Genomic DNA, 72089 nt, shown 5'->3' with positions numbered 1-72089 from the left:
ACACCAATGTTTGCATAATCTTCCCACGTTGTGAGATTGAATGACCAAGAGTAAGTACTCTCATAAAGTCTTATTTGACCTAAGTTTCTTAAAATTATTTTGAAACAACAAACAATTTATAATAAGATTGACACTGTATTAGGTCTTAGCTGACCAATTTTGATTTCATACGGTGCCTCCATTCATCAAAGGGGTTTTTTAATGCACATTGGCAGATCTCATCAAACGAAGAGAATGAAATTCAGGTGTTCTATGTGCTTTTTCATTTAAAACTGGTTTAAGACATCTGCAATCATTGGTGCACATAAATAGAGACCCTCATCTTCAGGCTCCTTTAGCAGAATAGTCAATAATTCTCGCTAATAGAACATTGCAAAAAGTTCCGGGAAGTCCCTCTCTCTCCCTAGGCTTCTGATTTCTCTGATACGATAGTATGCGCTGACTGGCTCTCCAGTAGCCATTCCTAGGGTTCAAACTAGAGAAACAGTTACTTGCTGCATGTGGTACTCATTGCTGCTGCTCACCAAGTGCTTCTCACTCTCCATCTTCCAGACACATGATGGAATTGTACTTCCTGGATCTTTTTGGTTCAGTAGCGCTCTGTTCTGGCCAATGGATTGTATCGCTTCCAAGTTCAGCATCTAACATTCATGTGAGACCCAGCAGAGTTGTATTTTTTCATTTGCCATAGTATTGAGTAGTGTATCAAGTAGCGTATCATAGTAGTATATCAAGTAGCGTATCATAGTAGTGTATCATAGCAGTGGCTGCCCATCAGCTGTGTCTGGGAGGGAGGGAGATGCCACCACAGAGCAGAGTCCCCAGGTGTCTCTCACTGGACATGCAGTGTGAACAAGAAATATCCCTATTTTGCTTTAATCCCCTGAGATTTGGAGACTGCTTGTTACTGCAGCATAATCTCTGTCATCTTGACTGACACACACCATTCGGAAAAGCCTCCTGAGGATGGGGTAATCACGCAGGGCCTCAATGAGACAGTCTCTGGTTCCAGTAACCAGGAAGAGCTGTGGGTGACAGTTCCCTCTGATTTGACACATACACTTAACCCCTTCAACGTCAATAAATTCTGCTCATAAACTTTTTTGTTGAGCGGTTTCCCATAACATATCTATCTACAAAAATCTGTCAGTAAGCGAAGCAATCCTCATTCCTCAGTGACTTCAGACTCATCAAACTTACGGCGGATCCCGGCATTTAGATTCCATGTACAACGAGCTCCACCGTGTGGTGTTTAGAATGAATGACATTCCCTATAGGACTATAAAAGCAAGGTCACATACCCAATACCACCGCACACCCCTTGAGAGAGGGACTGTGCCTGATAAAAGAAGTCACATCCCGCTCGCTTGGGCATCAAATGAAAAACAAGACAGAAAATGTTCCTGTCCTGTGAGCCAGGAAACAGTAGAGAGGCTGGCTTGTTTATTTCTTCATTCAACTAATAATTATCAGGCCCTACTACGTACCAGATACCATTCCAGGCTCTGGGGATTTCACAGTGAACAGGACAGACAAAGTTCCTGCCTGAGCTGGAAAGACAGACGACGGAACAAGACAAAGTCATATATGCTATAGTGTCAGATGTGAGAAGTTCCATAACCCAAAATAAATCTGGGATAGGGCATAGAAGGCAACGGAGGAGGGATTATTTTAAATAAAGTTGACAAAAGTAAAGGCAAACAGTCCACGTTTAGCCCTCCCGAAGTCCCTTTAGATAAATGATCCAAATCTCAACTATATGTAAATATGAACATTCTCTTGCAGACTTAAAATGTTAAAATGCTTCAAGATGCCCAAATCTTGGTTTCTAAACATCGCTCTGTCTCAGTCCGTTCAGGCTGCTATGACCAAAAAACCAGAGACTGGGTGGTTTAAACAAACGTTGATTCCTCACAGTTCTGGAGGCTAGGAAGTCCAAGATCAAGTGCCAGCAGATTCGGTGTCTGGTAAGGGCCCCTTCCGGTTCTTAGATGGCCATCTTCTCACTGTGTCCTCACATGGCAGAAAGAGCAAGGGTGCTCTCTGGGGTCTCTTTCATGAGGCCACTAATGCTCCTCATGAAGGCTCCACCCTCGTGACTTAATCCCTCCCAAAGGCCTCGCCTCCTAATGCCATTACATTGGGTGTTAGGATTTTAACATGAATTTGGGAGGGACACAAATATTCAGCCTATAGCCGCTGCCTGAAAACAAACCACGACTCTTTAGAGAAACCACTGATTTTTCAGGTCTGAGTCAGGAAAGGGACAAGAAGATCCCGGGACATACTGTTATGCCAGAAAATGCAGACGCATTCAAAGACTAATAACAGGGTTGTGCTAGTCTTTAACCTGCCACAGAAAACAGGTTATAGAGCTTCCAACTGCCAAATGGGGGGCTGCTTAAGTATCATGAAGAGTAATAACTGTAACTGATATTACACTGATGATTAAAATTCATGAGTTTGTGGTGATATGTTTTTAAAAAAGGGAAAGAGGCTCTGTTTTATAGAATGCCAATAGAAGATATTATAGAATCAGAGAATCATGGAATACCGATTCATGCAAGGATCATCTTGAATGTTAATTTCCTGTTGCTGATGTAACAAATTACTACAAACTTAGTGTCTTAAAACAAGACAGATTTATTATTTTATACTTCTGGAGATCAGAAGTCTAAAATGGGCCAGCACAGCCGCTTTCCTTCTGCAGACTCTGGGGAGAATTTGATTCTTCCTTTTTCTAGTTTCTGATGCTCTCTATACTCCTTGGGTCTCATGGCCCCACATCACTCCAACCTCTGCTTCCATGATTGCATCTCCTTCTGTCTCACTCTGACACTGTTGCGTCCTTTTTATATGGACCCTTGTGACAACACTGGGCTCACCTGGATAATCCAGGATACTCTCCCCATCATAAGATCCTTAATCATATCTGCAAAGCCCCATGTGTTATATAATGTGAAGTACACAAACCACTTGTAAGATATTCTTGCCAAAAAGGTTTAACTTGAATCTAATCAAGCCTTTAGCCCTAACTTCCATCTTACAGAAATGATGCCATAGTTAAATAATCAGACATTTGGGACGTAGGACTTGCTGTATGTCCACTACCCTAGATGCCTCAAAATTGCAATGTCATAAAAAAGGTTGGGGATATTCTAAAATTTTTAAAAAGACAAAAGACATAATAACCAAATGCAATATGTGACACTTGATTGGATCTTGGTTCAAAAAGACATTTTAAAGACAATTGGTGGAATTTTAAATTTGGCTTGATGATATGGAATATTGCTAATGTTCTTATGTTTATATCAGATAATATCCTTATTTTTTGGAAATGCATCTTGAAATATTTAGAAGTAAAGTTTATGATGTATGAAACTTACTTTCAAATGGTTTAGATAAATGCAGTGTGTGTGCATGTGTGATAATTGCAATTTATAATAAGAAATACGAGGGCCGGCCCCGTGGCCGAGTGGTTAAGTTCACGTGCTCTGCTTCAGCGGCCCAGGGTTCGGATCCTGGGCACAGACATGGCACCGCTCGTCAGGCCACGTTGAGGCGGCATCCCACATGCCACAACTAGAAGAACCCACAACTAAAATATACAACTATGTATTGGGGGGATTTGGGGAGGAAAAAAAAGCAGGGAAAAAGAAAAAAAATTACATTTAAGCAATACGTATTTGGTCTTCATCTTGTTTCTTGTCACAGGGCTCCTAAAACCCTGGGAATTTCCCAAGTGATAAGAGTGATAGAGGGGTCTTGATCCTCATAACAAACCCCTTCCAACCACACCTGAGTTTATATTGATGCGTTCACTTTGGGAGAACCTAAGGACGGGGGCTGGATTCCAGGAGAATCAACCTGTGATTAGAGGTCTGGAACTTTCAGCCCCACCCCTCTGACTTCCACGGACGGGAGAGGGGTTGGAGGCTAGATTGATTGCTGATGGCTAATGATTTAATCAATCATGCCTATGTAATGAAAGCCTCCATGAAAACCCAAGAGGAGGAGGTTCAGAGAGCTGCCGGGTTGGTGAACACCTGCAGATGTGGAGAGTGCGGCAGCTCAGAGAGGATGAAGCTCCGCGCCCCTTCCCACGTACCTTGCCCTAAACATCTCTTCCACCTGCTTTTCCCGAGTTATACCCTTTTATATCAAATGGGTGAGATAGAAAGTAAAATGTTTCTCTGAGTTCTTTGAGCCACTCTAGCAAATTAATGGAACCCAAGATGAGGGTCATTGCAACCTCCAATCTACAGCGAAGCTTTATAGTCATCACAAGCCCAGGTGATAACCTGGACTTGTGATTGGTGTGGGGGTGTGGAGGTGGGGGGGTGGAATCTTGCAGGATTGACCCCTTAACCTGTGGAATCTGATGCTATATCCAGGCAGATAGTGTCAGAATTGAGTGGAATTGTAGGACACCCAGCTGGTGTCCCACAATTGCTTAGTGGTGTGGGGAACCCCCACACAAGACACACACTGGAATCCGGTACCAGATTTGTGCGTGTGTGTGTGTGTGTGTGTTTGTGAAAAGAGAGAGAGAGAAAAAGAGAGACAGAGATGAAACAATACGGCAAAATATTAACATTTGTTGACTCTAAGAGGAGAGTATATAGTTGTGCATCATACTTGTAGTATTTAATTTTATCTGTCAACTTGGCTAGGTCATGGTACACAGATAGTTGGTCAAACATTATTCTAGATGTTTCTGTGAAGGTGTTTTTTAGATGAGATTAACATTTAAATCAGCAGACTGAGTAAAGCAGGTTATCCTCCATCATGTGGGTGGGCCTCATCCAATCAGTTGAAGGTCTTAATAGAAAAAGACCGATTCCCCAGAAGAAGAAGGAATTCCCCCAGCTGACCTGCTTCAGACTTGAACTGCAGCATCAACTCTTCCCTGGGGCTCCAGCCAGCTGGCCTGTTGTGCAAATTTTGGACACACCAGCCTCTACAATTTCATGAGCCAATTCCCTAAAGTATCTCAATCTCTCTCTCTCCACATTATACACGTATGTGTAATGTGTATATATAATATATATGTAATATATATAGCGCATATCTAATAGGATATATATGTAGATATCCCATTGGTTCTGTTTCTCTGGGGAACCCTAATAAAATATCCTTCTTTCAACTTCCCAGTACGTTTGACAATATTTCTAATAAAAAGTTAGAAAAAAATTTAAATTTTGGTAAATATAAGAGCCCTCAGGAGTTTTAGGTGCAGTGTTTTGGTGCTCATAGCTATACTTGTAGCAGAGAAAATTAGCCCTTATGGAGAGGAGTCTGAGTCTAGCCAGATTGAAATTATGCACCACCTGTCAGTTTGCAAATAGTTTTGAGGTTTTGCTCTGCTGGGGGCTGTGCTTGGTGCGGGGCGAGGGAGTGGGCCACTGAAAGTGGTCCTCGCCAACCTCTTCCTGTGGCATCGCAGCACCACACCTGCAGGCCAAGTTCATGGGGACAAAGTACAGGAAATCCGACCAGCGCTTGGTCTCGGGAGAGTGCTCTTGGACACAGGCTCTCGGACCCAGGCTGCAGGTATGGATGACAAAGCCACTTCAGGGAACCTGGCTCTGAAAGCCAGTCAGTGACAGCCTCACACAGGAAAAGTCAGACGACGGGTGGCAAATTCACTCCAGTGAACATGATATAAACTCTTTTCTTCCTCTGTAACCAACAGAAAATATGCTTATAAAAAAATATGTTGAGTTCTGCTTTTGGCCAGGAGATAGTAAATGGACTTATCTTTACCCAGACACCTTAAACACTAGAGAACTGACCAGATTACATGAGCCACGGCCTCAAACATTGAACAGGAAGCCCAGTTCTGTGACCCATGGAGAATGCAAACAGGGCACTGCCTGCGATCCCCACTTTGCTGGACTCAGGGAGAGTCCCCCCACTTCCTGGGTGAAGGAGGTCATATTTTCTGGCTCAGGGAGTTGTGGAGGATGGGCAAGTCACTTAACTGTTCTGTGCCTCAATTTCGCCCCCTGAGAGCTGGAGAGTAACAGTACCCATCTTCGAGGGTTGTGAAGAGGACATCCAACAACGTGGATAAGTTACTTAGGACAGCGCCTGGCGAAGAGCAAGTCATTAACGAAAAGGTCCAGGGAGGCACACCTGCGTTCATTTAGCACATTTATTTGTTTAAGACCGACTCTGTGCCAGCAGCATGGCGAGGAACTGGGTGGGGGGTACATCAGGGATGAAGAGGACACAGCCCTGCCCACACAGAGGCCGTGTCCTGCAGGCTGGGCAATCACGTCTCTTAGTGACCACTGGGCCTCATGTCTCCGGGCCCAGATGGTCAGATTCTGGAGTTTGTAGCCAGATAGCAGGACCCTGTGCTGACAGGAGGTCCCGCTTTGTCTGTGGAGGTAAGGCCCCCAGCCTCGGTACGGGAGCTGGGTCTGTGAAGGTGGCCCTGCCAGCCATCCTGCCATGCCCCCACTAGAGTAGACACCCCACCAGGCAAGACCTGTGCAGAACGTCACAAACACAGCGGACAGGCTTGGGGAGGCGCTGAGGACACGCTGGGAAGCTGCATTCTTTTTAAAATAAAAACCTTGTTTGGCCATAGCTGGATTTCCTAGCAGATGGGCCAACCTTTCACAAGGCAGTGCCCAAAGCTGTTTTGCTCCTTGTCCAGCTGTGGCTGGCGGCAGAGGCAACGCAAAAATAAAGTAAGCGCCCACCTCCCCAAACTCTTCTCCCAGACCCCGCAGACTACAGTCAGCTTGATGTGTGTTTTCTCCACCCTGTGCAAAACTGAAGCGCTTAGTGCTGGGGTGTGTGCTTGGGGGCCTGGGAGCTGACACTCCAACAAGGGGGTGAGGATGGACGTGATGGCCTTTCTCTGACCAGCAGGGGGCTCGTCTGACTCTGGCCTCACTGTGGCAGGAGCCGCAGACCCTCAGAAGTGGGGAGGGAGTGTTCAGAAGGGGGACGAAGACCCACCCACCCACCTCCTCCAGGGACAGCCTGCGGGAAGGAGGGCAGGACCTATGGGGGACAAGGTAGAGACCCTCATTGGGCAGAGGCCCAGGGGATGGAGAAGGTTGTGGCCCCCATCCTGGGTGGGAACTGATGTGGACAGAGATGGTGGAGAAAGCTGCTCCTTGTGAGGCCCAGGGGGCTTCCCAGGGGATCATTGTAGAGACACCTCAGGAGCCACCAGCCCCTGCAAGGCCAGCACAGCAGTGCAGGGGACCAGCACTTGAGGCCTAACAAGCTGGGTGTGTCCCAAACCCAGGGAAAGGCAGGGGCAGCGCCCAGTTCTCAGGCAGGGGTTGTCCATGCTCACTGTCTTCCTTTGATCAAGAAAGCGGAGCTGACACCCTCAAGGAAACCCTAACTGAGCAATGGGTGTGCTGAAGCCCAGTCAAAGACGTATTTTCTGCCCCCATATTTCTGCTTGGGGCACTTTCTGGACCACGAAGCAGGGACAGGAGTCCCAAGCAGAACATGGTAAACTTGCTGATTGAGGAGACAGAGACAGAAGTTTAGAGAGCTTGAAGAGACAGAAGATATAAGGCAAAGTTCCAAAGAACAAAGAGCTATGCAGTAAAGACCTACAGAAATTTGTGCAGGGGCTCCTCGAGTCTTCGGGGAACACTAAGTCATGAGCCCTTGGGGTGAAACTATGAAGGCAAGCAAAGAGTGGCCAGGAGCTAGGAGCTGGCTAACTCCCAGAGAGCTCAAAGGCCGGAATTTACTTCAACTCCCACCAGCTCCCAAGGAGATTCCTGTCCTGTTTTATCCCTCAGAGCATCCAGTGGAGACCTCATAAAGGCTCTTTTTAAATAATGGGGCTAAACTCTCCATCAAGTAAAGACAATTCTAGGGAGACCCTAACAAAGCTTAAAGACAAGCCTGGGAGGGATCAAATTAAACCACATGTGATTGAACTACCCCCCTACCAGAACAAAGCTCAACATTCTTTTCAAGGAAGACAAAACCAGATACTCAACCATCCAGAATTCAGGAAGTTCAGCATCCAACCAAAAATTACTAGACTAGCCAAGAAGTGTAAAATGTGATCCATAACCAAAATAAAAATCAGTTACTAAAAAGATATGTAAGAATGATAGAAATAGTACAACTAGCAGAAGAGAACATTAAAACAACTGTATCATAACTATGTTCAAGAAGTTAAAGGAAAACATAAACATAAGAGAAAAACAGAAGATAGGACAAAGAAACAAATGGAATGTCCAAAGGTGAAAACTACATCTGAAATAAAGCTGACACAATCCCACTCCTGCCTCTTTAATCAATACAACCAACTCTTCCCCCAAAATCCTCTGTAAGATCAGCAGTTTGCTTTGCTTGAACGAAAACCGTCATTACTTAAGTTAGCAATGAACTCAGTATTGGAGTCGTGTATTGATTTTAAGTAGTGGTCTCATGTTTTGACAATTCTGAGATTCCACTGATTCTGGTTGTTTTAAAGACCCTAACTTAGCAGTATTCAGGTGTGCTCACCAGGCTCGTGGTACCCACATTTCATTTACCTTTTAGATTTGTTTCAAGTTGTTTTTGTCTCAAAATTGATCTGTGCTCTGACTCTTTCGCTGAGCACTAATTGTTAAATTTATTTTGTTAAATGAGGACTCCTATCTAGATAACTCTTTGTGTAGGGTACTTAGAACTTTGGTTGAGATATGCACTCTTCGGTAAATATTTTGGCCATTGATTTCTTTATTCTTCAACTGCATGCTTATCTTGCTTTTAGTTCATCTATTTGCACAAAGTTTCAGCTCAAGTGTTTTTTTCTGTTGCTTTGTGTTTGAGAGTTCTGTACCTGTTGGATGTGTAAGTGAGCTCGCCACAGGGAACGGATGGAGGAATAGGTCCCTAAAGTCTCCAGCCCAATCCGAGCTGAGCCCCAGGACTATGAGTCCATAAAATGTCGGCAAATTCATGGTCAAACTTTGCCTTCTGTCTCCTAAAAAACCTTCATGGAGACACTTCCTTTCTTAGCAACTCATGAAAGAAGGTCATTTTGTTTAGTCCATATACCAGGACAAAAATCATCATGTCATTCGTCCTACAGCCCCTTCCTGGCCTCTGGCTGCTCAGGTGACTTGAGACACCATTCATTAGCATATGTCTTTAACTGACTCTAATGGCTTCTTTTTTGTCATGAATTTTTCTAAATCAAAGTCATACCTCCTTCCTGACAGAACTGCTTCTTACGTGAATTCTCACTATGATATGAGCTTGTGTACTCATCTTAGCATGACAAAAATATTTTTTAACTTAAAGTACCAATGGCCACTTTGGAGGAACTTCTGATATTCAAAATTAGTACCTTAAAGCAGAGCTCTGGAAAAATTGGGAAAAATAATATTCACAATTCAGTAGTCAACTTCTTTGGTATATCAAAGCCTTAAAACACTGATTTCAAGACAGTCTCTCTCAAAGTCTCTAGTTTACTGTGACTCATTATTTTCTGAACATCTATATGTATCTAGAGAGAGAGATGAGAGATATGGATATAGAAATACATTTCTTTCCTTGATCTTCAGGATAACTCCTTCACTTAACCCCTTTCTATCTTTCTGCTCTTGATCTCCTAAATATGATACTCTTCTTTCCTTAGGGTTTTTCTCAGGAAAGGCTATCATACAATATCCTCTTAATTGCTAGACCAGAAAGCAGATTGATAGAAGGTGAATTTAAACCTTAGTCTAGAGCTGGTTTAAGGGCCATAACTAAAGAATTTTTTAGAAAATCAGTAAGGCCAACACAGACTTGCTGCAGAATTTGAGATTTTGTCAGATACGTGTTTTCCTGTGTTGCGTAATTTACACGGTTATCTTGCCTAATCGCCAGCTTCTCAAAAAGCAAGAAATGGTTAAAAGCAGCAGGGTGGGAAACATCGGGAGGAGCTTTAAACACCCCAGCTATGTACACGTAAAGAAAACGGCTTTGAAGGGCGGGGGGTGGGGAGGTAGAAATACACTATACAGGGACACGAGGTTTTTCTTTTATGGATAATTGAACAAAGATTCAAAATTGTAAAGGAAGTAATAATAAATTAATAAAAGACTTTAAAAATAAATTTCAGGAAATGTTTAAACAGCCAGAGTAGACAGTGGGAATAGACCTAATGCCTGGAATGATGGGAGTCTTGTTCTCTCATTGTAAATGGGCTCAGATCTGAAAGGGGTCTTAATCAGAAAAAGTACCATGGAATGGAAAACTGCCAATTTGAAGAGTTCCAACATGAACCTGAACTTTTTCGAAGAGCTTTAAAAAGTAGACTAGCTAGAAACAAACCAAACTTATGACGCTTTGGGTAAAATAACTAGCCTCAAATTTAAATAAGACCAAAGGTCCTCTGTTCTTCAAGAATAAAGTGCTTTGTCTAGGGACACTTGTAGATGTTGCAAGCAGAAGAGCCAGTGAAAGAAATAAAAAGAATCAGGGGCTGGCCTGGTGGCGCAGTGATTAAGTTCGCATGTTCTGCTTCTCAGCGGCCCGGGGTTCGCTGGTTTGGATCCTGGGTGCAGACATGGCACTGCTTGGCACACCATGCTGTGATAGGCATCCCACGTGAAAGAAAAAAAAAAGGTAGAGGAAGATGGGCACGGATGTTAGCTCAGGTCCAGTCTTCCTCTGCAAAAAGAGGAGGATTGGCAGTAGTTAGCTCAGGGCTAATCTTCCTCAAAAAAAGAGAAATAAAAAGAATCAGCTGTGTTTCTATACACTAACAATGAACTACTGGAAAGAGAAATTAAGAAAACAGTTCCATTTACAATAGCATCAAAAAGAATAAAATACTTATGAATAAATTTAACCAAGGAAGTAAAAGATCGTACAATGAAAACTAAAACACATTGATGAAAGAAACTGAAGATACAACATGGAAAGATACTCTGTGATTATGGATTGGAAGAATTAATGTTGTTTAAATGTCTATACTACCCAAAGCAGTCTACAGATTCAATGCAACTCCTATCAAAATTCCAATGGCATTTTTCACAGAAATAGTATAAAAAAATTATAAAATTTTCATGGAACCACAAAAGACTCTTGAACAGCCAAAGATGTCTTAAGAAAGAACAGAGCAGGAGACATCACACTTCCTGATTTCAAACTATATTATAAAACTAGAGTAATCAAAATAATATGGTACTGGCATAAAAACAGACACATATGTCAATGGAATACAACAGAGAGCCCAGAAATAAATCCACTTATATATGGTCAATTAACTTTTGACAAAGACTACACAATGGAGAAAGGATGGTCTTTTCAATGAATGGTATGGGGAAAATTGGATCTCCACATGCAAAAGAATGAAAATGGGCCTCTATCTTACACTGTACACAAAAATCAACTCAAAATGGATTAAAGGCTTGAACGTAAGACCTGAAACCATAAAACTCCTAGAGAAAGCATAGGAGGTAAACTCCTTGACATTGGTCTCGGCAGTGATTTTTTGGATTTGACACCAAAGCAAAGGCAACCAAAGCAGAAATAAATAAGTGGGACTGAATCAAACTAAAAAGTTTCTGTTTAGCAAAGGACCGTCAACAAAATGAAAAGGCAACCTATGGAATGAGAAAAAATATTTGCAAACCACATATTTGATAAGGGGTTAATATCCAAATATAAACAAGGAACTCATGCAATTCAATAGCAAAAAACCCAAATAACCCAATTAAAAAATGGACAAAGGACCTGAATGGACATTTTTCAAAAAAAGACATACATATGGCCATCAGGTATATGATCAATCATCAGGGAAATGCAAATAAAAATCTCACATCTGTTAGGATATCTATTACCAAAAAGTCAAGAGATAACAAACACTGGAGAAGGTGTGGAGAAAACAAAACCTTGTGGACTGTTGGTGGAAAAATAAATTGGTGCAGCCACTATAGAAAGCAGTATACAGGTTCCTTAAGAAATTAAAAATACGGGGGCCAGCCCTGTGGCCAAGTGGTTAAGTTCGCGTGCTCCGCTTTGGCGGCCCAGGGTTTCCCTGGTTCGGATCCTGGGCGTGGACACGGCACGGCTCATCAGGCTGAGTTGAGGCAGCATCCCACATGCCACAACTAGAAGGACCCACAACTAAAAATACACAACTATGTACTTGGGAGATTTGGGGAGAAAAAGCACACACACAAAAAAGATTGGCAACAGTTGTTAGCTCAGGTGCCAATCTTTAAAAAAAAAAAATTAAAATTAAAAATAGAACTACCATATAACCCAGCGATCCTATCTGTGTGTATATATACATATATATATATATATTTTTGATATATATACATCAAAGGAAATGAGATCATTATCTCAAAATGACATCTGTACTCCCATGCTCATTGCCAAGGTGTGGAAACAAACCAAGTGTCCACTGACAAATGAATGGATAAACAAGTTGTGGTAGAATGGTAGTGAAAGGGTCTGACGTTCAGTCATAAGATGAGTAAGGTCTGAGGATCTGATGTATAGCCTGGTGACTACAGTTGATAATATTGTATTGTGTAATTGAAATTTGCTGAGAGTAGATCTTAAGTGTTCTCACCGCCACAGATAAAAAAGGAAAAGTAAATATGTGAGATGATGGATGTTAATTAACTCGATTGTGGGAATCTTCTCACGATGTATACTTAAATCACCATGTTGTACACTTTCAATTTATAATTCTATTTGACAGTTAAACTTCAATAAAGCTGAAAAAAGGAAAAAAACCACAGGAAGCAATTGGGCTGTAAGATCCATCAGGATAAGAGCTGGGGAGGCCAAGACAAACACTGAGGGCACCTCCCACACAACCTTAAAGGGCCCAAACTTTTGATGAAACCATCCCCATCACAATAGGAACAAATTGGCCGCATTAAATAACAGATGGGAGACTTTGTCTGGGATAATGGAAGATACGTCAATTTCTATTTTATCTGTAACCTACATAATTTTGGGAAAAAAATTTAAAGACAGGTCAGAGACCAAAAGTGACCCAGTTGCATGCAGCTTTTTGACCATCTCCAATAAGGAGGGAGACATGCGAATAAAACCACGTTGAATCCTCCATACCAGCCTGCCCTTCAGGTGAACATCCCCAAATGACCCCAGTTAATGCATCATGGAGTAGAAAAATTGCCAAGTCAAATCCTGCCCAAATTCACAAGTAATGTTAAGTGATTATTGTTTTAAGCAACTACATTTTGGGTTGGTTAAACAGCAATAAAGAACTAGAACAATTTTGTACAAGAAAAGCCGATAAATGCTTGACTTTTAATTCTTACCAATTTTTAGAATAATGAAATGAGTTAGTGCCCCAAAGACTGCCAAAGCTATCCAGTAATGTTTTTGTGTGTTCAGAGTTTCATTAGGAACTAACGGCTTTTAAAAATATTTGGTGTTTCACTGCATGCAGCCATGACTCTTACTGACGCTCACATTGTCCCAGCTTACCCAGAGGAAGCCCTTTCAAGTTGCCCCTGTGTCCTTTCAACATTACTCCAGTCATTTTTGATAGCGTCCTTGCTTTCTGGCCCAAGAATATCTCTCAGGCTAATTTTGCTTATTTTCCATACAGATCTGGAATTGCTCCCAAAGCCTGGCTCCTTTTGCTGGGAAACCACATACAAAGACCACAGTTTGGGCATTGGATACTTTTTTCGAAGAAACAAAACATTAGTTACATTCCACTCCCTCTCCCCAGATGGTTGCCACTATAATGAATTTAGTGCCTTATTAATCTGTTGCATTTTTAAAAAGTTTTGCAATATACATATATATTCACAAATGATAAATCATACTGTTTCACTGATTCTAAATCACACATTCTCCTTCTATTTTAAATCATTGAATTGGAGATGCATCTTATAGTTGATAACAAGTGATAGTTTAATTGGTTGCATTTTTTCTTTTTAGTAATATGCACCTTATTGATCTATTAGCCTATCTATTTCATCTAAGATTAGCTAAAACAGATTAACTTTTTTATACTTTACAAAAATTGAACCATTTGAGCTTATTTCTTGCTAAACGTCTTAGCAAACTTTATTTAGGTAAATTTGCAGAAAATACCTACAATAATTTACATATAATAAAATGAACGTATTTTAAGTCCACTGTTTTAATGTCATGATAATTGTATAAAGCCATGTAATCCCCACCATAATCAAGATATATACAATTTTCATCACCCCCAAAACCTTTTTACACCTTTGCAGTCACACCCCCTCCTCCACCACTACTCCCACCGCAGCCCCAGGAAACCACTGATTTACTCTCACTATAGATTAAGCTTTTCTAGAATTGCACAGAAATGGAACTATGCAGTAAGTAGTCCTTTGTGTCTGGCTTCTTTCACTCGTCTATCCGGTTATCTACTGACGAACATTTGGGCTCATTCCAGTTTGGAGTCATTAAGAAAAAGCTGCCACGAACATTCACATACAACGCTGTGTGGATGCATGTTTTTACTTCTCTTGGATAAATACCTACGAACAGAATGGCTGGGTCCTAGGGAAAGCAGATGTTTGAATTTATGAGAAACTGCCAAAATATCTTCCAAATGGCCGTACCATTTTACATTATTACTAGCAGTGTCTGAGGGTCCCAGGTACTCCCTGTCTTCACTAACACTTGGTCCTGGCAGTTCCTATCATTATTTAAGTCACTCTAGTTGGTTTGTAGTGGTTATCTCCACGTGATTTTGTTTTCTGATTGACTACAGGTGCTGAGCATCTTTTCATGTGTTTATTAACAATTTTAACATGTTTTATGAATAACCTATTCAAGTTCTTCAATTTCATTGGGCTGTTTGACTTTTTGAGCTATAAGCATTACTTGTAAGTTCTGGATACAGGTCCTTTGTGAAATATACGTACTGCAAGTGTATTCTCCCAATCTGTGACCTGGCTTTTCATTTTCTTCCCGTCGTCTTTGAAAGAGTTTTAATTTTAATAAATTCCAATTTACTGATTTTTTTCATGATTCATGCTGTGTTCTAAGAAACCTTTGCCTAGCCCAAGACAGCAATTTCTATATTTCCTTCTAGAATTTCTAAGGTTTTAGCTTTTGTTTAGCTATGATCCATTTTTCAATCTAAATTTTGCACTAAAATTATGTATAGTATGAGGCAAGAGTTGAGATTCTTTATTTCCCATATGAATATATAGCTATTCCATTTGTTAAAAAGACTATCTTTTCCTTGAACTACTTTGGCACCTTTGTTAAAAATCAACTGTCCAATTGAATTGGACAATTCAGAAACTGGAATTCAGAAATCGTTTCCAAATGGATTCCATTTGGAAATGGACTCCAAAATGGAGGGTCCATTTCTCAACTCTGTTCTGTCCATTGGCCCTTAACATTTCTTATAAAATAGGTCTACTGGGAAAAATTCACTTATCTTTTCCCTGTCTGAAAAAGTCTTTTGTCACCTCTTCTGAAGGATATTTTTGCTGAACATAGAATTCTAGGTCAACAGGTCTTTCTTCTATCTGCACTTTAAAGATGTCAAGCCAAGGTCTCCAACTTGCAGTTTGAGAAAAGAACTACACAGTCATTCTCTGTATGGAACGTGTCTTTTTCTCCAGCTGCTTTAGTTTTCTCTGGTTTTCAATAATTTGATTATGATGTACCTTAGTGAGGTTTTCTTTGCTACTCTGCTTGTTGGATTTCTTGGATCTGTGGGTTTATAGTTTCCATCAATTGGGAAAATTTTCAAACACTATTTTTCACATTGTTTTTGTCTCCCTCCCTGATTTCTGGGTCTCCAAACAAACAGAAGACTGGATATTACCCCACAGGGGCTGAGGCACAGCCGTGGTTTTTTCGCTTTGTGCTTTAGTGAGCTTCACATTCGCTGAGCCTTAGTTCCGCAGTGACCAGTCTGCTGTAATTCCATCCATTCCTCCTCATCTGGCTAGTGACCAGAGGTACTCAAACAGCGGCAGCGACATTCAACAACACATCTTACACATACTTGAATTCTTGGTATAAATGTATTAACCACAAATAAAACATTTAAGGATTATTAATTTAGAAATGTGTAAATATTTTTTTCAATACTTTATTATGTCTATAAAATTAGTTTTTGTATATATACATATAAATCTAAGATTAGAAATTATACTGAATATGACACCAACAATTGTGGTGGTGTAGCTTTTTGACTTTGAGCTCTTTTGGAGAAGGTGATGACAATCTTTGGAAATGCTTTATTATATCATGCCAATATACTACAAGGAGTATTTCAAGACAGTACCACAGTAATCCACAGACTGCATTAAATGAAGATCACCTGATCCAAAAGTTTTTCTTCCTTAGCTTTTCACGGCAATTGCTAACAGTCCAATAAGCTGATTTTTCTGAGAAAGATTATTCTAATAACTTTGGGTGTTCAATCCGTGCAATGGTCCAGTCAGGCTTTACTCCTTGTGTAAACTCCCTCTGAAATCTGAGAAAAAAATTACAAATAATGTGAATCTTACATCAGTCCAAATACCTCTTGAATAACTATATAATTTGCAAGTATACATTAGAGGCAGTTTTTAGCAACATGCTAATAGTTAATGGTAAATAAAAATCAAAACCAAAAAGGAGTTTAATCTACCAATTCAATCACAAAATATATCCTCATAAAATGAGAAGTACATGCTCAGCTAAAATGAGTATTTTTAATGGACTATCTAACTCCAACATCTGCCAGTCCTTGATAGAAACTTAGATATTATTCTGTTGTTAAATACTAGCTATAATATGCCTAATATGAAGAGAAATACACTGGACTATGGGGATGCAAACAGCACTTCAGTGGAATTTGGTTTATATACATTAGATTGATCTTGAAAATAACAGTATTTATGAGCTGCCCATGATCTAAGTAGGGAATATCAGAAGAACTGAAAGTTGGTGTTGATTATAGTGCTCTTTAATTACATATGATGTCTTAAAAAAGAGACAACTTGGTAGATTTAAATGAGTACTTAAATATATAGACTATTTTTGATAATTACAAATAAAGCAAGATTCAAAAAAGACAAAAAGCACATTTCTTTCAAGAAAAATGAAAAAAAATGAGGCTATAATTCCCTTTTACCTTAGTGAAACAATATACTTTCTTTCTCTGGTCATTTTTGGGATTTGTTATTTTAAAGGAAATTTGTACAACTTTGGTCACATAATAACATTCTCTTTTAAATAAATGTTAAATTATGTCTCCACTAACTTGCTTGATATGTTCACTGTTCCAAATTTTATTAGCAAAAAAATACACTGTAGTGTCTTTTTAAATTAATTTGCTAACCTCCTACTAGACAGTACCTCCTTAAGGGCAGGAGCCCTTCAATTTCGTATCTGAACCCACACCAGAGCACTTGGTAATCAGATGTCAATAAATGTCTAATGAATGGATGGTCCACGTGCCTATTATGGCAGATTTTATTTTCCAGAGATGGCCATAGGCCTATGTCCCATCCCATGTGCTCTTCTGCAATGTGACCGTGCTGTTACCCCATCAAGAGGTGGAGTCGCTCCATGCCCTTTCAGCTCTGCAGGTCCTGGGACTGTGCTGACCAGCAAACCATGGCAGAAATGGTGTTGTTGGGGGCTGGCCCTGTGGCTGAGTGGTTAAGTTCGTGCGCTCCGCTGCAGGCAGCCCAGTGTTTCGTTGGTTAGAATCCTGGGTGCGGACATGGCACTGCTCATCAGACCACGCTGAGGCGCGTCCCACATGCCACAACTAGAAGGACCCACAACGAAGAATATACAACTATGTACCGGGGGGCTTTGGGGAGAAAAAGGAAAAAAATAAAATCTTTAAAAAAAAAAAAGAAATGGTGTTGCTCCAGTCCTGGGCATAGCCCTTTACTCGTCTAGCATCTTCTGTCTTCTGCCTCTTGGAAGCCAACCACCATGTGAAACCTGTGACTAGCCTGAGACTACCACAAGCCCAAGCAACGAAGAGAGGCCTTGGAGAATGAGACGTTACATGAAGAAGCCAAGGAGCACCAAGGTGCCTTCGTGGAAAGGAATCCTCCAGCCTCTGCAGCCCCGGGCGATGCCAGGTGAAGCAGCAAAAACCCCACGGCTGAGCCTCTCCAAATTCCTCAGCAGTAAAACAGCAGGCAGAATAAACAGCTGTCTGGAACTACTGAGTTTTGGAGTGGTTTGTAACGCAGCAATAGACAGCTGAAACATCGTTTCATTAAACTCAGCAATATTACCTCTTTCTAATTTCTGAACACTCCTGTTTCATGGCCAGTATGTCTTTATGACTTCCTCTCTTCATAAATAAGTTGTCAAATTTCAATCCTTTTCTTCCTAAAGCTCCCTTTAGTTTTCATACCTTCATACTACTTTCCATTTTCTGGAGAAAGGAAACAATGAACTGTGGTTAGACTTACTCGTAGCTTGCACTAAGAAGTTGTTTAGTTTCCACGTTCTGATCCCCCAACTTAACCTGGAACACACTGGCTCCACTTATCGTTTCACTGGGGATGCTGGCACTGGTTAGATACCAAAAGCACATCAGGATGTTAACAAACTTCCTTCCTTAGAGAAAAAACACACACACACATACAAATACAAATCACAATAATCTATCATCCACATATCCAAAATGGAATCAGAAGTTGGCAGTAGTTACACAGTGTTACAGATCAAATTGTGTGCTGATTCTAGCCTAACCTAAGATACCTGTACTGATACCTTTCTATTTTCAGAAAATTCTCTTAAGAGTTTATGACCTATTTGCCTCTTCTCTGCATCGCAGTAATCATAGCTACTATTTACTGAGCATGTACTATTTACGGAGTGTACTACATGGATTACTTTCAATTTGTGGCATTTTCTAAAATTATAATAACAGATATCTGTGGTCAATCCAAATATGAGGGGGAAAAACACATTTCTTGTTGCTAAATAATTAACTTTACCCCAACTGCCAGAAAGAAGACAGCCTTCCATTCCCCGCTAATTCACTTTGCTATGACCGGTGATTATGACAAAGTCCTGTGTAAAAATCAGGGGGTGACCATGGTGCTGAGACGCAATTTGAAATATTAGGGGAGAAGAAAATATTTATCACTAAGAACTTTTTTTACATTAAAGTTCTATAAATATCCACTTGTACCAACAAAACCCCACCATTCCATGATTATCCCCTAGTTTAGCTTCTCTGGACAATACTGGTTCATTTACAGTTGACTCTGCTCCAGTTACCTTTCTCATCGTAGTAGATGGAGATGTCTCCTGTGGACGTGTACACGATTTCATCGATGTCAGCAGCAAGGGCATTCTTATGGTTGTCAGGTAGGGACGTCACCTTTTCTTTCAACACATGTAGCACCTGAGTTTGCAAAAAGCAAACCATAATTCACCTATTGAGTTTATGAAAGCTTTCAAAATTGGAATGAATTTTTCTGAACCTATTTTTAAATTTACTATCATATTTATTCATCTTCAAAAGCAATGATGAAAGGCATCTAATTATTCAACTAGATAATTCCTAACAGAACATTCAATATAAGAACAACTGAAAGACATATTTCCTTACTTATGCCTTAAGTACCAAGTCATTCTATGCTTTTATATGACCCAAAGCACCCAAACAGAAAGACACAGGGACTCTACTTTGGCTGATGGTGCACACACTATTTTTAAGCATAAATGAGAACAATGTACATAATTTTATTGCAAGAGAATAATACATTTATTTTTAAAGGAAAATTAAAAGTATACTTTACCTCTTTGGCCACAAATTCTTCCAATAGATCGAATTTACATTGTGACAGCAACTTGGACACATGAGCAAAAGCCTTAAAAAAATAGTGAGGGGGTAGATGTTGATTACTGTTTCAAAATACCATACAATGTATAATGCTCACACTTCAACGGCTAAGTCTAACAGAGACTCTTTTAGGAGAAAGGCCATAAACAACAGCAAACACTAATATATCAACGTTAGGCACGACTCCTTCAAAGTTGGTTGGCTTTTCTTTTCTCATACAGCCTTCCCCAATATATAGTAGTAAGTGAGCAGACTGCTAATTATGTATCTACCCTCAGGACGTGGGAAAAGAGGTTGCGGTATACACACTAGATCCTCGATAAAAATCCTCCTCTATATTTCCTCTTAAAATAGTGAAGTAATCAACCACCCTCACTGTTCGTGACCCCCTCTTGATCACGCAGACAGCAGGGGGAAGCAGCACAGTCCAGACCACATGGGGTGTCTGAAGATCTGGGGTGCAGTCTGAATCTCATTAAGACAGGTAAGGCAGGGGCCAGCCTGGTGGCATAGTGGTTAGGTTCATGGGCTCTGCTTCAGTGGCCCAGGGTTCCTGGGTTCAGATCCTGGGCGTGAACCTACACACCACTCATCAAGCCACACTGTGGCAGCATCCCACATACAAAATAGAGGAAGACTGGCATGGATGTTAGCTCAGGGCTAATTTTCCTCACCAAAATAAATAAATAAATAAATAAAGATAGGTAAGACAGGTTGGGAAGGTGGGAGAAGAGACAGTGAGTTTACAGTCTAATACAGTGGATCCAAACTTGAAGTATGAGGTCCCACTTTAAGTGAGGGGGAACCAACTGCAATCCCCCACATTCCCAGGAGTGAGAAATGAAACTGTGCATAGACTCTACCTGTTTTCAAGGAACTGTCAGTCTACCTGAGGAGGGAGGCAAGTAAACCGGGAAGTGCGAGGATTATGACGGGGGTAATGTATCCGAAGGCCCTCCAGGCCCAGTTCAACTCACCCCATCTCTTATCAACAGAGTGATTAAGAATTATCTTTCAGAAAAACTGCAAAGTCACATAGCTAGAGTATGTGTAAAGGAAGAATTCATGACCTGAAATGACCCGGGAACTAAAGATTCTCCTCCCCATGGAACCCAAGGACGAGGATGTGACTGGAACTTGAAAGTCAGACTCTTATTAGAAGCGAGGGGTCCTTCATTCAGGAAGATCCGGTGTTAAAATTCCTTCCCCACCCTGTCATAAATGTGTAAACCTTACCGTAAATGCTTGAAGCCCAAAACCTGTCCCACGAGCATTTCCGCAGGCCAGCCTGTTCTCCCTAACCTCTTAAATTTCACCCCAAATCCTGAATCGGAGAGAGAGCTCTGAGGGCACATGCCCCCTGTCTCCCTGCAGATCCATCTTGCAGAATAAAAGCTGATTTCCCCCCTAAAGGCTGATGCCACAATTAATTGGCTTGTTTATGTGCATTGGGCAGACAACCTCAGTTCCATGCGGTAAGAGTAAGAAGAGGATGATTTGAGAGCTTACAGAAGAGCCACTTAAGCCAATCTGGGAAGATCAGAGGGGGCTTCCTAAAGAAAGTAACTTCTAAGATGAAATCTGAAGGACCGGCAGCAGAAAGGATGCGCAGGAATGCCTGACGGACAATACCACATAATTGTTATGGGCTGGATTTTATCCCCCCTAAATTCCCATGTTGAAGCCCTAACTCCCAGTACTTCAGAAGTGACTATATTTGGAGACAGGGCCTTTAAAGAGGTGAATAAGTTACAATGAGGCCATGAAGGTAGGCCCTACTCCAAGCTGGCTGGCATCTTTATAATAGGCAATCTGGATACACAAAGACACACCGGGAGCACATGCACACAGAGAGAAAAAAAAAACGAGTGAGGACGCAGCAAGAAGGCAGCCAACTGCAAGCTAAGGAGAGGCCTCTGAAGAAACCAAACCTGCCAAAAGCTTGATCTTGACTTCTAGCTTCCAGAACTATGAAAAAATTAAGTTCTGTGGTTTAAGCCACCCAGACTGTGGTATTTTGTTAAGGCAGCCCTAGCAAACTAGGACAATAACGGAGTGGAATTTTGAGAAAATGCATACATCCAAATGGATTCAAGAACCTCCTGCAAACACTTAGGAGGCCCTCGGGTTCAGGGACACTGTATTCTTTAGTAAGCCTTCATTTGTGGAAGATGGGTGCTATTTGGGCAAAAGAAACAACGACCATAACCATCATGTTGAAACCCAACCATTAGACTCTAGTTTGCGTGGCCAAGGAGAACCACACATGAGCAAATGATTCCATAAGGTAATAATGAACCATTAAGAGGCTGCCCGGATAAGGCTTTGATGACACAGGAGTGACTAACCTAAAGAGGCTTCTAAGAAATAGCCCTCTTTTCATAGCATAGGCTAAAATGTGCAAGCAAGATACAGGAAAAATAGCATATGACTGATGTGGTTTCATGGCAGTTAAGAGGGAAATATATGCACAAATCAGTGGTGTGCTACTGTGATATAATAAGAAATACATATTTAGTCTTCATTCTGGTTCCTGGCACAGAGCTCCTAAAACTTCTAAAACTTCCCGAGTGAAATGGGTGAGAGGCATGTCTATTGTTATTCAAAATAAGACCCTTTCTGAGTTTAGGCTAATGAAGTGACTCTTGAAAGACGGGGGTCGGTTGTCAGAGGAACTAACCATGTGATTAGAGCACTGAAACTCAGGGCCCTAGCTCCACACTCCCAGGGAGGGGAGATGAGCTGGGGATTAGGTAGTTACCAGTGACCAGTGATTTAATCAATCATGCCTACAGAATGGAACTGCCATAAAAACCCTAAACAAAGGGCTTTGGAGAGCTTCTGGTTGGTGAACACATGGAGGTGTGGGCGAGTGCTGTGCCCGGAGAGGGCATGGAAGCTCCACACTCGTTCCTGCATATCTTGCCCTACCCATCTCTTCCCTCTGGCTGTTCCTGAGGGGTATCCTTTACCAGAAACCGAAACAGCAGGTAAAGTTCTTTCCTGAGTTCTACAAGCCATTCTAGCAAATCATGGAACCCGAGGAAAGGGGATGTGGGAACCCCTAATTTACAGCTGGTTGGTCAAAAGCATGGGTGGCCTGGACTTGAGACCGGTGTCTGACGTTGGGACAGTCTTGTGGGAGTGAGCCCTTAACCCGTGTGGTCTGCATTAACAGAGTCAGAGCTGCTGTGAGCTGCCCTGATAATGCCTTGATGCCACAGGAGTGTCTAACCTAAACAGGCTTCTAGGAAATAACCCTCTTTTTTCAAAAAGGTCAAAATGTGCAAGCATGATATACGGAAACACACAGTATATGATTAACATGGTCTGTTGACAGTAACAGGGAAGACGTCACGTCCTATGTGTGTATCAGTGGAAAACAGGGTCTGTGGAGCTAACACAGCTGGTTATGGCTTGTACGGCACTGAATCACCTACTCCCCTGGCTCACATGATGAATAAAAACTTGCCTTGATTGTACTTAACCATCCTGATTTCCGGTGACTCTGGAGGACTAAGACTGCTTGCAGAGTGGGTCACAGGACAGTGCCCCTCAGCACTCGCTAGCTATGCATCCTTAAGCCAATCGTTTCACCTTTCTGGAACTTGGTTTTATGATCTGTAAAGGAGGATTAGACTAGAATGATGAGGTCCAAGGTGCCTTTTTGTTTTCATGTTCTATGATTAAAGAAAGACAAATCTTAATGAACATGATCCAGTTGATAAGTTGATAGTCACAGCCCAAGATATCTTGCTGGGGGTTAGCCTAAGGAGAAACGGCAAGTGAGCCCATGACAGCAGACAAACTAGCTAATGTTTCTGCACCAGATTACTCCCAAGCCCTAGAATTATACGCATGCATGGGAAGGTACAGGTGCATCATGAGATCTAGTAGGGAGGTTTTCTGACCATGTCCTTATAAATCTTAGGTGTTGAAAAACTGATTTGCTTGATCTGAATGGCATGTTAAGCAACCAATGTTTTAAGGGAATTACTAAATATTTGCCATGGATGACTCAACATTCTTTTTGGAAATCAGAATGGTTAAATGTGCAAAAATGGACTTAGATGAGGCAAAACTGTATAAAGACGGGCTGATGAAGGGGTGGAGATATTACTTAACAGCAAGGAGAGGGGCTTAAAATAAGTAACAGCTGGAGGACCTCTAGGATCAGTGAGTGACTAAAAAGTGTCCCAAGCTCCTCTATGTGTTCAGAGGAAATATAGGGACCAAGGCCTGATTCCTGCCCAGGTGGGGAGAGGATTTCCATTCCTTACTGACACATAAATGAGCTGGTACAGTCAAATATGTCTGTCACCAATGAGCTCACATGTCACCAGTGGACATTGTGGAGAACAGGAGGATAATGCTAATTTACGTACACAGGGACAAAAAATTTTGACAACTGACATGAGCAGAGGTTTACCCCTCAGGATGCTATTAATCCAGGTTGCCCTTTGCTTTTTAACTTTTTTATAAAGCAGTGAAGAATTGACTCAGGGAAGCAGGAAGCAGGAAGCAGGAGTTAACATGGACACTGATTATATAAAGTTGAAAACTAATTTATAACTCACAGGTCATATAAGTAAATATAGATGGCTTTGGTTACAGAAATCATCTGAAATAAATTAGGAGTAAAAATACCAATACTCGCCTACAATCAATATTGTACAATGATTACACTGATGTCACAATTTTAAAGTATATGGTGGTATGAACTGGGAAATAAACTGGATCTCTACTATTTATCAGTAGTTCCGAAATGTTTGGAAATAACAAACTCTAAGAGATTCAAAAGAAAGTTATAGATGGACTTTCATCCTAGAAAAATGCATGTACACACAAACTCTGCGAATAATTTGGGGACCCAAAGTGACTGTTATGAGGCAAGAGCTTAAAGGCAGGGTATCATTAGCCGCTCAAAGAGGGACATAAGCGTCGGGGTCCGGGCTCTGAATCACCAAAGGCTATTTCTCAGTGTGCAGAGTGCTGTGCACTTCTCAGCGACCAGGTTGTCTCAATAAATTCTTAGAAAGGGGAAAACTGTTCATGCTAGGTTATTCTTTAAAGACTACGATGGGCAGGGTCGTGTGGTGTTGGAGAAAAGGGCAACAGAGCTCTGTGAAATAGCTGACAAGAAGTTCTGTCTTTCTACTCAAACTGACATCATAGCACTTTGGAAGAGTTATCTCATTCACCCTTCAACACCATCTTATCCCCTCACTCATTCATTCAACGAACATTTACGGAGTGCCTACTACGTGCCAGGCAGGCATTGTCTTCTTCATTTTACAGAAAATCACATCCAGAAAAGATAAAGCCATGTAGCTTTTAAGTAGCAGAAACGGGCTTTGAATCCATTTTTTCCTGATTCAAAACCTGTAGTGAGTGGAAAAGGTAACGGGGGAATTCCCGGGGTCGTATTCGAACCCCTCCTCCTCGGCGACGGTGCAGACACACCCCGAAGCGTAATGTAAGTCAAAAGGCGGCCGGCTCACCCCGCACGGTCCGGGGTAGCCCTCCCCAGTGAGCACTTGGGCGTGAAAGAGCGGAACGCAGGAGCGGCGACAGGGCACCCCAGGGAAAGGAACACACCTGCTTCGCTCCCTCCGAGAACTCTGCGATGCTGAACTCCCGGTCGAAATAGGCCCAGATAAGGAAGGCGTAAATTCGAGTCCGCACCCAATTGATGGGGTTGGAGAAGCCCAGGACGATCATCTTGGTCTTCTGGCGCGGCTGCGGCCGCTCCTCGGTGCTGTAGCTGCGCCGGGGGCACGCGGGGAGCACGGAGAGCGCCGCGGCGCGTCCCTGAGCCCAGAGCGGGGGAGGCCGGGGTCGCCGGGCAGACAGCGCCCAGGCCGCCGGGGCCCCAGGGCCGCGAGGAGACGGGGCCGCGCCCGAGCCCAGGAGGCGACGGCAGCAGCAGCAAAGTCCAGCCGCACCCGGAGGCCGGGGTCGGGCCGCCCCGCCGGGCACAGGCCGAGAGAGCAGCAACCGGGGCAGCAGCCGAACGGCGAGCGCCATCTTTATGACCTTTTACCCCTGTGCCGGCCTGTGCTGCCCCGAAAGATAGTCGGTGGGAAACCGCCTCAGCGGGGTTCGGAGAGAGAGCCTGGAGATTAAAGCTGGCCCCTTGCTGCCACCTCCGATGAGTCATCCCCATTCCTGTTTTCCAGCACACAGCCCGCGCAGAGGCCCTGGGGCCCCCGGCCCAGCGCTCGGAACCCGCCGCTCTCGCGAGTCTGCCGGCTTCGCGGACCTTTTCTCTCTGGGCCGTGTTTCCAGGCGGATCGCGCGCTAAGGGACACATTAGGGCCGAGTTTCGCGGGACTTTAAAGAGGACGGGCGGGAGCCGCCATGGCCGGGCCGCGCCTCCCGGTGCCTCGGCTCGCCGGCGTTTCGCAGGAGCAGTTCATGCAGCAGTTCTACCCGCAGGTGAGGCCCTCGCGCCGGGGGCACCGCGGGAAGCCAAGGAGGGCCCGTCCCTACCACGTGGGCGGCTCCGAGGTGGTTTCCTGCGGCCCAGGGCGTGCGGAGGAGGGGCGCGCGGCCCGAGAGGGCCGGGTGGCCCTGCGGCCGAGGGCGGGGTGCTGGGGCGTGAGGATCGGCACGTCCGTCACGCTTTCCCGAGAGAACAGCTCCACGTTCCCGGGGGTAGGATGGCCGCGGGGCTGAGGGCGAGAGACGTTGTGCCTGTAAGCACGGCTCGCTGCGGAGAGCGGATTTGTGGGAGCCCTCCTTCGAGGCTTCTGCCGTTTCCGTGGCAACGAAGGAAGCTTTTTCCACCGGCGTCCCCCGCACCCCCGCCTGGCCTCCCCGTCTTGCCTCGGGTTTCCTAAGGTTTAGAGGAGGTTTCGCGGCCCCCCTGGTAGCGCAAAGGGCGCCTGCGAGTCTCCTCGAGTCACTGGATTTGGAGGAACAGTTTTTCACTGCGCTGAGCCAGGAGGGGAACAGTGGGAATACCCCAGAAATCTTCCACGAGTCTTGGATTCTGAGTAACCTGAGTTCTAGTTCACACGTGGGAATCTCTTATATGTGTAATTGGAACTTCAGCTCTTTAGAAGAAAACTCAGAGAAAAATATTACGGGGAAAAAGAAGTATTTTTGCTTGCAGTACTTTGGAAGGGAGTCCAGGCTTCAGAAAAACTGAGAATAAAGAGCCCAGTAGATATTTCTTTCTCTCTTTTTTTTTTTTTTTTTTTGGTGTGGAAGATTAGCCCTGAGCTAACATGTATGCCCATCTTCCTTTATTTTAATGTGAGACCCCACCACAGTGTGACTTGAGCGGTGTGTAGGTCCTCACCCTGGATCCACAGCCGTCAACCCAGGGCAGCCGAAGTGGAGTGGGGGAACTCAACCGATAGCCACCTGACTGGCCCTCCCAGCAGATATTTTAAAAGAAAAAGGCCACAAGGTTACGTTAGTCTGCTTATGGTAGAACCGCCCCCCAGCAATTTCACTTGATGTTTACATCTGTAAGAGTGGTCATGGAGCTACCTTTCTGAGCATTACAAAAGTCGGGGATGAAGTTTTTCTTTTAGGAGTTAGAAACCTGCAGAGGATTGGAGCCTTCATTTATTTGGGGGACTAGTGCTGGATGGGTTGTTGCCCCTTCCAGCCCCGACTCAGGACACCTTAGTATAAGATGTTTGCAGGGCAGTGTCGTGAAGATCCACTGAAGGGTGTGAAAGTGCTTTGTAAGAGGCATAACAAGAAATATTTTGTAATTTAATCTTCCCAGACAAGACATAATATGTCAAAAAGAAATTGTCACTAACTTTCATAAAGTGAAAAGTTACCAACAACACTGGTCACAATGTAATAAAACTAGGACTTAATAACAAAATTGCAAAACAAGACCTTTGCTGGGAAACACTAAAGAGAAGCTATGAGAGGGCATAGTCTTAGCAGAATTTTTTTTTGGCAGCTGAGCTAACAACTGTTGCCAATCTTTTTTTTTTTTTCCCTGCTTTTTTCTCCCCAAATCCCCCCAGTATATAGTTGTATATTTTAGTTGTGGGTCCTTCTAGTTGTGGCATGTGGGACGTTGCCTCAGCATGGCCTGATGAGCGGTGCCATGTCCCCGCCCAGGATCTGAACCAGTGAAACCCTGGCCGCCGAAGCGGAGCACGCGAATTTAACCACTCGGCCACTGGGCCGGCCCCGGTATCAGATTTTGAAACGTGTTAATAATCAACAGTGTGGTATAGGTGCATGAATAGACCAGAAGATTAGAAGAGAAAGTCTGGAGATTATATATATATACACACACGTATATATATATATATAGAAGTAAACTATATATGTGTATATATATAGAAATAAATTACCGTTCATAGGGAAATTTAGTATGTGATAAACATGACATTTTAAAAGTCACTGTGGGAAAGATGAACTTTTAAGTAAATGGTGCTGGGACAATTGTATAGTCATTTAGAAAATGATAAAATGAGATTTATGTCTGACACCATACACAAGAGTAATCTCCAAATGGATCAGAGATCTAAATATGGAAAAATGAAACTACACAAGTACTAGAAGAAAACATGGGTAAATTCCCCTACAATCTAGGTCTATGGAAGGGCTTTCTAACTATGACTCAAAATTCAGGTGTAAGAAAAGATTAAAATTTGAGTACATAAAATACAAACTGGGAGAAAAATATTTGCAACATGTATTTCATAAAAGGGCACTAGCCCACATTTGTAAAGAACTTTTAAAAATTAAGGGGGAGGGAAGGCCAAAAATCTGATAAAAAGTGAGCAGTTGACAAAAAGAAGGATAGAAATGACTTCTAAACATACGAAAAGATGTTCAGCTTTATTCATAAGAGAAGTTAAAGCTGCACCAAGAGACCATTTCTTATCTATCAGCTTGCAGAAATCAAAGGCTTTCATGATCCCCTCCTGGTGAGGCTGTGAAGAAACTGGCGCTCTCACGCTTAATGCCAAGTGGTCCAGCCCTTAGGGAGGGGAATTTGGCATATCTAACAAAACTGTACGTGTTTACTTCATGATGTAGCAGTCCCTCTTATTAAGGAATTTACTCTGGGGATACACCTCCAACCATATAAAAATGTCTACATAGTGTTTATTATACTTATAAATTATTGCAAATAGCCTAAAAACCAGTGCATAGGAGAATGATTGATTAAATAGTCCATTTACACTCTGATGTACTGAGCTGTAAAAAAAGAATGAGGGAGATAACCTGAACTGATAGCAGTGATTTCCAGGATGTATTTTTAAACTAAAATAAAAGCAAATTAGAAAAGAAAATACATAATATGCCACTTTTTGTGTAAAAAAGAAGGGGAAATAAAGTATATATGTCTTTGATCAGCTTGCAAAAAAAAATACAGGAACAATAAGCCAGAAATTGAGACTGGTTAATATCTCTAGAAGGTGAGTGAATATGAAGTGGAAGAATGTGGATGAGGTGATCTTTTTGTATAGTTTTGACTTTGGAGATCACATTAATGTTTTACATTCTAAAGTAATAGTAATAATAAAATTAACAGGATGTGGAATGATTTTAAAAAACAAAACTCTAATATAGAATGTAAAAAAACAAGTGAATCTAAGTACCCAAGTCACTTTTGAACATAGTACTTTAATTATATGTCCTCAGTCTCTCAGTCTAGAGACAAAAAGAACTGTAAATACCGAATTGTAGTTATTAGTAGCCTTGTTTTTTTTATAGTGGTTTGACTTAGCAACTGTGAAAGTACTTATTGTGGATTCTGGGATTGTGTAATTGATGAAGCATTGAGAATGATAGGAACCAGGTTTCTCACTGTTAGAGAGGGGAGTTACAGATAGATAACAGTAAAGATTAGAATGAACCTTGTGGTATAAGATTGGAATTGGAGGTGTCGATATCGGAGGTATCATGGTTCCTACATACATCCCTTAACTGTGTGTCTGTGTAGGTTTGGGGAGAAGGGGAGTGAGTGCACACACCCCTTCACATATTTCCTAGCTCTGTCCGCTGAGAAGGCCTAGAAGTATTGACACTCCAATAACAATGAACACACTTATCACCCAGATCGTTGTTTCTAAATAGCATTTGTCACTAAAAGAAACCAGAGCTGCTTGAAGAAAGGACTGTAGGGCTGGGGCAGAGAAAGTATGAAAGGATGCTGGATTGTGTTATTTTTCCATAAACTAAGGAAGTGCTCAGGTAGAAAATCACAAAAGCCACTTTGAAGGGGCTCCTACTGGCCAAATCTGGGATAATTTGAGCATCAAAGTTATATCAATAGATTATAACCCAGGGAATAAAATAAGTAAATGGAGATGTTAGAGCTCATTTTGATTTTAGAATGCCATCTAATGAATGTAGATGAAAATGGAGTTTTTAAAAAAATCATTATTTTTGCACTTACCATAGTAATACTTGATTCCAACAAGAATTACCAGTTGATCAAAATTAATATCACAAGTAATAGGGCAAAATATCCTGTGCCACCTGATGTGTTGCACTGAGAAGGACACAACATTGCTTCTGTGGTACCTTCCTTCTAAAAATGCCAAACCTGAATCTGATCATGAAGAAACATCAGATAAACCCAGATTCAAGGGCTTTCTACAAAATAACTGGCCTGTACTCATCAAAAATGTCAAGGTCACAGAAAAAAAAGGTTGAAGATTGTTCCAGATTAGAAGAGACATAGCAACTAAATGCACTGTGGCATCTCAGAAATAGGTAAAAAAAAAAAAAAACTATAAAAGATATTATTAGGACAATTAGCAAAATTTGCATGTGGACTTTGGATTAGATAATAGTATTTATATCAGTGTTAAATATAATTTTGATAATTATCCTGTGGTTATATAAGAGAATGTCTTTGTTCTCAGGACATATACTCAAGTTTTTAGTTATAAAAGAGTATGATGTCAGCAACTTACCCTGAAATAGTTCAAAAAAATTTAAATTATCTTTAATAATATGTCCCTCTTTATACACACATAGTGAGAGTGAGAACAAATAGTAAGTAAGTGGGGCAGATGTTAAATTAACAGTTGGCAAATCAGAAGGGTTGATGGGAGTTCTTTGTAATGTTCTTGAAACTCTTCCATAAGTTCAAAATGGTATCAAAATAAAGTCACAAACTGTTTGACTATAAAGTACAAATTTTAATCATTTATATTTTTGTCATAACACTCATGAAAATTCTTTGAATAATATTCAGATTTCTCCTGTTTCTAGGCTATTGATGGCACTGCTGTTTTGTTTGATTTTGTTTTCCTAATGTTAAAATTTTGTTCTAAGTGTATTACATGGGTCCTCTTCCTGTTTTAGTTACAGCATGAATTGTCCAAAGATTGGAGTTTGAGCATTTTGGGATCAAGAATCTTTTCTTGGTTGTTTCTGTCCTTTTATTGCCAAATACAGCTCTTGGTATATTGTTGGTTTTCCCTAATTTTTTGTTATATTTTTCCCCACTTACAGAGAAAACCTCTAGTGTTGGAAGGAATTGATTTGGGGGAATGTACAAGCAAATGGACAGTGGATTACCTAAGTCAAGTTGGAGGGAGGAAAGAAGTGAAGATTCATGTTGCTGCAGTTGCCCAGATGGACTTCATTAGTAAGAACTTTGTATATAGGTATTTTCTTCTGAGGTTTACTCTGGGGATACAAATAACTTTTTTTAAGCCTTTAAAATATGTTTCCATTATTATACAAGGACCATATGGCATTTCATCTTTTGGCTAGTTTTTTATAATCCTGGAATAGTTTACTAATTTTTAAAGAATGACTTTTAAAAGACAAGAATTCTGAGTTTACATAATTATACAGAGACATTTCCAAAGACCATTTTTAAATAGGGTGTACAAACAATACCTTCCAGTTTCACACAAGGAATAGAAAACTCGAGTTAGATTACACCTGAAGTTGGATGTGCTGTATTCATTCAATGCTTCATTAATTAATTCATCCTAGCAAGTTCGTAATTGTTATCTAGAGTAAAAAATTCTAAAGTTTTCCTCTGTAACCTATTTTGATTTTTAATGCCCTTATTTTTGCAAGATTATCTAATTCCAGATTGTTTTTAGATAGGTATAAACCCATATTTTCTTTTTCTGCCCTCTCCAGAAATATAGGACAAGTAGTTGCTAAGTTTGGTATAATCTTTCATCAACTTGGATAACTTTAAAAAATCATACTTGATTTTGTCTTTTGACAAAATAGTTTTAAATACTTTTAATTTCCCTCATGGCTGTCATTTTATGCTTTGAAATCTCTTAAAAGGAAATAAGAGATAGTTAAAAGCTGCTGAATGTCTGAACTTGAAAGCTTTAAATGCTGTGATCTTATAGCTTTAATATGCTATTTATTCCCATGAGTTTCATTAAAGATGTTAAATTAAAAAACAAATGTCTTCCAAATTCTGAGCACATGCAGTTCCCAGCAAGTTTAATCTGCTGAAAAACCAGGGCGTTCACAAAAGAGTGATTTTTAAAGAAAGGTAACTCCCGCTCTGCCTGGCAGAGTTTAGAGATGAGTTCAGCAGAGTGCCTAATGTCCAGGTCCTTCCTTTCTCATTAGGGTTTTCCAAGCTCGTATAGGAGCTTGCCAAAGCATTTCTCAGGTTTTGATCCTTTGAATAGTCACCATTATAGTTGTGGTTTTTAATAGGCCATGAATTGAATTTAATTGCCAGAAGTTTTTCCAAGTATAAGGACATTTCATTTTTTATTAAATCAAGAAAGTGGAAGAAAGTGCTGGAATGATGAGTGTTTTTCAGCCAGCAATTAATGCTGTTTATTTTCCAGAGAGTCCAAATGCCATCACAAGTGGGTATTGAAACTTCGTCTTGAATTGCCTTGATGTTTTGTCATGTCCTATAAACTTTTCAAACTTGTTTTTGAAGCACATACATTATGTAATAGTTCCTGTTGCAGCTTCCTCCAAAGCTTTCACTAGAGCTACTAAAGCATTGCAAGATTATTTTCTTAGTACAAGGGAAAAAATAGATGTAGTCATTGTTGGCAGTTACCAGGGAGTAGGAAAGCAGGGAGGCATGTAGGCCACAGAGAGACTGGAGAATGAGAAGTCCTGCACACGCCTGTCACTGCCGTCACTTCAGTTCACGGCTGCACTTCTGCTTGGTAAACACTTGGAGAACAATACATCTCCAAGTCGTAGCTTTCATTGCTTTCTTCTTGGTAGCTCTCACTGTTCTTCCAGAGTCGGGATGCTATGAACAAGAAGAGCCTTGTGTGCTGAAAGGATATTGTTGGTATCCTTCTGGTCATAGATTTAAAGAAAAAAAAAAGTCTGACTCTTCTATAAGCTTTGCTTTGCTGCCTCTCCCTATCACATCTTCTAATTCCTGTTGTCATCCTGCTCTTACTGTTTATTATACTTTTCATCGGTCCTGATGTTGATTTTGCAAAGCAGCTTTTCTGAATGGGAAATAGGACAGTGAAGTTTTTTTTTTTAAATGTTGGTAACTACTTGTGTGCTGCTAAGGGGTACATTATCATTGTCGTTAACCCCTCCATCCGTCCTTTACTGAGCACTTACTGTATATCAGGTACTGTGCTAAACATCCTAGATTGTATTACTCACTTAAACGTCAGAACAATCTGTGAAGTAGATTATTTTATAATAATTATACAAAGGAGAAAACAGAGGCTTAAAAACTCACCTAGGATCATAAACCTGGAAATGCTGGAACCAGGAATTATACCCAGGTTTGCCTGACTCCACGGAACCTGTGATCCTGACCCTTCTTTGATACTACTTCCCTTACTGGTCTGTATGCCAGTTCAGACAAATGCATCTCAATAGCACATGCCCTTCTTTTTGAAACTTGCACAGGGTAGCTAAGACCTCAAGGCCAAGGGACTTCCCAATTCTTATACCTCATTTCCCCCATCTCAGCTTGGCTTCTGCAGAAGCTCTGGCAGGTACCACTGCCTAAGGGAGAAGGTTGCTGCGGGCACCCAAGTTCTGCTTCTCTGGATTGAGCTCTATCTTCCCTGTTCTTGTAAAAGTCTGGAACACTTCTGGATTGTAGGAAGAAAAGCTGAGCCTGGGCAACTGCACCACTTACAGAGGTGGCTCTGAGCAAGAGGCTCTTCCACATTGTTTGCAAACTCTTCAAAGATGCTTTGGTAGGAAGGAAGGGTACATGGTGAGGTCAGAGATGGAAAACATTGACTAGGAGGATGCCAAGTAAATGTGTTGATATAATTAGCCAGAGACTATAGTAGGAGATTAGTCTGAGTAGATAGCAGGCTCCTTTCTTCTCTCTTATAGTGCTTACTTTATGTAATTACCAGCAGTGGCCTCAAGTTTGGATTGACTTTCACACCCTCAGGACCCACTTGTCCATAATCTGCCATCAGACTCACTTAGCTTTGCAAAAGGATACAAGGCAGGAAACAGCATTCTAGCAGGATAGTATCAGGGGGAGTCTTTGTACCAATCCAGGAGCCCCTTTTTGCCTCACCAAATGAGAGCTTAGTGGTAAGGGAACAAAGACCACAGAAGTGGGTAAAGAAACACCCTAGCTTAGTTAAGCCCATAGTCCACAGACACCAGTAGCATGAAACAGCCCATGAACTTGGCTTCTAGGTCCCTCCAAGGGACATAGTCAGTTGCAAGAGTTACACTGCACATAGGGAAGCCAAATCCCTGCTTCCTGACAAGTGTTTATAGTCCACTTACCAGTCTTCTTGTCCAGACATAGTTCGCCAATCAGTGGTCATTTTTACAATAAACAGGGTTACCTGCTATCACAGCTGCCATTCCACATTTATCTTAACCCAGTATGTTTCTAGGAAAACACTGCTAGAAGGTAAGCCCAAGGTCATCTTATAGAGGAGGAGAAAGGGTTTTGCTCACCCTTTCTCCCCACCTCCCCAATACAGATTTCAAGTGGAAAGATATTTGGTAGTAAGAGTGAAAAGATTACAACTCTCATCAGAGGTTTGGAGGCTGGAGGGCAGTGTGAGGGGAGAGGGGAGGGGAGGCTTTTGACCCAGATGCTTTTGAGGACTTCGTTGTCTTGTTGTTACTGATAAGGTATCATCTTCATGTAGGGGGCAGTACTTTTGATTCTAGAAGGTTGAAGGGATAGGATGGGACCCGGGGAAAAGATAGCCCTCTGGGCTCAAGAGTGTGAGGTAAAGGAGACAAAACTGCTTCTACCGTGTTCAGCCCTGTTCCCAGGATGGAAGGAAACAGACATTGGGTGGAAATATTGAAGAACAGTAAAACTTGGTCACTTCACTGAAATTCTTGAGATAGTCCTCAGAAGCCTTAAAATCACAGAGGGTGGTACAGGAGGATGAGAGCAGTTTCCTTTATTGGAAGGCGTCTGTGTTCTGTGGTAGTGCCAGGAGGCGGATCACTGAGAGGGGAGGGACTTGATCCTCACTGGACCATTTGCCTGCTGTCTCTTCTGAAGTAAACTGGTAGTTTGCCCCATTCATCGCAAGGCTTGTTTTGCCGTGACGCTTGAAAATAGGTAGCAATAGGATCTTGAAAGTTTGTGAATTTCCAAAGGTAACCAGATACCATGGAAACATTATTCTAATAGTAACTTGGAATAGGAGGATCTTGATAGATGAGAAGGATCCATCTGTACCATAGATTTAAAAATCTTTAATTTTTGAAATCAAAATTCCAGACAACCTATGTCAAATAAGCGCACTGCTAAATGAATTTTGAAAATGTAGAATTCCACGCAATAAGTTATAAGAAAAACTATGGATATTGTAAAACAGAAGATCGTATCCAACTCCAGCAAGCTTATATATATAGTGATTAGAGTATTAAGAGTTGATTGATTGTTATTAAGTCTAAGGATTCTTTTGTGTTTATTTCAGAACTTTACCTTTTGACAAGTTGATTCAGAGGGCAGCTGAAGAAAAGCATAAAGAATTCTTCATTTCAGAGGTAGTTGGTTTTAACATATTTTCTTTAGAAAGCATTAATATCTATATACCAAATGGATTTTCTTATAAAAGAACAATGGATATACAAGAGCCGTAGCCTTCTCCAATAGCCATTCTTAAGGTTTGGTTGTATATGATCCTAGCTCTGCTCTTTATTAGATCTCAAACCTTGGCCAAATTATTTTTCTGTGCCTCAGTATACTCATCTATAAAATAGGCATAATAGCAGTACCTAATGAAATAAAATCTGTAGAGTACTTAGCACAGTGCCTGACATAGTAGAAACTACTCACCAAATGTTAGTTATTAATATCACTTCCTTTGAAAATGTATTGATCTGATACTCCAAGTTCGAATACTAATGGAGAACTTTATTTTCATATCTTACTGACTAATAGATGATTTGTATATTTTATTGTTATTTTTATTAAAGGATTAAATGTGATTTCTGTTGCATTTGCTATGACATTTGTTCAGGATTAAATGCAGAAGAATTCTACTTATTTACATTATTTAAATAATTTAAGTATCTTGAGATAAGGCATTGAGGCTTATACATAAACATATTTTTAAAAAATCCACTGTGTCATCTCAAAAGCACATTTTAAAAATAAACTGCTTGTTAAGCTTTGAATAAAGCTGTTGTCTGCATTTGACCCACCCAGCCTGGTGGTCAGTTTGATAGTCAAAGGGGTGCGTTTTCACAGTTCTTTCCTCAGGTGATGGGTGCACTAGGTTACCACCAGGATCCCTGCAAACTCTGCACATCTGTAATTCTGTAGTATGACTGGAACGTCTACCAAAGCTACTTTCATTAACTGTTCCTGAAAAATGTTTTTTAATTTTATAGCCATGCCTTACCATGTATATTCATTTGCCCTTTGGTACTTTCCTGTCCAAGGGTAGTGAGCAGCACAGATTTAAACAGCTGTGAAATGTTAAGTGAAGTAAAGGAAATATAGAGACGGGATAAAGGATTCAAGTCTAAGAATTATGGAAAGTATGTGAATAAGATGAATATGGATTGTCAGTTAGGTCCTCCTTGAAGCAGATCCTGAGATGGAGTTAGGAGTGCCAAAGGTCAATTGGGGTAGTAATACATGTGAAAGGAATGGGTACGGGAAGCTGTCAGATGGCCCTGCACATCTGAGAGTCTGTGCAGGCTCAGACTGCCTGTTAGAGGAGTCCTGTGTTGGGTAGCAGCGTCTGGGTGTTTTACCATCTTGCTGAGATGTTGGTTGAGGCTGCTCCAAGAAGAGCATGACCCTGGTTCAAAGGCCGGGGTGGACCTGAAGGAGTGAACAGCTGGCAGCCGTAAGCAGTGAATCCTTTCTTGAAGGGCATCTGAACAGGGCATCTCTGTGTCTGACACATGAATTTATTTTTTAAATCCTGAAACGTTAGAACTGGTAGAAAACTCTTAGAATTTTGAGGAACATACTTTGAAACTTTTTTAGCCAGTAATAAATTTGTAGAACTTATCTGATATAGTACTAGCTAAAAAGATAAAAATAGGGAATCTAAGAGTTTAGTTAAATTTATGATCATAGATTTATAATATGTTGTTAAGGTAAATAAGATGTATTTTGAAGTTTGTGTTACAATGGTGAGTGTAAGTATAAAAGAGGCAGAATTCTTGAGTTGGATTGCTCTTGTACTTGACCTGGTATATCTCAGTTCTCTAATTCTTATAGGAAATGCAGGCAACAGTAATGTTTTATATTCAAACAGTTCCCTATTATAGCTACTGAATAAAGTATAATTGACAAGTTTTTAAAATACGAACTCAAATTTGCTGTTATGAATGACACATGAGTTGGCTCTTAAGGATTTGGCTTGAGAATTTATATGATTGGGGATAGGCTTTGCTTAATAAAATGCAGTGTTCTAGATTTTCTAAAAATTTATTATTAAAAAGTGTATTTTATCTCCTATTCTATGTTTATCTTATATTAAAGAAGATTATTGTTAGCCCTCAACAATACCTTGAGATCATGTGTGCAATTACAAATGGGAATTCTTTTAAGTCTTAAGACACTGTTGAGAGTCTAAATAATTTTGAGTATAAAGCCTAAATTAAGCATGTGGATTTAGATGTGGTGTGTGTGCTGCCTTTAGAACTTATTTTCCTTAATGTTTGCTGGACCCAGTCATTATTACAAGCAGCATATAAGGACATTCCTTCAGGTGGCCACCAGAGAGCATTAGCAGGAAGGGTAAGAAAATGGAACTTTTCAAAAACGGCTTAGCTGGGTTAGATTTGAAGACTTATTTCCTAACATCTTTGCTTTCTGATAGTTTTAAGTGAATACTGATGCTGTTTTTCTTTGGGATGTTTAAGGATGAGAAGTACTACTTACGGTCGCTTGGGGAAGACCCTAGAAAGGTAAGAATTCTCAACATAAAATAGTTGCTTAAAACCTGAATGGATGTCTATATTTTCACTGGCACTGTAATTTTTATACTTACTGCCTGACATATAACCTGTGTTATACCTTTCCGTTCTTTTCTCAATGATTTATGCCCTTGAATAAGTAAGATTATTCAAAGTTGATGAGTTTTCAAGTAGGACAATAGAATCTTAGTGTTTAGTCATCTACTCTAATTTCTACACAATTAAGACATCCTTTCTACTGTATATTTTACAGTTGTCTTTCCTCTAATAAAATAGAATCTAAAATAATTATAAACATTCTGAATAATTCATTATATAAGCTTTGACATGTATTTAGAGTCAAATTAATATGGCTACAGTATTAAGGAGTGGTCCCTAAAATGATCAAGATTATATTTTTTCCCTTCATGGCACTATTTAGTTCTTTACCTTCTCTTATTTTCCTCCCTCAGTAGAACTCACAGGTTTCACATTGTTGATTATGTTCAGGTTGTTGACTCCGAAACTTAAAACTTAATGTTAGAGTAGATGACAGTTGTATGATTCTTGCTTAAAGTAGGTAGAACCTTTCTATTAATGAAGCATATTAAGCTTAACAGCAGTGATGCTGTTGAATCTGCAGTCTCGTTACAGTCTGTTATTCCTTCGTTTGAAAGACCATATGTTGGCTGTGGTCACATCCTAGTGTTTTAAAGCAGTGAACAGAGTTTTGCTTCATTCCTTCTTAATATCGTGGGCTCTGATGGCAGCCTTAGCTAAAATAAGCATTATGCCAGTATTGTGTTTATTATTAAAATTCTTACTATGTTTCTCTCAATGCAGGATGTTGCAGATATCAGAAAGCAGTTTCCTTTATTGGAAGGAGATATTAAGTTTCCAAAATTCTTCAAAGATGAGCAGTTCTTTTCCAGTGTTTTTCGAATTAGCTCACCAGGATTACAGCTTTGGACCCACTATGATGTATGCTACATAAATGAGAAATCTAAAGCTATAGTAGATCTTTAGCATTTATAGATTTAACATTCATAATTTCAACTTTCTTTAGGCTACCCTAAAGATGTTTGACATGTAATGTGCTGAAACATAAGGTTTGAAAACAGGTACTCTGCAAGGCAGAGACAAGGGAGTGATTAGTTAGCTAATGCCAAAGCCTAGTGAGTTTCTCATAGTTACATTTCTCTGTGGTCCTCCTCATCATATATATATATATCTATATAGACTAAGTTGTATGAAGTGATTTTTTTTTTTACGTGAGAAAAATGGCCACCAGATGAGAGGGGAAATTGCGAAAGTGGAAAAAGTGATAAAGTGGTGGTATGAAGATGCGAAATGATACATGTGATTAGATGGAACTTATTCAGGAGAAAGGCAGAAGCTTGTGGAGAGCCATTTCCAATTTTAAGAATCTGATGGTCTTAGGATATATGTCCCTTGAGAGTGTCAAATGTCTGCTGTGTTTGTTGAGCAGCAAGTTGTGTAGAATATTGATCTCAATCATTTATTCTATGGTGTTATAATTTTGTTCACTTAAATATATGCATATAAATATTTTAAAAACATTAAAAGTCTATTATTGTGTATGAGTTGGTGTTATGTGTATGATTTGGTGTTAGCTGGAGAAATTTAGGAAGTTAAAGCAATACCTAATAGGTTTCTAAAGCTAAAAGAATTTTTAGAAAGTTCTAAATCAAACTATGTGAAATTTTATAAGTGTGTTTTATAATTCAGGTGAGGACCTCTTGGGAGGATTTTAACATAGTAACTATAATTAAATGAGATAGACATAAAATCTTAGCATGTTATTTTTTAAAGGTTTTACATGAATGATATGGTGAGAAAATGATGTGATAACTCAAATACATTGTTTTAACTGTATTCTATGACTATTTTAAATTTTAAGTAGTATCCCTTTTATCTTGAGTTATAATGGAATATTGTAAAGTTTTTCTTAAAAATAGGTCAAAGGGATGCTAGTTATATAGTTAAGGTTTACCTAAGTGAAAGGGTTAGTGGCAAAAGGAGAAATGTTTAGGTAGAATTGATATGTAAATAATCATGAATATATCTTGCTCAATAAATATTTTAACTGCTTAGCTGAGCGTTATGTAGCTCTGCCTTTAACGTTTTTCAGTCTGTACCAACAAAGTATACCCTTACACAGGAACAGTCAAGATTGCTCCATTAATAAGTACATCAGGAAAATTTGCCAAGTTATAGACCTTTAGAAATAATCTGGAAATCAAGATACCAGGAACCCAAGTGTGGTTAGCCTTGTATTTAGAGTTGCGCAGGGGCTGCAGCAGTGCCCAGCACTTTCCCAGCGCCTGGCCTTCCTAAGTGCTTTCACTCTGTTGTCTAATGTTGCCTCATAGCACTCCTTGACAGGTGAGTAAAAGATCAGTACTAACCAGGAGAGCCTCAGATAGGTGTAGCCACCCTCCCTGACATCATGGTGACGCAAGGGCAGATAGTTTCCTGATGTCAGATTTCCTGATGGCTTGCCAGTCCTACCAATTTTAAGGCAGCGCTGCAGAAATATCTTCAATAAAGGCACAGTTGTGTTTGGAATACAGATGTTTTCATTGTTAGAATATTATAAGAGTTTTAGATAATGAGAGTCAAGTCTTATTAAAGGATAAGATTTACTGTTAACTGTTCAGAATACCATTGGTTCTGTTTATTTGAATTTTAGATACTGCTTATCCATAAGTTCTTATTGGTCTTCAGGTAATGGATAATGTCTTAATACAAGTGACAGGAAAAAAGCGTGTTGTACTCTTCAGTCCTCGAGATGCCCAGTATTTATATTTATCAGGTACTTTTTTTAAGTTTATATTTCTGAAATCTAGTTTATTCAGTTACTCTTTTGGAGAAATCTCTTTATGCTCACAGAAAAACATTTTGGGGCTTCTTTCTAATTATGATGTATTGTGTTCTCCATTGTGTTTATGTATACATGTAATGATAGGTATGTGAAGAATGAGATTTTCACAATTATATTACATAGATGCCAGTGGTGATAAATAAAGGGTAGGTCATTGAAAATTGACTTAGGTTTCAGGAGAATAGTAATTGTTCTCACAGTGTGGGTATAGTAAGTAATTGTACACAAAAGAATAAATTTTCAAATTTATAATTGTGGTTACTTTTTAAAAAATGGTAACTTGGCTTAAACTGTGTTATCCTTTTTTTGGAACTTTTCAGGTACTAAATCAGAAGTACTGAATATAGATAACCCAGACTCAGATAAATACCCGCTGTTCTCCAAGGCTAGAAGGCATGAATGCTCCCTTAAAGCTGGAGATGTATTATTCATTCCTGGTAAGACTTACAGACCTCAGTAATTTGCCGTTTATAAATTCTGTACTCTGTAACCCCTCCACTATATGATTTTTTAGTACAAAAGTATATTTGTCACATGTATCCTGTCCTATACAGGATGATTTTTATACACAGCTGTGTTTGTGTGTTTAAAGTATGCTTAGACAGTCTTATAAAACTAACAGTCTTGTGTTTCAAAGGCAACCTAAAAATATACTATTATACTCTAAGTTATTTTATTAAATGACATCAAGCAAGTCACTTTATGTCTGGGAAAGGTGATACTTGGTTGTTGTTTAATCATTTTATTTCTTAAATCTTTACATAGTTTAGAAGTATGTCACTTAAGTCTTTACTGAGAAATGGTCAATATATTTCAAAGCCAAAACAGATTAGAGATTTTATTAAATATCAAAGTGTTATAATCTCAACACCTGTGATGTCTTTTGTGTGCGTTACTTTTCTAGTCTGAATTAGTATCACTTAATTTCTTTGTACAATAAATAGGCATTAGTTGTAGTTAGTAACTAGTGATGTAATTAACATTGGTAGTGATTATTCAGAAGGAATATCTGAAGATTATAAAATTCATAATTAAGATTAAAGGGCTGCATTAACAAATTCTATTTATATAAAAGCATCCCTTGAAGGTATTGTGTGTTTGGTTCCAGACCACTACAAATAAAGTGAATATTGCAATGAAGCGAGTCACACAAATTTTTTGGTTTCCTAGTGCATATAAAAGTTATGTTTACATTATACTATAGTCTATTAAGTGTGCAATAGCATTATGTTTAAAAAATAATATGTCTAAAAAAATAATGTACATACCTTAATTTAAAAATGTTTTATTGCTAAAAAATGCTAACCATCATCTGAGCCTTCAGCAAGTCATAATCATTTCGCTGGTGGAGGGTCTTGCCTCGATCTTGGTGGATGCTGACTGATCAGGGTAGTGGTTGCTGAAAGTTTTGGAGTCTGTGGCAGTTTCTTAAAATAAGACAACAATGGAGTTTGTCACGTCAGCTGACTCTTCCTTTCATGGAGGGTTTCTCTGTAGCCTGCGATGCTGTCTGACAGCTTTTTACCCTCAGTGGAGCTTCTTTCAAAATTGCGGTCAGTCCTCTCAGACCCTGCCGCTGTTTTATCAACGAAGTTTATGTAACATTCTAAATCCTTCATTGTCATTCAACAGTCTTCACAGCATCTTCACCAGGAGTAGATTCCATCTCAAGAAACCACTTTCTTTGCTCACCCATAAGAAGCAACTCCTTATCCGTTAAAAGTTTTATCATGAGATTTCAGCAATTCAGTCACATCTTCAGCCTCCACTTCTAGTTCTTTCCACCACATCTGCACTTACTTCCTCCACTGAAGTCTTGAACCCCTCAAAGTCAGCCATGAGGGTTGGAATCAACTTCCAAACTCCTGTTAATGTTGATATTTTGACCTCTTCCCATGAATCATGCATGTTCTTAATGGCACCTAGAATGGTGAATCCTTCCAATTTACTTTTCCCAGATCCATCAGAGGAATCACTATCTATGGCAGCTATAGCCTTACAAAGTGTCTTTCTTAGGTAATAAGATTTGAAAGTCAAAATGACTCCTTGATTCATGGGCTGCAGGATGGATGTTGTATTAGCAGGCATGAAACAACACTAACCTCATGGTACATCTCTGTCAGAGCTCTTGGGTGACCAAGTGCATTGTCAGTAAGCAGTAATATTTTGAAAGGAATCTATTTTTTCTGAGCAGTAGGTCTCAACAGTGGACTTAAAATATTCAGTAAACCATGTTGTAGACAGATGAGCTGTCATCCAGACTTTGTTGTTCCATTTATAGAGCACAGGCAGAGTAGATTTAGCATAATTCTTTAGAGCCCCAGGATTTTCAGAATGGTGAATGAGCATTGGCTTCAACTTAAAGTCATCAGTTGCATTAGCCCCTAACAAGAGTCAGCCTGTCCTTTGAAGCTAGCCATCAACTTCTCCTTTCTAGCTGTGAAAGTCCTAGATGGCATCTGCCAGTCTAAAGCTGTTTCGTCTACATTGAAAATCTGCTGTTTGGTGTGGCCCCTTCATTACTGATCTCAGCTAGATCTTCTGGATAACGTGCTGCAGCGTCTACGTCAGCACCTGCTGCGTCCCCTGCACTTTTATGTTATGGACACAGCTTCTTTCCTTAAACCTCATGAACCAGCCTCTGCTGGCTTCAGACTCTTCTGCGGCTTCCTCCCCTCTCTCAGCCTTCAGAGAATTGAGGAGAGTTAGGGCCTTGCTCTGGATTAGGCTTTGGCTTAAGGGATTGTTGTGGCTGGTTTGATCTTCTAACCAGAGGACTAAAACTTTCTCCGTATCAGCAATAAGGCTGTTTCACTTTCTTATCATTTGTTTGTTCAGTGGAGTAGCACTTTTAATTTCCTTCAAGAACGTTTCTTTTGCATCCACAGCTTGGCTAACTGCCGCAAGAGGCCTAGTTCAGCCTGTCTTGACTTTCGACTTGCCTTCCTTAATCAGCTGAATTAATTCTAGCTTTTGATTCAAATTGAGGGATGTGTGACTCTTTTCACTTGAACACTTAGAGGCCATTGTAGGATTATTAACTGGCCTAATTTCAATATTGTTGTATCTAGGAATAGGGAGCCCCGACGGGAGGGAGCGAGATGGGGGAACGGCCAGCTAGTAGAGCAGTCAGAGCACACACATTTATTAAGTTCCCTGTCTTGTGGGTGTGGTTTATGGTGCCCCAAAACAATTATAATAGTAACATGAAAGATTACAGATTACCATAACAAATATAATAATAATGAAAAAGTTTGAAATATTGAGAGAATTACCAAAATGTGACACAGAGACATGAAGTGAGCAAATGCTCTTGGAAAAATGGTGCTGATAGACTTGCTCAACACGTGGTTGCCACAGACCTTCAATTTGTAGAAAACGTAATATCTGCGAAGTACAATAAAGTGAGGTATGCCTATAGTTGTATTTGCCATATCCAAGTTAATGTACTTCATAATCATTAATACTTTTTCTATGATAGAATTAAGTAAAAAAATATTAATAATATATAATAGCCCTCATTTGGGGCTAGATTATAAATTCCTTGAAGACAAGAACCATGTTTTGTTAATCTTTGTATTCCCCAAGGGGCCTGATACAGTGTCCTTTGTATAACTGATTGTCTACAAAAATTTGATACATTGACTTCTTATTCTTATATTTTTATATTCGCTTATATTGAAAACAACCAGCAGACTAGTCTTTAAATCCATTGCCATTATTTAAATTTTTGGTTTTGTATCCTCAGAGCATGGCTAAGGGCTATGCAGTTTTCCCTTATTCTGTAGACAACTTAAAGGGGAAAAAAAAGCCAGAAATGCTGAACATTTGTACATATTTGAAAAGCAAAAGCCCCATCTTTGGATTTAAATTTAACATAGAATGCTTAGTTTTTTTCCCTGTTATATTGAATAAGGAAAAAAAAGATTCTGAAAGAAAGAGTAGTTAAGATTAAAACCATGTTTGAAAACTAGTTTTGCAAATCAAAATATTGTAAGCTTTTGTTTTTCCTAGAGCACTGTTAGAATGAGTTTGTTTCTGAAATTTAGCATCTTGTAAATCTTCCTTCCTCCCTTTCACAGGAGTAAACATTTTTTTGGCGTAATTAGTGTTTCATCTTTGTTACATTGTGGTGTTGCTTTAGTATTCCTGTAGCACCTATATTTTGAAAATGTTTAGACTCAATTGAAAACAAAGAAGTAGACTTTCTACTGGAAGGGAAAAATTAATTATCTTTATAATATGATAAAGTCTACTCATCCTCTCCACCACCAAAATATTTGCTTTAGTTTTATATACTTATTGTAAAGGAGCTGAAAGAAATATGAGACAATTATAATTGCATTAGAAATATAAAACTGAGGCTACAATGAATCCAAATTTAAGCAAGTTAGAAAACTAAATGCAGCCTGAATGGGAAGTCTTTGAGAACAAAAGTACTGTACTGAGTCAGAAAAGGTCAAAGATACTCTTCAAATAATTGAAATGTTCTGTGTACACAAAATAAACACTTTTGATGTGGTTATGTGACTCAGGAAGTGTAAACAAGTAACACAGACACAGCCCCAAATTACAGAACTACAACTTTATGATGCCTTTCAAGTTAAAAGGAAAAATTGCTATTTCCAAAGGTTTCAAACGTAGGGTTGTGCTATTGACACTTTAAATTGGTTGGCAATTCATAAAAGTTAAAATGATTCTGTTAAAAGCTGGGAGTGTGCTAACGAAGGGATCTAGATACAAGAATTATTTCTTACATTGGCTATATGCAATTCGTGATATTTCACTGACATTTTGGTTTTTTTTAAACTGTAGATTTTATTTTTAACTTGTTTTTTTAAACTTTCTCCAGCTTTATGGTTCCATAATGTAATTTCTGAAGAGTTTGGAGTGGGAGTGAATGTCTTTTGGAGGCACCTTCCGTCTGAATGCTATGATAAAACAGATACCTATGGAAACAAAGATCCTACAGCAGCATCAAGAGCTGCACAAATTTTGGATAGAGCCTTAAAAACACTGGCTGAATTACCAGAGGAATACAGGGACTTCTATGCACGGCGAATGGTCTTACACATTCAAGACAAAGCCTATAGCAAGAACTTTGAGTAAATCATGAAGTGAATGCAATGAATATAAACTTTTAAATACCATTCAGCTCAAATATTGGAAAAGTATAAAGAGATGTAAATTATTTTTTTCAAGATTCATTCATTAGAATAGGCAAGATAAATCAGTCTCAGATTTATAGATTAAGTATGAAGAGATGTTTGTGTGGTTTCTAATAATACAGATCGTTATGGTTAAAAGAATGCTGTACTGGAACCACTCTTTAGGTTTTAGATGCAAATAACTAAAAATCCAACTTAAAACGACTTAAACAATAAGAAAATGGATTGAATCATTACACATAATCTACTGATAGAATGGGCTTCAGTATTTCTGATCCAGTGATTCAATAGTGTCACCAAGAACCTCTGGGGTTTTTTCTCCCGTTTTCAACCACGGTGTTGGCATCGTCCTGTGGCTGGCTACCCTCGTGGTCACGGGATGATTGCCAATAGCAGTTGGTGCCGTGTGCATCTTCATTTACATGCAGTGGAGAAGTCAAGCTGGATTCCAGGGGCCCTCTCTTAATATGCAAAAGCTTTCCCAGAATTTGCCACCAAATCCTTCCTTCTCCTCGATCTAAAAGTGGCGTAGACCTGTCCGTCCCAAGCCAGTTACTGGCAGTATGGACTGACTCTTAGGCCACTTGGTCTACTGGAGCTGCAAGTAGACTCATCTTCCTCTCACGTGCCGTGAGGTATATATGGGGGCAGAATAGATAATTTTTGAAATTAGGATTCTTGATAAGAAAGGAGAAAAGGTGGGCAACCAACAGTGTCTACTACATTAATCTTTTGAGCTTTTTAAAACAGATGTCTAGGCCCCAACTTTGTAGATGTTTTGATTTAGTATGTTTAGGGTTTGGTATAGGTATCTAGTTGATAGACCTCATAGGTTATTTTGACATATAATCAGGATTCAGAATATCTGGATAAGATGATAGTAATTCGGATTATCAGTTTTGTGATTCATCCAAAACAAATGTTTAATCTGATCCTGGTTTTTCTTGGCACCAAATATGTCAGGCCTGCCTCCTTTTTCAGATTTTGAATGTCAGAATATTCAAATCAGTTTTAATTTATACCTACAGCTAAACTTTAACCTGAAGTTTTCCCAACTAAATGCTTTTCCACTATCCCTTTTTTTAGAGAAAAAAGTTTTTCAATAATGAATACATGAGAGATCCCAATAATGTTGTCAGTAAACACAGTGAGCCATTGTACATAGGTGGATCTGTGCCATTCTTTGTTTTGCACCTAGTAATTATATTGCAATGTCATTGAAGAAAGACCAGATATATTTACTGAACACAAATGTGCCCATCTAAAGCAATCTGAGTACATCAATTTGGTGCATTTTAATTACAAAGAAAACAGTTCTCTATTAAAAATAATTCATCCACTTACATCCTGTGTTTGGAGTTGGAGTGATTTCAGGTATAAAAAGAAAATTACAATAAATAAGAAAGGAAAAGTATATAAAAAATTATTCTGAACTTCCTAGATGTCTTTGGGAAGAGATACTGAAGTTACTCAGGTCAACAAAAGTGTGAAAAGAGAGTGTCAGAAAAGGAATTGTTACATTAGCCAGATCTAATTATTAGATTTTGATCTTTGGTTTCTTCTTAGATTAAGCAAAGAACTTCTTTAATGATTCCTTTTCCTTTGGGAAGAAAAAGACAAAACCCTGTTAGTCTGAATAGTATTTAGAGTCAGCTTTTTAATAAACTCTCCTTGGTTTGACTTGGTTTGTTTTTTTAACCAGTAAGAGAATCAGTGCAAAGTACTTATCCAGGGTCATGTAGAAAACTTGAAAGTAAAACTGAGATTACAATTTGTCCAGTGAATATTCACTTTAGTTTATTTGAGAAGCAAACTGGATGACCTTAGGCGAGTTAATAATCTGTATGAAGCTTATTTTCCTCATCTTTCAAGTAGAACTAACTTGTACTTTATAGGGTCGCTGTAAGAGTACAAGGAGATGGTTCAAGGGCAAGCACATAGTTGATGGCTGGTGCTAGCTTCCATTTAATTGTATTCCTTTGCTGAGAGATTTAAGGTAGCTCCTGTTGCACTATTAAATTACTGTCTAGAAAGCTGGAGATGAATCCTTTAGGAAGTTTTAAAATTATTTCCCTGGTCATCATTTTTAATGTTAGGGTCTGTTTATTTCAAATGCAAAGTATTCCAATCGTTTTTGCCTATCTGGTTGAGACCTAATGAGATATTTTTTATGTATAAAATATTACATAGTATCTGTTAGCTGCAACTTCTCAGAAATTCCAAGGGGCTGGCCCCATGGCCGAGTGGTTAAGTTCGCATGCTCGGCTTCGGCAGCCCAGGGTTTCACTGGTTCGGATCCTGGGTGTGAACATGGCATCACTAGGCCACATTGAGGTGGCATCCCACATGCCACAACTAGAATGACCCAGAACTAAAATATACAACTATATAGTGGGGGGATTCAGGGTGAAAAAAGCAGGGGGAAAAAAAAAGATTGGCAACGGTTGTTAGCTTAGGTGCCAATCTTTAAAAAAAAAGAAAAATCATCATCAGTCCAGAGCGCTTCAACGATTGTTCAGGCTTACACAGCTGGCTGATGGAGACTGGGCTTAGAGCTGTGGAGATGAGATTACTAATTCTCCATTCTTTCTCCCTTAGGGGCAGCTCATCTCAAATACTTCTGAATAGATTATATAGTTATTCTTTGGCAACTTTGGGGGGGCTTGACCTGAGAAGGAAAGGAATTTTTTCCTCTGCCAGCAAAACATCTCACTGTACTGCGTACTACATAGACAAGGGATACAAAATAAGACTAATGATGAACAAGTAGACAGCAGAGCATAATATAAAAATGGAATACTAGGAAGTCAGAGAATGAGGCAGACATCTATGTACGTACTGGTAAGGAATTTTTCCAAGGTAATTAAATGAGAAGAAGGTTTGAAACTATTAGTATGCTGCCATTTGTGTAAAACAAAGGTATGCTGGAACTAAACATTTATTTGTACATGCACAGAATTATCTCCACAAGGATACACAGAAACCAGTGATAGTGATTGCTTCTGAGAAGAGGTTAGACAAGTAGGTGGGTAGACTGGAATCTGTGGTTGTGTATTTGATTTTTTTTTTGCCCGTGTATCTATTATTCAAAATAAATTTTAAAAATACATGTGTAGATTGTAATTATTAGCTTTTCTTGAACATTAATAGTATTTATCTTGGTACATAATTACATTGGGATTCTATTTATTCACTAATTAATTTCAAACTTGTCACTTTCATGAAATCTTAAAACAAGGGAAACAAAGTCAACAAGACTTACTTTGTATCTTTCCATCCTTTTGAACAGCAGCTATGTGAGCATTTGGAAAGAACCTTAGTAGTGAGGCTTTTCTCTCACTTATCTAAAGTTGCCAATAGACACGGAAGCTGAATGTAAGAAGTTGATAAAAAAAAAAAAGCAAGAAGCTGGAGTGCAGGTCTGAATGGAGCTGGAACTCTGCTGTGACTCCCCAGTGCTACAACCAGATGTAGTCAGGAGGAACTAATGTAGATTGGCAATCACCCATGTATCTCTGGTGTTACCTTAAAGTCTTGTTTCAAGCATACAGGCCATGAGTGGTTAGGTGTCTTAAATACACCTAAGTTGTATTTTTTAAAGTTCCTTTAAATGGGTTATCAAAATGATCATCCTAAGTGACTCTGCCTGTGTCTACCGCTAAGAGGTGCTAAGCTTCTCTGCCTTTGTAAAGAGCAACCTGAACTGACACGTGAGGTCTATCAAGATGTATATCATCCTCTACAGCAGGTTTCTCTTAAGGCCCTTAAATGAAGTATAACAGAACAGTTCTTTTAAGAATACTACCTTTCGTTTCATATTTTACCTCATAAACTTTAATCTGTTATACATTTCCATTCTCATATGCTGGAACTGTTTTGTCTGTACTGTATCCTCAGTGCCTAGCACTTCCTTGCCCTTGGTGGGTACTTAGAAATGGTGGGTGCTTAGATACATGAATGAAATGAAAAATAGATCACACTATATTCTAACCAAGTCTCTTAAGGACAGCTAAAGGAATACAGATATCTGAGATGCTTAGCACAGAAAAGGATGAACTTACTTTTGAGAGAGTTTGTTCTCTAGGAAGTCCAACAGAAGAAATGGAAATAATGCAAATTTTTGTGGAGCAATTTAAAGGAGAGATGTATTTTTACAGGAAAGGTACAAAGTTGCTCATTTGAAAAAACATGGAGGTTAATGAAAACATATACAAACCCAAACTGGCAAAGTGGATAGAAATAGCTTCCTTCCAAATGATGATCTGAAGTTTTAACAAATCTAATAACATAAAGTACATCCAAACAGACTTCCGTGGATTAAATTTAATACAATTGTACATTCATGCTGTGGTGGTAACAACTTTCACATTATTTGTATGACTACTTTTCTCAGTTGGCTCTTTCATGACACAAACACAAAGGCACAATCCAAAAGGATACATTAACATTTACAATAGTTTAAACAAAAATGGAGAACAAATTTGAAGTATTAAACAGAATATCTGAATATGGGTCAACTTGAATATATTTTCATTCTAAGAAAATATTTCTACTTTTTAGGACTGTCTCATTTTGATGCAATGGCACTCCCAGGTGTCCAGTGAGTTATTCTTAATATTCATTCAACATATAATAATTATGATAAAGCATTCACATGACTGGATAGCTAAAGAACCCAGATTTTTAAGTAGCTCAGATGTTTTAATGAATCCTTCTGCTAAAAGTCCTACATTTTCCATTTTAGTCGATCCTGTAAAAATGAATACCTTTCCTTCCCCCCCTCATTAGAGCATTCAGTAACTTAGCAATTTTACATTAGATACACATGAGTTTTAGCAAGGATTATTAAACATATTGAAAGAAGCCATCCAATCAATCATAGTGCTTTAAGACAAGGGAATAAATAAAATGCTAGATCAAGCTGACTTCTTCCCTCGTTAGGAATTTTTGGTCTCAAAAGAAACAGCAGGTATTTAAAGAAACAAGCAATATAAAACTACTTTGTCCTAAAAAAAAAAATAAGAAATACCATTGAGAGAGAGTAGTAGTTTACAGAATTAAGGGAGGTTATTTTTAAGCATTTGGTAATTAATCTTTTCTCCTAGGTCTCTGAATATTTGGAATGTATTTATAGAGTCATTAAGATATAATTCTGGGAAGAATCCAAGAAATTAACATTTTAATTCTATATTGTTTTATAAATTTAGGTCCTCTGGGTTATTAAGATATTAAGCTTCAGTGTCAATCTTTTTCAGTCTGAAAGCAGCATGTTACTTCCCTCCCTCATTATTTCACGACCTGCAAAAGCTAGTTATTAATAAACAATAAAAAATGACCACTCATCTATTACTGTAATCACACAGCCATGATTCAATGTAGGCTGACATTCAATAGATCTTGGTTTCTCAAAATGTATTTAATCTAGGTCAAGAAAAACGGGCAGAAGGAGACCTCATCCAAATTATGTAGCAGTGTTAAGCAAATTCAGTTTTGAAGCCAAAATTAAATCATTTGTGTCTTCAAACTTTCCCTTGTAACTTTTCTTATAGCAATATAATTTTGCATTTTGGCCAAAGAGAGCTGCTTTCTTTTGGCAGACAAAATCATGCTTCTGGAGAAACACTGACTTAGATCTGTAGACTCTGTCTCCCTTTCAATAGAGCACTAACAAATACAGTATTATCTATCTATTTCACCTAAGTTGATCTCTTTCAAAAGACTGAAATGATGAAAAGATTTTAAATCTGCAGTATATTTTCATCCAGCATACATGTATATTTTCATCCAATATACATAATTATGTTCAATTTAAAACAATTTTCCAAAAGAACTGGTTTTTGGACAAGATTCAAGAAACTCCAAAATGTCTTATCCAAAAGTTGTCAATTAAAAAGTAAGCCACAGTGCTTAAGCGTAATGTTTTTAAAACTCAACTTTATGCTACTACACGTTCTTGGATATTTGGAAACAAATATATTTTGACTCTCAAGAAAAAACACTTGGTGGCATATTAAAGAATGACTCCATGAATTTACAAAACAGAAAAAGCAGGGTACAGTTATTCCAAAATAATGGAAAACATCAGTGTAACTTTGTTTGAAGAGACATGGAGTGTTTCCACTCAAAAGTTTAGAGTGCCAAAATTAGCTAATTACTGTTATAGTGTCACCAAAATTAGTTTCAAACATTACTCAAGAAAATAAACTATTTCCAACAATAACAATTTTAATTACCTTTTGTAAGGATTGTATTCTAACTTTCATTCTTAAAGGTCTTAAATCTCCTCATAGGATTATCACAAACCACCTTTTAGATTTCAAATGAACTAATTCTAACTCATTCCAAATAAAAACTGTTCACATTCACAAGCAAGAAATACTACTGCACATTACACTCATATTTTAGGAATGTGTGTTCCCCCCCAAAAAAACCACTGACAATGCATCTATGAATTACGTCTCATTATCTGAATTTATAGCATTCAAAGTGCTTATGCCCTTCCACTGAACAAGTACATTAATATTCTTGTAGTTTCAAAATACTTCATGAACCCTGAAGTGATTCTCTATGGAAGGAGCTTCCTTTGCAAAATGAATTTTGCTAGTTACCTGCATACCAAAATCTCCAAGTATCTGAACAAATTTCTTGTGCTCCTTTCCAATCCAAGATCTCATTGGATCACGTACTTGGTAAGGTGTTACATGGGTGTGAACAATAATCCCTGTTTGCGCAAATTCTTTCAAGACTTCTGGATAAGTAACCCAAGTATTGCTTCCTCCAGAATGACCACCATCCAGCCAGTACATTGTTCTTATGCTTTTGATAAAAGCATCTATGTTCTTGTCTTTCTTGGCTTCTTTCAATTCAAAAAGCAACTGATTCAAAACAACACAACCTTTACTGAATCCAATCAAAGTAAAAGATGCACCATTTAGTGATGGTGGATAAAAACTCACGGCAGACTCATCAAATTTTTCACAGGTCCTCTCTTTTTCTCCCTGGCAACCATTAGTAGTATGAGAAGAACTGGATCTACAATTAGATGCTTTGGAGTCCTTATTCAAATCTTTCACATTCTTCTTTGACAACAAACTGTTCTGACTCAAGTTAAAAGCATTAACTAATAATGCATAAAGGTGCTTAAAAGCTCCAAAGTCAGTATTGTGTTCTGGAGCACCAAACATATTGCTTTTCACAAAATTGTCATAGCAGCTGAATTTGTGCAAATGCATCCGAGAACACTTTATCACCCAAATATAGCTACTGGGGAATCGGTGGGCTAAGACGGTGGCAACATTTTCTAGACTCCAGTTTTCCCACTGATAATTCTCAGGATGACGAGTCATAATTTCATGGTAATTCTGAAAGGTAAGAAAGATGAAACAAGTATTAAATATACATTTATCTAAACGTATTTCCACAAAATAGTTTCCCATTTTTATTTTGGAGGAAGCTCAGATGTTATAATGACCTCTGGATAATGTAATAGAAATGAAAACTATAAATCTGTCATTATTTTCCGGTTATAAGATTTTGAACAAATCACTTCTTCAGTTTAAGCCTCAAATCCATCAAAGCAGAGGTTATAAGATATAGCTAAATAGCATAGCAGGAATTTTAAAAATGAAACACATTAGAAGGATTACAGAGATTTTTAATAAATTTTACTTAGTATACATACAGTTCCTAACACATTATCCAAAAATATAAATTTGGTTTATTAGACAGACTTTTTTCTTGCAGGGAAGACTCGCCCTGAGCTGACATCTGTTGCCAATCTTCCACTTTTCCCTCCCCAAAGCCCCGGTGCATGGCTGTGTATCCTAGCTGTAAGTCCTTCTAGCTCTTCTATGTGAGCCGCCAGCACAGCACGGCTGCTGACAGACGGGTGGTGTGGTTCCACGACCAGGACTGAACCCAGGCCGCCGCAGCAGTGAGAGCGCGAGCTTTACCAACCAGGCCGTCAGGGTTGGCTCTAGACAGACTTTTTGACCGAAACATAATTTTAAAGTATTTTTCTATTAAAGCTGCTATCCTGAACCCCTCCCTCTTTGGATTACTCTAACCTGAATGCTATGTTTAATTTCAATTTAGGTATTGCAAACAAAGCTGCAGTGAATGTTACAGAAAAATCTTATACATCTGTGATTACATCCTTAAATATGGAAAACTGGGTGGAAGGAGCTTCGTGATTTAAGGTTATTAGACTACAATACAGTGTTCCAGAGAAGTAGGTATCATTTTCCTTTCATCTTTGTTAAACTTCATAAGCACAGAATAACTAATTCTAAACTGAATTTACTGAAAACTTGGATGTTCGTATCTTTTGCCCTTTTTTATTTGAATCTTATTTACTCATAAGCATTCTATATATATTAATAGCTTTTTGTTTAGGTTCTAAGACATGCATGTAAATTTTGTTTTCCTTTTAATTTTTATTCATAATGGCTCTTTTAAAAAAAGAGAAATTCATTCAAATTTACTCATTTATTCTAATAAAATGTATTGGGTATCTACTGATTGGGCATGGATCATAAGAGACTAAACCTCTGCCCTCATGGAGCTCACACTCTCCGACAGAGATATACAATGAGTAACTCCGAAGTCAACAGAGCAACACTACCCAACAGAAATATAACAGGAGTCACACACAAAATTTTCTAGTAGCTACATAAAAAGTTAACAGGTGAAATTATTTTTAATATATTTTATTGAGCCCAGTATATGCAAAATACCATCATTTAAGCATGTAACCAATATTAAAAACTACTGAGAGATTATTACATTTCTTTTTCTTTCTAAGTCTTGGAATCCAGTGCATATTTTACACATACAGCACATCTCAATTTGGATGTAAATTTTCATCGGAAATACTTGATCTGAGTTGAGTTTTCATAAAACGTACGGTTGAAAAAGAAGATTCACATACCTAAGTTGTTCAAATAAAAGTTTTCCAGGGCCTGAATTGAGTATCAGTTTTCAGATTTACATTTAAAGTTAAATACAGTTGAAGGTTTAGTTCCTTGATTAGACCAACAACATTACAAATGGCCAGCGGCTGGACAACACAAAACATTAGATGGTATTAAGGGCAACGGAGTAGAATAAATAAAGCAGGGGAAAAGGAGCGCCAGATTCTGGAGAGGGTGGAAGATGATTATTTAAAACACAGGGTGCCCTCCAATAAGGCGAGACTTGAGAGGGACCTGAGGGACGGAGTGATGATATTTCAGGCATAAGGAACTGCGATGGCAAAAGGCCCTGAAGTGGAAGCATGCTTGGCGGAACTAAAACCAGCAAGGAGGCCAGCAAGCTCCAGTGCAGTGAACAAGGGGCAAAAGTGATCGCCAAGGAGGTCAGAGGGATTTTGTTGGGGAGGAGGCAAGGTGCTGATCATGCCTCATAAGACACGGTTAGGACCGACGGTGGCTTCTGCTCTGACAGGTGTGGAGCAGAGGGCTAATATAATCTATATTTTGAAAGGACTGCTCTGGTTCCTATGTGGGAAGGGGCAAGATTGGACACAGGGAAACCAATAGGAGGCCACTGAAGTATAATCTTGATGAGAGAAAGTGGCCTGACACAGAGTGGCAGTAGAAGCAAAGGTGGTAAGAAGGGGGCAGATTCTGAAGAAAGTTTGACAGTAGAGTCAACAGCATTTGCTGATGGATTGGACAGAAGGGGTGAGAGAAACAGAAGTAGAGTTGTGATTTTCCCTTATTTCTAACAGTCATATACAATATACATTGAACAGTTTTAAATGTACCTCTTTTGAACTAGTAATGTCACTTCTAGGAATTTATCTCAGTGATATACTTGCATACATGCATGAATAAATATGTATAAGGATATTTGTTTCTGCTTGAAAAGAATGAGGCAGCTCTATGAGTACTCACATGGCTTATAAAGTAAGAGCCAAAAACTCCTGTAGACTATGCTATCATTCATGTTGAAAGAAAAAAGTTTGCATCCGCATATAATGTCTCTGGAAGGATATATAAACAGTGGTAGCCTTGCAGAAGAAAAATGGGAGATTAGAGAGAATGGGATGAAAAGGAGACTTATTTTTCAATGAGTAACCTTAAATAAATGGAATTTTTAGCAATATGCACATTTTTTCTATTTAAAAAATTAAAACTAATAAAAGTAATACTCACTATAAAAATTTAGTCTATATACAAAGGTATAAGGAAGAGAGAAAAATCATCCATAAAAGCACCAATTTGAAATAATCACTATTAAAATGTTATTGTCTAGCATTCTAGTTTTCTTAGTATACATACATATATACAAGTGTGTACATAAGAGGGCATATTTACTTCTCCCTCAATGAGCTTACACATACCATTTTCACTTACAAATATAGTATAGGCATGATTCCATATAAATTGATAAATAAATGAAAAGCAACAGGATATACTGGAGTATATGAGGAAGCCATTTGGTTTAAAACTAATTCCTCCTGACCTTGTTTCTCCAGAAGGGCGTGACGTGGCCTGTTGAACATACACTGTACTTCTGCTTTAAATATTTAGTGTGTATCCCAAAGATAAGAAGGATGCCTTTACAGATAGAGATGTAACTTCCCCCATATTGGCATTTCTTTAAGGGTAAGCATCTCTCCCTAAGTAAGGATTAATTACTGACCTGCTGTGCTCACCTTGTGATCACTCAACTGCTGACCACTGATCTGTTGTGCTAACTCAGCATCTCATGACAACTGTAAAAGGGACGTTCCTATCATATGTGATGTGTACTCTTTGTTCCAAGATGGTATATAACCACTCTGTACACCTCACTTCTTCAATGCCCTTCCTTCCTTGGAGAAGGAAGGCCCCAAGCTAGTCCTCAGATCTGGCTCATAATAAAGTCACCCCAATTTTGATTTATTGATTGACTATGGATTATTTGTGTCAACAAAATAAATGCAGATTTGCATCATAATTTTTATACTTCCCATCAGAAAGATTAATACCAATTTACACTACCACTGGAAGTATGCAAGAGTGCTTATTTTCCCACATCCTACCCACACTGGCTACTAGCACTAACTTTTTAAAAATCTTTGCTACTATGATAAAGTGATGTCTTACTTTTGATTTAATTTGCATTTGTTTTGATTCTAGTCATGTTGAATAGTTTTGTATGTTTATTGGCAATTTTCATTTTTTTCTTTTGTCAATTCTCTATTCATTTCCTTAGATATTTTCCCAAAAGGATGCTCAAGTCCTTCTTAACAGTGTGTATCTCATTAATATTAATAGTTTGTCATATATGTTAAAAAATATTTTTATTCTCAGAAGGCTATCATTTAACTTTTTATGGATTCTGCTACTGCCTTCTGCACATCCAGACTTGTGAGAGATAAAGTTATCAGAGGAGCTTGGATGTGAAAGGGCTCATCTAAATCTCTTTTATAGCTAAGGAAACTGAGGTCCTAGAAGCTATACAGTTATTTATATGATACAGCTATTTAATGAGCCAAAATGAACTCAAGATTTTATGATTTTCAGTTTAGTCTCTACCACATAGGAGGTGCTAAATCTAAAAACTTGGCATTTTCTTTGGTTAGCCTCAGGTTACATGATCAGAAGGGGAAAATGCTCATACTAAGAACTGTGTATAGTGGAAGAGTGAAAGTGGGGTTGCTACTCTTGTGTCAAAGTCCAGATCTGAGAACAATGGATAAGCACTCCCATATTCTAAAAAGAGACACCAGACATCCCCATAGGACTTGCTGACAGGCAGTCAAAACCAGTTCTGCAACCCAAGCTATTAGCCATGGCCAGAATACATAAAAGGACAAAGACTCCGGGAAGATAGGGTTTTCTTTTGAGAGTTTTCATCCCAGTTGGAATGCAATGCACTTATTCTCCTTGAGGAGGCAGGGGTTGGGGCACACTTTCCCTCATCCCCAGGGAGGCAGATGGCAAGAGGAGCTCTTGGAGAGATTAAGGGGTGCTTACTCCATAGGCAGATGCTTGCTGAACTGCAAAAACTTATGGGCCCACCCCATACTGTTACTGAAGTAAAGGTACAAAGGATTGTTAGGAAAGCTTGACATGCGTCTCCAACACTTTGGAGACATTCATGATAAAGATTTAAGCTAGGTGGACTAGTCTTACAGCAGAATGAGGAAAGCGATACTGGGTACAAGCTGAACTTCCATCAAAAATGGGGCAAGGCAGCATATTTACTCAGCATAAAGTAGATATCCCACATAAGTAAGCTAGAAGGACCGTAACGGGAACCAGCCTAAGCAGGCTGCCTAACAACACAGGAAGCCCCAGGGAACACGGCCAGGTACAAAATAATAGAATATATATACACATACGTACATATGCACACACACACATGTATAGGCCTCTGCCTCCAGTTCCTGGCACAGAGCTCCTAAAAGCCTTGGAATTTGCCTGGGTGACAGGACTGTCTTTGTTCTAATGAGGTGACTCTTGGTGGGCTCCTGGATGGGGGCTAGTCACCAGAAAGCCCAAGAGACGATTACAAGTTTGGAACTTTCAGCCCCACTCCCCATTCTTCAGGGAGGGGCTAGAAACTGAGTTAAGGGGTGATCATGCCTCTGCAATGAAACCTCCATAAAAACTCCAAAGCACAAGTTTGGGCAGCTTCCAGGTTGGTGAACACGTAGAGGTGCTGGGAGAGTGGTGCACTCGGAGAGGGCACGGAAACTTGACGCTCCTTCCCACATATCTTGCCCTACGGATCTCTTCCATCTGGATGTTCAGTTGTATCCTTTATCCTATCCTTTCATAATAAATGGGTAAACAGTAAAGAGCTTCCCTAAATTCTGTGAGCCGTCCTAACAGATTAACCGACCCTGAGGAGGGAGTTGTAGGAACTCTAACTTACAGCTGTACAGGTGACAACCTGGGACTTGTGACTGGCATCTGCAGTGGGGGAAGGACAGTCCTAGGGGACTGAGCCCTTAACTTGTGGGATCTGACAGTGACTCCAGGTAACCAGTGTCAGGATTAAATTGAATTACAGGAGACCCAGCTGGTGTTGCAGAGAATTGCTTGGTGTGAGGAGAACCCCCCCCAACATCTAGTGTCAGAAGTGTTGTGAGTGTGGCAGCAGTGGGGCAGTAAAGGAGAGACACAGAGAAGTGAGTCGTTTCCTACTCACCAGGACATACACTCAGGACAGGGGCATCTATATATCCTAGCATTTAGGAAAGCAAAATTTTTTAAATGCTAAAAGTGGAAATGACCCAAATATTCATGAACTACTGAATTGGTAGACAAACTGTATATCACATACACAGAAAACTACTTGGCAGTAAAAAGGAATAAACTACTGATACAAGAAACAGTGAGAATGAATTTTAAAAGCATCATGCTGCATGAAAGAAGCCAGACACAAGACTACATACTATATGATTCCTAATGAAAATCTAGAAAAGGCAAAACTATACTGAAAGAAAGATCAGTGGTGGCCCTGGGCTGAGAAAAGAGACTGACCAAAGTGGGGCACAAGGGTGATGGAGACGTTGTATAACGTGACTGTGGTGGTTACATAATTGTAATATTTGTCAAAATTTATCATCAAATTGTAAGCTCACACTTAAGAAAAAGAGAGAGGTGAGTATAATTCTATATCTTGAGGCTTTAAAAAGCAAGATAACTCAAGAAAACTGAAACGCACCTACTTATAAAAATCCTGATCCCCCTCCAAAATCATTACTGATAAGAAAAACATCAAGAGGTACCTAATGAAGTATGAATTACTATAGCCTCAGCTTTCCTGAGATTCAAATGATGACAGGGCAAGTATAGAATAAAGGACATACAACAAAAGATGACTGCGAAAGGAACATCAAGAAAGTAATGGCAGAGCTAGCCCTGATGGCCTAGCGGTTAAAGTTCGGCGCACTCAACTTTAGCAGCCTGGGTTCTGTTCCCATGCACAGAACCACTCCACTCATCTGTCAGTAGCCGTGCTGTGGTGGCGGCTCCTATACAAGAGCTAGAAGGACTTACAACTAGAATATACAACTATGTACTGGGGCTCTGGGCGGGGGGCGTGGAGGAAGATTGGCAACTGATGTTAGCTCAGAGTGAATTTTACTGAGCAAAAAAAAAAAAGGTAATTAGGATTTAAAATTACATGAACAACCAGATCCAATTAATACCAAATAATGAATCTGTGTTAAGGTAAGGTGAAACTTCTAATGGTACCCTACCAAAGTTCTGTTTGGCCTTATTCTGTTCAATATTTATCCAAATTAAGAATAAAGATATGGAAAGAAAACTTATTTAATCTACATATGATACAAACCAAAATAAGGGTTCTAAAAGGATCAATGCACTAAAAAGATGAACTGTATCTAACAGGGTAAATGTCATAAGGATAAACAATAGGCTCAAAAGAATCAAGTGCAAAAATATGGATCAGGAAATCTGAGCCTAAAAGTATTTCATATAATAATAGCCAAGACTTACCAAGCACTTGAGGCACTGTTCAAAGCAACTTACATATATTCATTTATTCAACAAGTTATCTACTGAAAAACAACTACGTGCCAGTCACTCAGCATCACAGATATACCAGTGAAGAAAACAGACATGAAGCTTACGTTGCAGTGGTGGAAAACAGACAAAAACCAAAATGAGTGCCTAATACAGTAAACGAAATGGATAAAGTAAAGCAGAAAAGTTGACATGCATCCTGTGCATATGTATGATTATTAAATAGGACGCCTTCACTGTGAAGACAACTTTTGAGCAGAGACTTGAAACTGGAGAGGTAAGGAATCCTACAGACACCTGCAGGAAGATTGCTCCAGGCAGTGCATGTGAAGCTTTGAGGTGAAGTGTGCCTACCACAAGCAATATGAAGGCTAGTGCAGCTGGAGCAGAGCAAAACAGAAAAAGGAGACAGTCAGGAAAGTAACAGGGTGCAAAAAGAAAAAGACAGTGAAGGGCCTTGCCGGCCATCAAGAGGTTTCCTGCTTTTACCCAGTGACGTGGGAAGCTGTGGGGGAGTTCTGAGCAGAGGTGTGGTAGGATGTGACTTACATGGTAAAATGATTATTCTGATCACTTCTAGATACATTTAGAAAGTCAGGCCACTTTATTTGTTGATGGATTAAGATATGAGGTGTGAAAGAGGCCTAAAGGATTAACTTCAAGATTTCTAACTTGAGCAACTAAAAAGGAAGAGCTTCTCTTAGCTGAGATGAGGGAAACTGCGGGAATAATAGATTTAGGAGCAAAGATGCAGAGATTTTAGGTTTCAGATATTTATTTAATATCCAAAAGGAAACATGGTGTGTGCAAGTGGTAAGTCTAAAGTTCCAGAATATGTCTAGGCTAGATAGACAAATGATGAAAGCTGTCAGAGTACAAGTAGTATGAAAGCCACAAGACCGACAGAGATCACTAAGGGAGTGAAGGCAGACAGAGGGTAAGTCCAATCATTAAAAAGGTCACCAGAAAGATGAGAAGAGACTGTAACTCACTGGGTATTCACACATTTAATCCTCATTGATATCCTATACATTATTATTCCTATTTTATAGTTGAGGTAGCTGCAATTGGTCAGAGATGTTAGACCTAAAAAACGTAAAATCAGGGTTCAAACCTAAGAAATCTGGCCTCAAAGCCTTTTGATGCATTATCCTCCATTTCTGCTCAAAAAGACCTGGGTTTTTAGAGCACATCATACTGTGCATAAATCAACAGTATATCACTGTCCAAAAGGCTAATGGAATCTCAGCCTACATAAAGAAATGGAAAATGTCAAAATGAAAGGAGATATTACTCTAACTGCATTTAGCCCCTTACACCTCATCTGCAGAACTGGCTGGCACACTTTAAATACATGCAGTAGGCAGGTGCTCAGCAAAGGTTAGTTGTTATTACTGTCATCATCGCCGTTATTACAGATGTACACACAGTAGCTGGTCCACAAATCTCTGCAAGTCGCTGTCAGCAATGTCATGCTCTTTTCCCAAACTGAGCAAAAGGGCATCAACTGAGTAAATTAAGTTTCTTCTCTCAAATATAAATATTAGATTTTCCATAGTTTTTATCGGCAGTCAACTAGTTCAGTCAATTATTTTGAGGGTAAGAGAAAACACTACATATATCTTAACCATCATTTGGCACAAAGTTACTAAGTATATCGTTTTGAAGCATCAATTTTAAAACAATAAACTAATAATGTTTCATGGTATAAGAAATACATCTAGGCAGATTCTAGCTGTCCCTGTCTACACCAGCACTATCCAACAGAACTTCCTGTAATGATGCAAAGGTTCGGTGGGAACGCTCTGTATTCACGCTGTCCATGACAGCACACACAAACCTTGGGTGTTACCGAGCACTTGAAATGCAGGTAGCGCGACTGGGGACCTGGATTTATTTAAGTTAATTTAAATAGCCACATATAGCTAATGGCTACCGTATTAGACAACACAGTTCTTGATTAAGATCTAGATTAAGACCCAGCTTTCCAGGACAAGTATCCACGGATATTTGCCTGCAGCTATAAAATTAATAATAAAGATAAAATCACACACAAAAACAAAAGCGCAGAATTTAGGCGAGCATCAAAATACTGGCATGCTTAGTAATTACTGTCCCTTTTCTTCCACCCACCCTCCCTTTCTTAGGGTTATGGAGTGTCATACCCTTGCAATAGTCTTTTGTTTACTTGTTTGCTTTTCAATTACTACCAGCGTTTTCGGGAACACTACGTGCTAAGTTAATTTAAAAGCCATCTCCCTATCTCCTGCGCGCGCACAGACACTCCTCTGAGAAACCAACTTATAGAATGAATATACATTATGCGTCTCGTTCCTTCCATGTCTCAAATTCCACTCCCTCGAAGCCTGGACTGACAGCTGGCTCTTTCGAGGTCCTAACCTCCAAGGACACCCTCCCTCTGGGGCTCCATGAGGAGGGGCCGGGGTGTGGAAGGTGCGGTTGAGGGGTCCGTGGAGTAACAGCAGAGCCACCCCCGGGAGTCCATGTGTGGGTGTGTCCGGGCGAGGCAAGGACCTGGGCACAACCACGAGAGCGGGATCTAGGGAATGCGCATATGCCCGAGAGGAGGGAACAGGTGCCCAGGCAGGCCCCAGGTTACCTGCACATCCCCGGGGAAATAGAGAACGTGGTGCTGGGGCGGCGGCTGCGGCTCCTCCTTCGCCCGGTCGGCAGGGAGGTCCCGCCGCTCCGGTCCCTCCGCCGCCGCCGCCAGCAGGAGCAGCTCGTTGCTGCGCTGCGGGTCGGCTCCCGGCACCGCGGGCAGCTGCAGGCAGGACTGCCGGCGCCCCTCGGCCGGGGGCGCGCATCGCGCACCGCTGCTGCCGCCCGGGTTCATGGCTGCGGCCTGAGAGCCGGACGCGGCGATTCCGATTCCGAGCTGCGGCAGCAGGAGCAGCAGCGGCGGCGACCGCAGCAGCCTGAACCCCCACATGGGTCGCCGCCGCCGGAGCGGTTGCGGGGGGTGGGGGAGGTCCCGAGGGAGGGACTTGGGCCTCGCGCCCAACGGCAGGCGGCAGGGGCCCGCGCGGGACTCGGCGCGGGGGCAACGACGGCGTCAGAGGCCGACGTCCGCGCGCAGCGTGCGTAAGGGAGGGCGGGTGTGCGCGAAACCCGACCCGAGTTCCCGGAGAGGGCGGTGGGGGCGTGGCCCGAGGGAGGACGTTTGTGATTGGTGGGTTCTGCCGCGGCGGGAAGTTCGAACGGAAGTCTGGGGAAGAGCCGGAGGAGAACAAAAGAAAAGGGAGTAAATGAACCACCGACTCCGAGCCCGCAGGGCTGCAGTTGTGACGCATGCACAGCAGCAAGGGCGGCCCGAGGGTCGCTGTCCAATAATCGAGAGTAGAGAGTTTTGAGTTTACCGTGCACCCGCGTCAGTAGGCTCGCCTTTCAGGTGAGGTTTGTCTCGTCCTTCGAGCCTTGAAAGGGACACAGCCCCAAAGGTATAATTGTGTCCTGTAGAGAAATCTGTAGGGAGTCTTCCACTTGCCCTGGCTGAAGGGAATCTCCCCTTTATACCCTCGAGTTTTCGTCGTAGATATACGAAGATTTCTAGGGTCATGGGGAATTTGTGGTTAGAGCTGAAGTCTATTGCATCTGTGATTGGTAGCGGGGAGCACGGCACATGGACAGGGACAGGAACAGGACAAATGGAAGTGAAGGGTTACTTGTTACGCATTTGCTGTCGGTGGTGTTTGCAGCCAACAGGATTTGCTCTTTTAGGGTTTTCAAAAATCATCTTAAACAGTAGGAAAGTCATCTGTCCCCAACAACCATCTGTGGCCAGTTGTGTAGGAATAAGATAGGCCAAATGTACGCTAAAGACAGGGAAGGGAGAGGGGAGGGCCGGTATTCTAAACTCAAGTTGCTTGAGTGGCTTGCTTGTGAGGCAAGACTCTGTCAAGAATCTTGGGGAAGAGAATATTAGAATTAAAAAATTATGGCCAACGTTTATTGAGGCCTTACTCTAGGCCAAGAATCCAACTAAGCACTTCATGTATTAACTGTTCTGAGTCCGTATATGTGTGGGTTTAAGGGCACATACTGTTTTCTTTCCTTACATATCAAATATTAACAAAGAGCCTTAAATTAAGACACAAATGAGCAAATAATGAAATATAATTTTCTTATGTATACTTATATATTCTTAGTGACTTCATAGAAGTATGCTAACCTACTCTGGTCTAAATTGTTGGGTTCCATCTGACATCATAATAGTGTTACCAATCAAAAATTCTTTCATTATTATTAATAGATAGATCTGCTGCTTTCTAAAAATAACTAGCTAAAAAGAAGCAGAAGCTAATTATAGATATTGAGTCTATAACCATATTTAGGCAACCTTAGCCTTTAGTCTATTTTACAAATCACATACATGTTATTACTTTCTCTTGTTAGGTAGAGGATTACTGAAATGTAATCCAAAAGCCCAAATATATACATGTACTCCAAAGGTAGCTTTTGATTTTTGTGGCCTTGTTTTTAGGTGGACCTTCTAATTGAATCTGTCAGTATTGAAGGGGATGAGGAGTTCTTGTGTTTTAGAAAGAAAATTAATTATAGTAAACACTAAATACTACCAGGTTGTCTCAGTATATGTAAGATAATTGAGGTCTTTGAGAAATACAAATAAATATTTAAAGGGCAAAAGTAAAGAAACAGAGCAAAGTAAGCACAAGTTTTTTTCCCACAGTCAAGGATTTACACAACCTTACAGGAGCCACTTCGGACAAAGTAACAGCTCTCAATTCATCAGTTGAGGTATGTATATTGTTGCTGGTAAGTCATTGACATTGTAATTCCTTCTCACAGGTCTCATTAATATTACCATAATATCTGTTTTCTCTCTCCATCCCCTAGGAAGACCAATTTTGTAAATGACTACTTTTCTAACAAGCATAGGCACAGACAACCCCACCCTTTCCCCCTTTATTCCCTCCTAGAGCTGGGCTTTCTTTCCCTGTAAGAGGTCTTACGTATACAAAATTACTGCAACCAGTTATTTGAGTTTACCCCTCCTTTCTAACAGATAGAGATCTCCACAGGGATTTTATTATGTTTATAGTGCCCAAAAGGCCACAGCTCATCTCTGGACTCTTGACAGTTCTCAAGGGATCCTGTGGGGCTCTCAGAACTTTCGTTAAACTACTAAATATAGTAAACAGAAAGAGTTGAAAAATTGGAAGGAATCTGAGAAATGCTTAATTACATTGGAAAGGACAGCAGTAGAAGGTCACAAACTCCAATATCTGCAGAGACTAGGCTATATCATAAATAGTAAAATTGGCCATATGTAGTACAATAGGGAGTGGTAGACTGTAGCAAACTACAGGGAAATGTCATATTCAACGGAGGCTGTCACTATTCACTACCAGCCAGCTGTAAAATGAAGGCAACATTTTGACAAACTTTCAAATTTCTCAAAGGGAATCAGGTACAAAAATTTTTATGTGTCATTTCTCAATTTATAAAAGTTGAAAACTAATTAAAATTTTTAAAAACATTGTATCAAATTAAATGCATGCATAGGCCAGATTTGGCCTATGGACCATAAATGTGCAATTTCTCAACTAAAAGGTAAAATAAATGGATACTGTAAGGCAGAGAATGCGGGGTGGGGGGGGGGGGCAGGGGGAGACAGAAGACCTTAAATGTGGACTCCTGTGGGAGATTGAGTAGGAAAGGAATAGAGAAAAACAGATTTTAAAAAGCTTTTTCATGAGATTTGAATTAGATCCCATTTGATATTCTTTGAGAGATTCCAACAAATGTTTTTATTATTTTCAATGTTTCTTTGTTTTGGACAGGCATTTTTTTGTATTTTAATACTCCTCTGTACCAAAACTGGACGTTGAGAGGAGTGGGCTTCATATGAGGTATGCAACAACTTTAGAACATAATTTTGCCTCCAAAATGCCTGATATAATGAGATTAAAGAACAAATTCATCTGGGGATTTGAAAGCTTGTTTTTTGGCTTGTCTCACTAGCTAAGTGACACCCTTTACACTACTCTTATACATATGATTTAAGCACATGCTTCAGCAAAATACAATCACTACATGTCAAGACCTTATGAATTATCTTTAACACTCAAATCCTCAAATGCAATGATTTAGCTGACCATCCTTGCATACATTGAACTTTACCCACTATTAAAAGGGTAGGAAAATTGATTAAAAACTAATAAGTGCTCAACAAAATACTAGCAAGCCAAATCCAGCAACATAAAAAAAGTATTATACACCATGACAAAGTAGTATTTATTTATCCTAGTAATGCATGGTTTGTTTCACATCAGAAGATCAATTAACATTATATACCATATCAATAGAATAAAAAATAAAAATGATATGATCATTTTAATAGTCACAGACAAGGCATTTGACAAAATCTAACGCCCTTTCATGATAAAAACAAAACAAAACACTCAACAAACTAGGAGTAGAAGGGACTTTCTCAACATAATAAAGGGGATCTATGAAAAACCCATAGCTAACACCATACTTAATGGTGAAAGACTGAACGTTTGCTCCCTAAGAACAGGAACAAGATAAAGATGTCTACTCTTGCCACTTCCAATCAACATTTTACTGGAGATTCTAGCCAGGGCAATTAGGCAAGAAAAAAAAAAAGACAAAAGACATTCGGATTGGAATGAAGAAGTAAAATCATGCAGATGACATGATCTTGTATATAAAAAATCTTAAGGAATCCACTGAAAACTATTAGAAGTAAATGAGTTCAGCAAGGTTGCTAGATATAAGATCAGTATACAACCGTCAATTGTATTTCTATATACTAGCAATGAACAATCTAAAAATGAAATTAAGAAAACAATTCCATTTACAATAACATCAAAAAGAATAAAATACTTAGGAATAAGTTTAATGAAAGAAGTGAAGAACTTGTATACTGAAAGCTAAAAACTCTTGTTGAAAGAAATTTAAAAAGACCTAAATAAATGGGAAGACACTCCATGTTTGTAAATCAGAAGACCGAATGTTGTTAAGATAGCAATTCTCTCCAAATTGATCTACAGATTCAACACAATTCAAAATCCCAGTTGCGTTTTTTGCATAAATGTACAAGTTTATCCTAAAATTCAAAGTGACCCAAAATAGCCAAAACAGTCTTGAAAATAGATGATCAAAGTTGGAGGATTCATAATTCCCTCACTTCAAAGCTTACTACACAGCTATGGTAATCAAGACAATGTTGTACTGGCATAAGGATAGACATATAGAACAATAGAATCAAATTGAAAGTCCAGAAATAAACCTTAAGTTTATGGTCAGTTGATTTTCAACAGGGTGCCAAGATAATTCAGTGGAGAGAGAAGTCTTTTCAACAGTGGTGCTCAGGCAACTGGGTAGCTACATGAAAAGAATGAAGTTAGACCCCTTCCTAACACGATACATAAAAACTAACTCAAAATGGATCATAGACCTAAACATATCAGCCAAAACTATAAAACTCTTAGGAAAAAAATAGGAGTAAATCTTCATGACCTTGCCGTAGCCAAATCTGTTGTTATTATGGTCAAAAGCACAACAGTCAAAAGAAAAAAATAGGCAAATTGGACTTCATCTAAATAAAAACTTTTGGTGGTTCAAAGGACACTAATAGAAAGTGAAAAAAAAAAAAACCCACAGAATGGGAGAAAATATTGGGAAATCACATATCTGATCCAATATATATTAAGTATTCTTACCGTTCAACAATAAAAAGGCAAATGACCCAATTTAAAAAATAAGCAAAGGATCTGAATAGATATTTTGCAGAAGATATACAAATGGACAATAAGGACATGACAGATACTCAACATCATTAGCCACTAGGGAAATGCAGATCAAAACCACAAGAGATACAACTTCATATACACTGGGATGGCTATAACAAAAAAATACAGATAATAACTAGTGTTGGTGATGATGTGGACAAGTTGGAACCCTCATGCTTTGCTGGTAGAAACCGTGCAACTACTTTAGAAAACAGTTTAACAGTTTTTCAAAATGTTAAATATAGCTTTGCCATATAACCAAAAATTCCACTCCTGGGTATATACTCAAGAGAAATGAAAACATATATCCATACAGCAACTTGTTTACAAATGTTCATAGTAGCGTTATTTGTAACAGCCAAAAAAGTGGAAAAACTCAAATGTCCATTAACTGATGAATGAATAAATAAAATATGGTATGTTCATACAATGAAATATTATTCAGTAATAAAAAGGAGTGAAGTACTGATATATCCTGTAACATAGATTAACCTTGAAAAAATTATGCTGAGTGGAAAATGCTAGTCACAAAAGACCAAATATTGTATGAGTCCATTTATATGAGGTGTCTGGAAATAGCACATCTATAGAGAAAGGAATTAGATTAGTGGTTACATAGAGCTGGGGAGGAGGACTAATTAAAAACTAGGCTCTAAGTCCAGCCCACACTTGAGGGGAGGAGAAATAGGCTCTACGTTTTTAAGGAAGAGTGTCAAAACTCTCATGGACATATTTTAAAACAATCACACCCAGGTTTCACTCCAGATGCATTAGAATTTAGAGATCTTTGAACTGAAGCACAAGGAGAATAAAATAAGAGATGAAGTAGACTTGGCTAAGATATTATTTACAAAACAAACATAAAATGACTCTGAAAGGTGGAAAAAAATAAAGGAGACAGGCCAGGGACCTTGGGAATCAAGGAACAATAAAGAGGGGATTATCTTGGCTTTTCTTTTTCACCTCATAAATTGCAGAATTGAAGCTAAAGAACCCAGCAACTCAGAAACTCAGGAAAGGCCTAATCTCTCTAAACAAAACACCAGGAAAAGGGGGAGCCTTGCAAGATAGAAAAGTTTTAGAGAATAACCATTCTACTCCAGCCAATATCACAGAAAAAACTGGTCCCAACCAACAAGCAAAGACTAAAAGGGGAGCCTAGACTTCTGCCCTCATGTTATAACGAGGTGCCTCAACATCCATGCCAGGGTGGTATCAGAGAAGGCCAAGTAGAGAGCCTAGACTTTCATCTCCATCACCAGTAACATGCCTTCTCCTCCCCACACGGTGTCAGTGGATATCATTTGCAGAGTCAGGACTTTGACCACTGACCAGCAATTTATGAGCCACTCCTACCACAGTGTCATTATAGAACAGATGGGGAGCCAGAATATCTATCTCCATCCAGCAGTAAGAAGGAGCCCTTCCCTCTTATTTATTGTTGAAATAGGCCAAGTGGGGAATCTGGACTTCTACCTCTACCTGGAAGTAACAAGATAGCAACCCTTCTCCCCTGCTGGAGTAGTATCAAAGAAAGCAAGTTAAAACCAAAGATTTGTGTAAGATATAGAGTCATATAACATAATATGAAAAATTCCAGGTTTCCTTTGAAAACCACTTGTCATACCAAGAATGAGGTAAATCTCAAACTGAATGAAAAGACAACCAATTTCACAGTAGTGTGACGTCAGAGATATTAGAATTAACTGTCAAATATTTTAAAGCAGCAATGATAAAAACGCTTCAACAAGCAATTACAAACACACTTGAAACAAAAATTGGAAAGCCTCAACAAAGAAAAAGTCTCAACGATGAGATAGAAGATATAAAGAAGAACCTAAATAAAAGATACAGTGGTTGGGCTCAAAAGCAGAATGCAGTGAATAGAGGAAAGAATCAGTGAACCTAAAGATAGAGTAATAGAAATTACCAAATCTGAGCAACAGAGAGAAAATAAATTGCAAAAAAAATAAACAGAGCCTTAGAGGCTTGTGAGAGTATCACAAAATATCTGACATTTGGGCCATTAGAGTGGGAAGAGAGGATAAAAAGAGTACGGTTGAAAATGTACTTAAAGAAATAGTGGCTAAAAGAGGTTCCCAAATTTATCAAGAGACTTAACCTACAGATTCAAGAATCTGAATGAGTCCCAAAAAGGATAAATCCAAACAAATCTATGCCATGACACATCATAGTTAAACTTGTGGAAACTAAAGACAAATAAAAAACCTTGAAAGCATCCAGAGAAAACTGAGACTTTACCCACAGGGAAAAAACAATTCAAATGACAGCAAATTTCTCATCAGAAACCATGGAAGCCAGAGGGAAGTAACACAATGCTTTTCAAGTGCTGAAAGAAAAGAACTGTCAAGAATCCTATACCCAGTGAAAATATCTCTAAGGAATGAAGGGAAAATGAAGCCATTTTCAGAAGAAAGAAAGCTAAGAGTATTTGTCACCAGGAGACTTATCCTAAAAGAATGGCTGAAGGAAATTCTCTAAACAGAAAAGAAACAATAAAAGAAGGAATGTTGGCATATCAGGAAGGAAGAAAGAACATGGTAAGCAAAAATATGGGTAAATACAATAGGCCTTCCTTTTCCTCTTGAATTTTCTAAGTTATGTTTGACAATTGAACCCAAAATTATAACAATCTGATGCTATAATTTTTCTTCTATATACATGTATAAATGTATAGAGGAAATATTTAAGACAATTATATTATAAGTGGGGAGGGGCAAAGGGAGGTAAAGTTTCTATAGTTCACTCAAACTGGTAAAATGATGATACCAGTAAACTGTGACAAGTAATGGATATATAATGGAGTACCTGGAGCAGCCACTTAAAAGTATACAGAGATACACTAAAAACACCATAGGTGAATCAAAATGGGATTCTGAAAATGCTCAAGCAACCTGTAGGAAAGTAGGAAAAAGAAGACAGGTGTGGGCAGACCAGGAGGAAGAGAACAAACAAAACTTTAAATGACAGACTGAAACCCTAAACATATCAATAATATATTAAATGTAAATGGTCTAAGTACACTAATTAAAAGACAGAGATTGGCAGAGGTGATTAAAAAACACATCCTAACTATATCCTATCCACAAGCAACTCACTTCAAATATAATGATAAAGGCAGATAAAAAGTAAAAGGATGGAAAAAGATATATCTTGCAAACATTAAACAACGTAAAGCAGTAGTGGTGATATTAATATCAGATAAAGTAGACTTCAGAGCAAAGAGAATTACTATAGTTCTGCAATATGTTACCATAAAGGGAACCTGAGCAAAAGATAGACTGGAATTCTCTGTATTATTTCTACAACTACACATGAATCTACAGTTATTTGAAAATAAGTTTAATTTAAAAAATTTGATCAGGCTCATTTTTGATCTTCTTACCGCAGGCAACAGTTTTGTTATCACATAACATTGGTCACCATTTTTCAAGGTTGCAATATAATTTCGTGGTTGTGTAGTACTCCAGATTCCCCACACTGCCACCAGTCTCAAATATCAATGTAGGCCTTTTGTGGGGGTGGGGGAGGCAGGGGAGAATGTCATTATTCCTGATATGTGAAGAAAACCTGACCATTTACCAGAGAATGAAAACAAAAGAAAACCAGAGAATGATCAAATCCCTAGTTTTAGTCCCT

General features: G+C 39.4%; 3 protein-coding genes across 6 annotated transcripts; 1 reads left to right on the top strand and 2 right to left on the bottom strand.

The window, feature by feature from the left end:
• Nucleotides 1-16055: 16055 nt before the first annotated feature.
• MAIP1 (matrix AAA peptidase interacting protein 1) lies at nt 16056-25933 on the bottom strand. Of its 3 annotated transcripts, none has more exons than XR_006888232.1 (5): nt 25376-25933; nt 19734-19805; nt 19210-19336; nt 18393-18494; nt 16056-16444 (listed from the first exon to the last, which is right to left on the bottom strand). XR_006888232.1 is itself a non-coding variant. In XM_046658623.1 (5 exons), the coding sequence occupies exons 1-5, from the start codon at nt 25802-25804 to the stop codon at nt 16366-16368; spliced, it is 855 nt and encodes a 284-aa protein (XP_046514579.1). In that variant the 5' UTR covers nt 25805-25933; the 3' UTR covers nt 16056-16365. The 3 variants fall into 3 exon arrangements, 1 of the variants encoding a protein (XP_046514579.1); XR_006888233.1 differs by lacking the exon at nt 18393-18494 and adding an exon at nt 18213-18355; XM_046658623.1 differs by having other exon boundaries at nt 18393-18540.
• Nucleotides 25934-25987: 54 nt separating this feature from the next.
• Nucleotides 25988-54428, top strand: TYW5 (tRNA-yW synthesizing protein 5). Of its 2 annotated transcripts, none has more exons than XM_046658622.1 (8): nt 25988-26215; nt 31235-31389; nt 35626-35695; nt 38036-38080; nt 38912-39049; nt 40817-40904; nt 41294-41410; nt 54236-54428. In XM_046658622.1, the coding sequence occupies exons 1-8, from the start codon at nt 26138-26140 to the stop codon at nt 54331-54333; spliced, it is 789 nt and encodes a 262-aa protein (XP_046514578.1). In that variant the 5' UTR covers nt 25988-26137; the 3' UTR covers nt 54334-54428. The 2 variants fall into 2 exon arrangements, with proteins under 2 accessions (XP_046514578.1, XP_046514577.1); XM_046658621.1 differs by lacking the exon at nt 54236-54428 and adding an exon at nt 45826-47821.
• Nucleotides 50022-63670, bottom strand: C4H2orf69 (chromosome 4 C2orf69 homolog). Its single transcript, XM_046658620.1, has 2 exons — nt 63251-63670; nt 50022-53502 (listed from the first exon to the last, which is right to left on the bottom strand). The coding sequence occupies exons 1-2, from the start codon at nt 63581-63583 to the stop codon at nt 52675-52677; spliced, it is 1161 nt and encodes a 386-aa protein (XP_046514576.1). The 5' UTR covers nt 63584-63670; the 3' UTR covers nt 50022-52674.
• Nucleotides 63671-72089: the final 8419 nt, after the last annotated feature.

This window comes from Equus quagga, chromosome 4, assembly GCF_021613505.1.
Source record: "Equus quagga isolate Etosha38 chromosome 4, UCLA_HA_Equagga_1.0, whole genome shotgun sequence".
Classification (NCBI taxonomy): domain Eukaryota; kingdom Metazoa; phylum Chordata; class Mammalia; order Perissodactyla; family Equidae; genus Equus; species Equus quagga.
This window is presented reverse-complemented; position numbering and strand designations above follow the sequence as displayed.

Coding starts and splice junctions, on each gene's coding strand:
- MAIP1 (XM_046658623.1), bottom strand. CDS start 25,804: ATGGCGCTCGCCGTTCGGCTGCTGCCCCGGTTGCTGCTCTCTCGGCCT. Junction 19,806..25,375: donor TCTCGGAGGGAGCGAAGCAG/GTGTGTTCCTTT, acceptor TATTTTTTTAAG/GCTTTTGCTCATGTGTCCAA. Junction 19,337..19,733: donor AAGAATTTGTGGCCAAAGAG/GTAAAGTATACT, acceptor TTGCAAACTCAG/GTGCTACATGTGTTGAAAGA.
- TYW5 (XM_046658621.1), top strand. CDS start 26,138: ATGGCCGGGCCGCGCCTCCCGGTGCCTCGGCTCGCCGGCGTTTCGCAG. Junction 26,216..31,234: donor TGCAGCAGTTCTACCCGCAG/GTGAGGCCCTCG, acceptor CCCCACTTACAG/AGAAAACCTCTAGTGTTGGA. Junction 38,081..38,911: donor TTGGGGAAGACCCTAGAAAG/GTAAGAATTCTC, acceptor CTCTCAATGCAG/GATGTTGCAGATATCAGAAA.
- C4H2orf69 (XM_046658620.1), bottom strand. CDS start 63,583: ATGTGGGGGTTCAGGCTGCTGCGGTCGCCGCCGCTGCTGCTCCTGCTG. Junction 53,503..63,250: donor ATTTCCCCGGGGATGTGCAG/GTAACCTGGGGC, acceptor CTTACCTTTCAG/AATTACCATGAAATTATGAC.